The sequence below is a fragment of the Salmo salar genome, chromosome ssa13 (genome assembly GCF_905237065.1).
Source record: "Salmo salar chromosome ssa13, Ssal_v3.1, whole genome shotgun sequence".
In the NCBI taxonomy this organism is placed as follows: Eukaryota; Metazoa; Chordata; class Actinopteri; order Salmoniformes; family Salmonidae; genus Salmo; species Salmo salar.
The window spans coordinates 58,032,519-58,092,956 of record NC_059454.1 but is presented as its reverse complement, the minus strand read 5'-3'; the positions used below and the strand labels follow the sequence as shown (position 1 = coordinate 58,092,956).

The 60,438-nt window shown below is 41.7% G+C and overlaps 1 protein-coding gene across 3 annotated transcripts; it reads left to right on the top strand.

Moving 5' to 3' along the window:
• Nucleotides 1-12,816: 12,816 nt before the first annotated feature.
• On the top strand, nucleotides 12,817-45,034 carry LOC106567505 (gamma-aminobutyric acid receptor subunit alpha-1). 3 transcript variants are annotated; one of them, XM_014136815.2, is made up of 10 exons: nucleotides 12,817-13,087; nucleotides 15,418-15,514; nucleotides 18,455-18,567; nucleotides 19,681-19,748; nucleotides 21,407-21,627; nucleotides 22,287-22,369; nucleotides 22,994-23,137; nucleotides 24,160-24,312; nucleotides 40,111-40,313; nucleotides 41,177-45,034. In XM_014136815.2, exons 2-10 carry the CDS (start codon nucleotides 15,438-15,440, stop codon nucleotides 41,501-41,503), a joined length of 1,389 nt encoding a protein of 462 aa, XP_013992290.1. In that variant the 5' UTR covers nucleotides 12,817-13,087; nucleotides 15,418-15,437; the 3' UTR covers nucleotides 41,504-45,034. The 3 variants fall into 3 exon arrangements, with proteins under 3 accessions (XP_013992290.1, XP_013992289.1, XP_013992291.1); XM_014136814.2 differs by lacking the exon at nucleotides 12,817-13,087 and adding an exon at nucleotides 13,541-13,894; XM_014136816.2 differs by lacking the exon at nucleotides 12,817-13,087 and adding an exon at nucleotides 13,541-14,096.
• Nucleotides 45,035-60,438: the final 15,404 nt, after the last annotated feature.

Sequence of the window (60,438 nt, the reverse complement as noted above, 5' to 3'; positions counted from 1 at the left end):
TTCTGTAAATTAGAGAAGGTACATACAGAAGATCAATGCTCTGATTAAAACAGCACATTAAGATAAGGTATTGTCTACTCATCTGTGTGTAACATGGCTGCATACAGTAAGCTGCTAGTGCATACAACCTTATCATGCTGTCAGTCCTGAACTCCCCGGAGCTCTGCTCCTACCCTGAGTGAAGGCATTGCACAGTGCACACTAGAGGGCATGTCACTGTGTATGAGGCAGACAATCTGGGCTGAAGAGGGCAACAGGGGATGAGGGAGGCATAGGGGAAAGACAGAGGGAGAGGGGGGAGAGGGAGAGAAAAGAGACGAGAGAGGGTAAGAAAGGGAGAGTAGGGTAGATAAATAAGAGGGAGGAATTAGTAAATACAGGCCCAAAAAAAGTGGAGAGGGAGGCACTATGAAAATAATTAGAGGGTGAGAGGGGAGACTAAGCTCAATCCCTCTCCTGCGGTGAGAGAGGCAGGAGACCAAGCTCAATCCCTCTCCTGCGGTGAGAGAGACAGGAGACCAAGCTCAATCCCTCTCCTGCGGTGAGAGAGGCAGGAGACCAAGCTCAATCCCTCTCCTGAGGTGAGAGAGACAGGAGACCAAGCTGAATCCCTCTCCGGCAGTGAGAGAGGCAGGAGACCAAGCTCCATCCCTCTCCTGCAGGGAGAGATGGAGGAGACCAAGCTCAATCTCTCTACTGCATTGAGAGATGGAGGAGACCAAGCTCAATCCCTCTCCTGCAGGGAGAGATGGAGGAGACCAAGCTCAATCCCTCTCCTGCAGGGAGAGAGGGAGGAGACCAAGCTCTATCACTCTCCAGCGGTGAGAGAGGCAGGAGACCAAGCTCAATCCCTCTCCTGCAGGGAGAGAGGGAGGAGACCAAGCTCTATCACTCTCCAGCGGTGAGAGAGGCAGGAGACCAAGCTCAATCCCTCTCCTGAAGGGAGAGAGGGAGGAGACCAAGCTCTATCACTCTCCAGCGGTGAGAGAGGCAGGAGACCAAGCTCAATCCCTCTCCTGCAGTGAGAGAGGGAGGAGACCAAGCTCAATCCCTCTCCTGCAGTGTGAGAGGCAGGAGACCAAGCTCAATTCCTCTCCTGCATGTCCTAACATCTGCTCTAACTCTCACCCTCCATTACACAGGTCCCTCTCTCTCTCCACCATGTTGGCTCGCTGCCATTCATTCATCATGTTAAACAAGCTGTGGAGGGGGATTGTGTAAATGAGTGGGGGCTTGGGGAGGGAACCATGTAGAAGGGCTCAGGGAATGCTGAGTGGCCCTGTGGCTCATGGCCAGGTTGTAGCGCCCGCCGGTCACCCCACAGTCAGTTGGGTGATGATGATTGATGCAAGCGCGGTGTGGACCTGACCAGACACCCATCCAATTTGAAGGGTCTGTGTCTGATTGGCTGGCAAGTGGTATTTTTAGTGCACACTATTTCCGAAATTACCACTCTCCAAAATGTACCAGCCGTTTTATGAGCTGAAATTTCTGAGCTGAAAGTCTCCCACCTCGGCTCTCTCGTTGTGTTAGTTCATTTGTACCTGTTTGAATCTATTTGTGCGGATGAAAATGACAGTGTTTAAAGTAGATTGGGCCCTCTCATGCTGTTCCTGAGAACTTTTTATGGAAGCGTACTTTATGAAAACAACAAGAATTGCTGACCGACACCCTGCTATTGTAAACTCTCTGCAGTCATGAGCAATAGAACAAAAGAGTCATGTTTCAGTACATCCAGATGTTTATGTATCATAAGAAGCTTAAGGAAACATTTAAATGCACCAGTTCACTCAGGTTAAAACTGTCTGTGACTCAGAATATTCCTGGCACCTGCTCGAAACACAACAAGACCCAAAACACAGCCACCTGTTGTGGTGCCATTATCCTCAACATTAGAACAGCCTGTTCTTTTGTCTTAAAGCGTGGCAGAGGACTTAGACTCTAAATCGTCTTGCTGCTTCTATTGCCGACACAGATCTCGGGAGTATGTCTGTCAGCTTACTCAGACCCTGGGAGGACTGCCAATGAGGTTCCCCCAGGGAGAAAGGCAATGGAGAGGGATGCTTCAGCACCTCCACCTGCCCTAGCCCCTCTCACCTGGAGGAGGAGGGAGAGGAAGAGAGGAGTAGCAGTCTGGCCTCAGAGTGTTGATAGATGTAAGGACCATGGACAGCTCCCTCCCTCCACACACCGCAACCCAAGCCCTTCAGACACCCTGTGGTCACTGGAGGTACCTCTTGAATGCACAAAATAAATGACTGTGTGCATGTGTGCGCGTGTGTGCGTGTGCGCATGTGTATGATATAGGTGTCAGTTGGAGGGTCTATTTGGAGAGAGACATTTCCAAAACAGTTTCAAAAAGACAGAGCTAAAAATGAAAGAGTAAAGAGAAACTCAAACTTGTTATGAAACCACACCGTTTTTCATCTCAGCAGAGCAATCATATTCACTGACGGATACACACTGAGTGTACAAAACATTACGAACACCTTCCTAATATTGAGTGGCACCCCCTTTTGCTCTCAGAACATCTTAAATTCGTCAGGGTATGGGGATACTGTCCATGTTGAATCCAATGCTTCCCACAGTTGGCTGGTATTGTATCGCTACCCTGAATAGCTTGTTCCATCTCATCCCATAGATGCTTAATTGGATTGAGATCTGGTGACTGGTCAGGCCACTGCAGGAAGCTGAGTTCGCTGTCATGTTCGTGGAACCATTCCTGGACAATCCTAGCCTTATGGCATGGGGCATTATCCTGCTGAGAAAATCAATTTGCAGATGCATACACTGCTGCCATGAAGGGATGCACCTGATTGGCAAAGATGTTCAGATATCCTGTGGCATTCAAACTGCTTCACTTTTATCAAGGTTGCCCAATGTGTGCAATGAAAACACACTCCACACCATCACACCACCACCACAATCTTGCAATGTTGACGCACGTCATGATGGATGCATGTACGCTGCTCATGGTTTTCTCCATACCCTAGTCCTCACATTAGCGTAAAACATCAAAAACCGTGATTCATCAGACCAGGCAATGTTTTTCCAATTCTCCCATGTCCAGTGTTTTCGTTCCTTAGCCTGCTGAAACAGCAGTTTCTTGCTTTTTTGCTGAAAAAAGTGGAACTCTGTAAGGTCGTCGGCTGCCATACCCCATTTACGTCAAGGTAGGACAAGTTGTGCATTCTTTTATGGGTCTTTGGGCACCAATGTTGTACAAGACTGTCAGTTGACCTAATGAAGCCTGTCTGTTGCTCTGCACAATTCCTGTCAGCCTCCTTTGTCCTCTTTTAATTACCCATTTTTGACCACTGGCCTGCCGTTGCATGGATATCCTTTAGGTGGTGGACCATTCTTGAGACACACAGGAAACTGTTGAGCGCGAAAAACCTTTCTGTGCCCAAATGAAGTAGTCCCTGTGTGGGTGTGAAGTAGTCATGAGGTAGTCCCTGTGTGGGTGTGAAGTTGTCATGAAGTAGTCCCTGTGTGGGTGTGAAGTAGTCATGAAGTAGTCCCTGTGTGGGTGTGAAGTAGTCATGAGGTAGTCCCTGTGTGGGTGTGTGCCAGGCCCATGGGATTGATGAGATATGAGACGGACAGGTATTGGTGGCAGATCAGCCAGAACGGGAGCTCTCGGCTCAACAGTCATATGATTGGATCTAATGAGAGACTGGGACATGTGAGCGGGGGCATGGTAACTGTGTGTTACCGTGTGTTCAGCACACACACACACTCCTGCACTTCTTCCAGAAATAGAGACAGTCTTGTCTGACAGTGTTGATCTGTTGATAATGTCACCTTTTCAGTGTTTAATTACAGTGCTAACAGTCAGAGATGTACCTCTTTCGCTCTCTTCCACCTCCTCCTACACCCTCATTCCTCTCTATTTTTGGGATTGGTTTGACGGTTACTGTCACTCCATAAAGCCGTCATAGTTAATGGTACAGCCCGACAATTTCTGTATTTCTTCAGCCTGAGGAGGGGAAGTGGAATTTATGAGCCTTTAATATCCATATTCTAACCTGTAAATACTTCCTATTGAATATAAATTAGAGAGAGAGAGAGAGTGAGTGTGAGTGTGAGTGTGAGTGAGAGAGAGAGAGAGAGAGAGAGAGAGAGAGAGAGAGAGGGAGGAAGCTAATGCTTAAGTGTCTTTGGAGTTTATTGGGCTCATGGGATGTCTAAGTAACTGAAATATCTACAGTATCCATGACAATAAATGATCGGCCTTCGTCACAGAGAGAAAGGTCAACAACTATGCAGTAAATATTTACAGGACTATCAAACTAACCATATGCAGAATGCAAAGCACATACACTTTGAATTACAGTGGGTGCAAAACAGACACATTATGGAATCACTCTTGGAGGAATAGACTCACTCTCCCTGGGTTGTCCTTCATTTTGTATTTTATATTTGACCAAAAAGAAATACAAATAATAAACTAACAATACAAAACAATACACACAAATCGCCAAAATAAAAAAGAAAGGAATTAAGCAATATCAGAACGAGCAATGTCAGTCCGGAATATAAATACATACAGTGCCTTCAGAAAGAATTCACACCCCTTGACTTTCTCCACCTGTTGTTGTGTTACAGCCTGAGTTTAAAATAGATTAAATTTAGATGTTTTGGCACAGGTCTACAATCAATACCCCATAATGTCAAACTGGAGTTATGTTTTTCGAAAACTTGTAGAAATTAATTTAAAATGTAAAGCTGAAATGTCTTGAGTCAATAAGAATTCAACCCCTTTGTTACTGCAAGCCGAAATAGGTTCAGGAGTAAAAATATAATATGTTAAAACCTTTTAAGGATCTCTAACGTAGGCTAATGCGAACATTTCCCAGGATTTCCCAGGACATATACACATCTGATATTGGCAGAAAGCTTAAATTCTTGTTAATCTAACCACATTGTCCAATTTACAGTAGTTCTACAGTGAAATAATACCATGCTATTGTTTGAGGAGAGTGCACAGTTATGAACTCGAAAAGTTATTAATAAACCAATTAGGCACATTTGGGCAGTCTTGATACAAAATTTTGAACATAAATACAATGGTTCATTGGATCAGTCTAAAACGTTGCACATATACTGCTGCCATCTAGTGGCCAAAATCTAAATTATACCTGGGCTGCAATAATACATTATGAACTTTCTCTTGTATAATACATTATGGCCTTTCTCTTGCAGTCTTTTTTTTATGGTTGTTTCTTTCTTTGTATTATCTTTTACCAGATCCAATGTGTTATATTCTCCTACATTAATTTCACATTTCCACAAAGTTCAAAGTGATTCCTTTCAAATGGTATCAAGAATATGCAGATCCTTGCTTCTGGTCCTGAGCTACAGGCAGTATATTAATTTGGGTGAAAATTTAAAAAAGGGGCAGATCCTTGAGAGGTTTTAACAAGTCACATAATAAGTTACATGGACACACTTTGTGTGGACTCACTTTGTGTGGACTCACTTTGTTGGACTCACTTTTTGTTTAACATGAATTTTGAATGACTACCTCATCTCTGTACCCCTCACATACAGTATAATCATCTGTAAGGTCCCTCAGTCGCAGTGAATTTCAAACACAGATTCAAACACAAAGACCCGGAAGGTTTTCCAATGCCTCGTGAAAAGGGAACCTATTGGTAGATAGAAAAGCAAAAAAAGCGGACATTGAATATCCCTTTGGATGGTGTATCAATACACCCAGTCAATTCAAAGATACACTACCTAACTCAGTTGCTGGAGAGGAAGGAAACTACTCAGGGATTTCACCATGAGATCAATGGTGACTTTAAAACAGTTACAGAGTTGAATGGCTGTGATAGGAGAAAACTGAGGATGGATAAACAACATTGTAGTTACTCCACAATACTGCCAAGTGGTCTCCCGAGTGGCACAGCGGTCTAAGGCACTGCATCTCAGTGCAAGAGGCATCACTACAGCCCCTGGTTCAAATCCAGGCTGTATCACATCCGACTGTTATTGGGCGGTGCACAATTGCCCCTGGGGTAGGCCGTCATTGTAAATAAGAATTTGTTCTTGACTGATTTGCCTGGTAAAATAAAACTAACCTACTTGAGTGAAAATAAAACAGCTTGTACAGAACACATCATGCATCCTGTTTGCAATAAGGAACTACAGTAAAACTGAAGAAAAAAAATTGGCGAATAAATTTACTTTACTGTATGTCCTGAATACAAAGTTTTATGATTTGAGAAAATCCAACGTAACAGATCACTGAGTACCACTCTTCATATTTTCAACCATGGTGGTGGCTGCATCATGTTATGGGTATGCTTGTCTTCGGCAAAGACTCAGGAGTTATTTTATGATATAAAAAAATGGAAAAGAGTTAAGCGCCTGGTTCAGTCTGCAATCCAACAAACACTAATTCACCTTTCAGCATGACAATACCCTAAAACACAAGGCCAAATCAACACTGGAGTTGCTTACCTAGAAGAAAGTGAATGTTCCTAAGTGGACGAGTTACAGTTTTGATTTAAATTGAACATTGCTATCTAGCAATGATCAACAACATACTTGACAGAGCTTGAAGAATTTAAAAAGAATAATGTGCAAATATTGTACAATCCAGGTGTGTAAAGCTCTTAGTGTAAGGATCGATGCTGGAGACGAGAAGCAGGTACCGGGAGTGAACATTTAATAACCATGGACAGGAACAGTATACGGACAGCATCTGGACAGGGGAAACGGAAACGATAACAATGCTGACATGGCGATGAAACAGAGGAAACAGACAGATATAGGGAAGTCAATCAAAACGTGAAGGAGTCCAGGTGAGTCCAATGAGTGCTAGTGCGCGTAATGATGGTGACAGGTGTGCGTAATGAAAGGCAGCCTCGCGCCCCCGTGCGCCATAGAGGCAGAGTGGGAGAAGGCAGAAGGCGTGACAGTACCCTTTTAAGGCTGGCCCGAGGCATGGGCGCTGGACAAGCCGGCTGGGGTATAGAATCCCGACGAGCTGGCAGAGGCGTGGGAGTCTGGCGATCCGGTTGAGGTGTGGGAGTCTGGCGATCCGGCTGAGGCGTGGGAGCTTGGTGGGCCGGCTGAGGCATGACGTGGGGTGGGAGCCTGCTGACCCAACCGGGGAAAGGAAACCTCTCGAGCCAGCTAAGGCATGGAAGCCCGACGAGCCAGCTGAGGCACCACCATTTCCATCGAAAACACAAACCTCCCTGATGCTTTGTATAGTGGTGTCAGCATTCTGTAAGGATCAACGGTGGAGACGAGAAACAGGTATAGGGAGTGAACATTTAATAACCACCGACAGGAACAGAATACAGACAACATCTGGACAGGGGAAACAGAAACAACAAAAATGCTGACATGGGGATGAAACAGAGGAAACAGACAGATGTAGGGAAGGCAATCCAAACGTGAAGGAGTCCAGGTCAGTCCAATGAGTGCTGATGCGCACAATGATGGTGACAGGTTTGCGTAATGAAAGGCAGCCTGGCGCCCTCGAGCGTCAGAGAGGGAGAGCGGGAGCAGGCGTGACCCTTAAAGACTTACCCAGAAATATTTCACTGCTGTAATCGCTGCCAAAGGTGATTCTAACGTGTATTGACTCAGGGGGTTGAATACTTATCTAATAAAGATATAAAAGTGTTTTATTTTTCATACATTTCTTTTTTCTTACATTTTGACATTACAGAGTATTTTGAGTAAATCGTTGACAAAAGAAACGACAATTAAATACATTGTAATCCCATTTTGTAGCACAAAGAAAACCGCAAAAAGTCAAGGGGTGTGAATACTTTCTGAAGGCACAGTAACTGCTACTTTTAATTTACCTGGAGTTTTGAACCGAACATTGTTGTTCAAATAAAAGTTATTCTGTAGAGAAAGTATTTGAAAGAAAACAAACAAGAGGACGAACAGATGGCCAGTGGAGGTTTTAATGCCTGAGCCAAACTGTTGCGCTTTGGTAAATCTCTTGGTTATAATCAGTGTTATGTAAACTGCAGACTGGATGCATTGTGCCGTCTGCCTGCACTCCCTAGGCACACAACATAACACAACGCTTTACTGTTAGTCTGTACAATCAGCCCTCTTCCGTTGCAGGTCGGTTGCGGTTTTAATTTCATGCCATTTTGAAGCCTTCACAATTTGTTGTTGAACATATTACTCACAGTTACAAATATACAAGTTCCAATATAGCGTCTTGATGTCGGTGATATATTATCCACTGCTGCCTTGTACAGTATATTCAGCAGAGAGAAGAGAGAAATCAGATTAACGAAACATATGAATGCATATGTAACGCATTATTGATCGATAACTTCTCAGGCCAGCTGTGTGTTTGGAGTGGCTTGCACCATTGTTTTGGACTGCAACCCGGCCTGCAAACTTTTAGTTTGTTGATCATTCGTGTAGTGCATGGCATTGAGTCACCAAGATGGAACATTATGACCCTAATGACTTTCAAATAAAAAAATATCCCAACGGACACTTCCTTCTGCCTCACTGTGGAGTCACAGACAATGTCAGCTTTTAGCTGAAGCCCAGAGTAATTGTGCTGTGGGAACCCCTTCCTTCACAGCCAACCTGGACTCTGAGCATTTCGTATTATTCTGTATGTAAATCCGAGAAGCTCAATTTAGTATGATATGTTACATTGTGTATGGTATGTATTAATTTGTGGATGTTCATCACCCATTTCCTATGATATGTTACAAATTACAATTTGTATTATAGCACCAGTCAAAAGTTTGGACACACATACTCATTCCAGCGTTTTTCTTAATTTGTACTATTTTCCACAAAGTAGACTAATAGAATAAAACTATGAAATTACACATATGGAATCATGTAGTATGCAAAAAAGTGTTAAACGTATCAAAATATATTTTATATTTGAGATTCTTCAAAGTAATCACCCTTTGCCTTGATGACAGCTTTGCACACTCTTGGCATTCTCTCAACCAGCTTCATGAGGTAGTCACCTGGAATGCATTTCATTTAACAGGTGTGCCTTGTTAAAAGTTAAATAGTGAATTTCTTTCCTTCTTAATGCATTTCACCCAATCAGTTGTGTCGTGGCAAGGTAGGGGGGTATACAGAAGATAGCCCTATTTAGTAAAAGACCAAGTCCATATTTTGTCAAGAACAGCTCAAATAATAAAAAAGAAATGACAGTCCATCATTCATTTAAAACATGAAGGTCAATCAATGTGGAACATTTCCAGAATTTTGAAAGTTTCTTCACTTGTAGTCACAAAGACCTTCAAGCGCTATGATGAAACTATCTCTCATGAGGACTGCCACAGGAAAGTAAGACCCAAAGTTACCTCTGATGTACAGGGTAAGTTCATTAGAGTTACCAGCCTCAGAAATTGCAACCCAAATAAATGCTTCACAGAGTTCAAATAACAGACACATCTCAACATCAACTGTTCAGACATATATATGATATATGGATATTGATTGATAGTGAAGTTGATGTTAAGTGACTATGCTGTATACAATCCTTGTGGGGAATGTACAGTACAGTCAGGAAGTATTCATACCCCTTGACTTATTCCACATTTTGTTGTCATACCCGTCTACACACAATACTTCATAATGACAAATTGAAAACATGTTTTCAGAAATTAGGGTTAAGTTTAGGAATTAGCTAAAAGGGTTAAGGTTAAGGTTAGCGGAAGGGTTAGCTAAAATGTTTAAGGTTAATGGTTAGGGTTAGCTAAAAGGGTTAAGGTTAGGGGAAGGGTTAGCTAAAAGGGTTAAGGTTAGGGTTAGGGGAAGGGTTAGCTAAAAGGATTAAGGTTAGGGTTAGGATTAGCTAAAAGGGTTAAGGTTAGGGTTAGGGGAAGGGTTAGCTAAAAGGGTTAAGTTTAGGGTTAGGGGAAGGGTTAGCTAAAAGGGTTACGGTTAGGTTAGGGGAAGGGTTAGCTAACATGTTTAAGGTTAATGGTTAGAGTTAGCTAAAAGGGTTAAGGTTAGGGGAAGGGTTAGCTAAAAGGGTTAAGGTTAGGGTTAGGGGAAGGGTTAGCTAAAAGGGTTAAGGTTAGGGTTAGGATTAGCTAAAAGGGTTAAGGTTAGGGTTAGGGGAAGGGTTAGCTAAAAAGGTTAAGGTTATGGTTAGGGGAAGGGTTAGCTAAAAGGGTTAAGGTTAGGGTTAGGGGAAGGGTTAGATAAAAGGGTTAAGGTTAGGGTTAGGGGAAGGGTTAGCTAAAAAGGTTAAAGTTGGGGTTATGGGAAGGGTTAGCTAAAAGGGTTAGGGGAAGGGTTAGCTAAAAGGGTTAAGGTTAGGGTTAGGGGAAGGGTTAGCAAATTTGTTGAAAATGAAATACAGAAATATCTAATTTACATAAGTATTCATTAATACATGTTAGAATCGCCTTTGGCAGCAATTACAGCTGTGTGTCTTTCTGGGTAAGTCTCTAAGAGCTTTGCACACCTGGATTGCACAATATTTGCCCATTATTATTTTCAAAATTATTAAAGCTCTGCCAAAATGGTTGTTGATCATTGCTAAACAACCATTTACAAGTCTTGCCATAGATTTTCTAGCAGATTTAAGTCACAGTTGTAGCTTAGGAACATTCACTGTCTTATAGGCTAGGTAAGCAACTCCAGTGTAGATTTTACCCTGTGTTTTAGGTTATTGTCCTGCTGAAATGTGAATTAATCTCCCTGTGTCTGGGGGAAGCAGACTGAACCAGGTTTTCCTCTAGGATTTTGCCTGTTCTTAACTCCATTCAATTTATTTTTTATCCTGTAAAACTCCCGTTCTTAACAATAATAAGCATATTCATAACATGATGCAGCAACCACTATGCTTGAAAATATGGAGAGCGGTACTCAGTAATGTGTTGTATTGGATTTTCTCCAAACATAGCACTTTGTATTTTTTTATTATGTAGAGGCATCCTTCTTTTCACTCTTTCAATTCGTTTAGTTTTGTGGAGTAACCACAATGTTGTTGATCCATCCTCAGTTTTCTCCTATCACCGACATTAATTAAACTCTGTAACTGTTTTAAAGTCACCATTGACCTTATGGTGAAATCCCTGAGCGGTTTCCTTCCTCTCCAGCAACTGAGTTAGGAAGTGTAGTGACTGGGTGTATTGATACACCATCCAAAGTGTAATTAATAACTTCACCATGCTGAAAAGGATATTCAATTTCTTCCCAAAAAATATTTTACAGATAATTGTATGTGTGGGGTACAGAAATGAGGTAGTCATTAAAAAAAAAATGTTAAACAATGTAATTGCACACAGAGTGACTCCATGCAACTTATTATGTGACTTGTTAAGGACATTTTTACTGCTAAACTTATTTAGGCTTGCCATAACAAAGGGATTGAACACTTACTGACTCAAGACATTTCAGCTTTTCATTTGTAATGAATTTGTGAAAATTTGGAAAAACATCATTCCACTTTGACATTATAAGGTGTTTTGTGTAGGCCAGTGACAAACTAATCTCAAATGAATCCATTTTAAATGCAGGCTGTAACACAACAAAAGCCAAGCGGTGTGAATACTTTTTGAAAGCACTGTAGATAATGGAACAAAAACAGCAAAGAAAGATGACACATTTCACTGGGCAACTGTATGCTCATCGACATGGAATATGAAAACAGAAAATGAAAGTCAATGTAAATGGTGACCCATAAAATGCCAGAAAGTCTAATGTACTTTTTGATTCAAAACATTACTTTAGAAGCAGTGATTATATCCTTATAACCTGCACATCAAACAAGGCAGTTACATAAATTACTATCATCCATCACTTTGATGTTTAGCCCTACATCTCCACACTACACTACACCACAGCCCCACTCCCTCACTTGCACTGAAGGAAAGTAGGGCAACTCTCAGATATTGTACTTTTTGGGTGATGGAGGTATAGTAGAATACCAATTTTGAAATTTGGTTGAGGATCAGCAGTTTTTCTCGTGTTATGTCAGTCACTGACAGTCACTATTTTAGCCACATCAGCTAACAATTTTTAGGTTATGTGCCCAGGGACCCTGACCTCCAGTATTGGTAAATGTGTAGAATTGCAGGAAATGTGCTTTAAAAATGCAAACATTTATCTCCAGTCCATGGCAAAATGAGTAGAATTGCATTAAATGTGTTCGTGTGTAATTTTGCTAACTGGACACGTGCGAACACACATGCATGAACGCGCACGCGCGTGGCCACACAAGCAAACCAAATCACAGTGCCCGTTTTCATGTCAATGGACAGTGAAGAAGCATGTCTGGGAATATATTACATACATTACAATGACATTAATTCTTCGGCGTTTCGTTTTGAATAACGGGTAGACATGCACTTGCAGCATTAAGGTCGATGCACATGGGCTAGGCAACCTCACTATCTGTGTAGAGCACAAGATAGACGGACAGAGAGAGAGAGTGAGAATGAGAGACGAGGGGCGACAGAAACCTTACTGAATACCGATGCATATAGTCTATGACGTCTTCCATAACTCATTCATACACTATATTAAGTATGCATAACTCAACACATAAACCCTGTTCCATTTCAGACAAGACAAATAATACGCTTGGTTTCATCGGGCGGTTTTTGCAGATGCACAGCATGGGTCAGAGATACCGTAGTCTGGTAAATACAATTCAGTGTTAATATCGCATTGAGGAGTTATGATTTGTGCATGAAGGACGAGTAGTCTAGATGTCATCATAGTCTGTTGTAAACGTAATAAAACAAACACATGATATCAGTGTGTATTATGCGTTGATAAGGGCAATAAACCGACCACATACATTGTGAGTTATTACATGTCCCATCATGATTAAAATGTCTTCTGGTTTGTAGTTTAATTTGAAATACACAGATGACTACAAAAATATACGCTTGATTTCATCAGGCGGTTTTTCCAGATGCATAGCACAGCTCTGCTTTTCCAGCTCTGTCTATGTTCAGTCGTGGAGTGCAGGCAATAGCAGCATAATATTTGGCTGTAAACACAGCCGGTCCTGTTGTCTCGATGCGAATCCTGGACTTTTAGGGCGCAGTGAGTGAGTGATTCAAGGTGATTTCGGTGTGGCTCGTCTCATCAAATCTATCGGGTGAGCGAACGATGGGAAGAATGTAACCTATTTAATATTGGGAAGAATGTAACCGATTTAATATTGGGAAGAATGTAACCTATTCATATATGAATGTGTTATTTTGTATATGCATTGAGTGTCTTCATTGATAGGCTATGTGATAAACATGTAATAATCGATTGGAGATATTCGTTTTGGTCATAGAGGAATGTCGTGCCAGTTGATATAGCCTATCCATTCAATAAATATACAACGCAGTTTATATAGGAAAACATCAAACACCAGTCAGAGAGAAAGAGGGGCAAAAAAACAAGTGAGCCGGTTGAAAATGTAAGAGGATTTAATTTTGCAGCCACTGAAAAGAGATTAAGTCGACAGCAGTGGAAGTTAAATTGTGCTGCATATAAAAAAAATGGGCGGATTGGTCTTTAGATGAGAGAGTGGTACCACCTTCCATTCTAAAATAAAATTGCCCTGGCATGAAGTCACAGCCTATTTCACATCCGGTTTACCCAGGGACATATTACTATTGTCCTGGTAAAGTAAAGCTTTATTTGGCTGCAATCTCAGTATTTACAGTAGATTTTGTAGTTAGATAAGCAATTTGTTGGGGACTGAGAAGAGTTTAACCCCCCACACCAATGAATAGTGCGCGAGACCTGCGCATACTCAGCTTCGTCAGCAGCCGTATTCTCCAGCCTCAAGCTCAAATTCGGCAGTAGATCTGAGATCTTTGAGGATTTTTCTCATTGAATCCGTGTAAAAAAAAAGATGTACATAAAAGTTTGAGGACACGACAGCCTCGAATATCTCTGGTATATCGCTGTAAGTGAATTAATCGTTTTTCATTTTGCTTGTCTTTATCGGTGCAGAAGGAGGTCGGGGAATTTGACTTGCGTTTAGAACTGCAGTGAGTTGTGTTCAGCCTAACAGAGGCAGAATGGTAGAGGAGTTGCAACGATCGGGGAGTGGAGGACGTGGAGTTTGCTGTTGAAAATTAAGACTCTTTAAGGGGGCATCTGCTGTGGTATGATATTTTATGTTTTTGTCGAGGTTGTTTCAGCACTGGACAGAGCTCCGAATATAGAATCATACAGTTGCTTAATAGGCTCCTCACCACGCACGAATTGAATTAGACTACTGGTCATGTTTAAGATGAGCCTTGAGAAATGCCAGTTGCATGCTAAATATCTTCCTGAACTCAATATATTTATACTGCGGATGCATTTCAACGGAATCATTTAGAAAGTGTGGTTGTATGGGATTTTTACGCTAAACTGCATTATCCCTGCTTTATCAAATCATTGTCATACTAACGGAATTTTAACAGAACATTGCACGTCCTTTGCACAGCTTCGTTCTCAGCATATTCAAGTGCACCTTGGAGGAATTGAAGCGAGTAACAGGCGCAGTTTTATTGACAGGTTATTGTAGTCGTTTGTGGCATGATGGTGTAGCTATTGATTACAGCATATTTTTCGTGGGTAAATCATTGCTGCTGTGGGAAACATTGTTATATATTTTTTTCTGGGTTCAGTTAAACGGGCATCTGGCAAACAATTGTCTTTGTTTAACGCAATAACGTAGCCTACCTAACATCATCTGAAACTGGGTTGACATGACGATGTTGGATAAGGTGAAAATGGGTGAATATACGAGGATTTGGTTTAATATTGCGGTACCGACGCGTTTCAGTTGCAGGCTATGAGTAAGCTATAATACAAGTGTCAGGATAACACACGACAAACAAGACTATGAAACGGGTAACGTGTTTGATTATTTTCGCAATTATGTATCGCAATATGCGTGCGTAATGTGTGTCGTCGGATCATGCGAAATATATTCTTCATAATGGAACGTAGTCCTGTTTGAAGCAACGGATACATCGCCTCCAATGTATCAAATTCATTCAGACGCGCTCTCACTGTGTTTCTTTTTAGGCAGTTATATGAAGTATAATAAATCGTGCGACTGATTCATGACATATGAGCTGGCAGATGCAGTTCAGGTTGTGAACGTATGGCTAACTTGTGAAACATAAAGTGCTTTGAGGTTTCGACCCATCACCAAATCTTAATGTAATTCGTTTTTTTTTTCGTTTTTTTTTTTTGCGTATTTGCAAAAGTTGGGCACTAATATAAACCAAAAGATACAACATAGTGATTGGGAATGGCTGGTCTTGGCTGGTCTTTAGTAGAAAGTTGCCTGCCTCTTATTCTCCTTGATCGTCTTGGTTTGAGGAGCCCTCAACTCCTCAATTGTGTCTTCTTTGATTGTCTTTTGAGCCATTCGTGTCATTGGTAGCCTGCAGTTGCATTTTATAATGTGTCGTTATCTTCCTCCTTCAGTGACAAACCACTCTGCAACCATGGGTGGACGGACAGGAACGGTCATACTATGTGTGTGGGCCTGTTTGCTGATGGCCAATGTGCTTTGTGGGAAAAGGTAAGGTGGGCGACCACACCGACAAAAACATTAGCTGAGCAAGATTTGGCCCAGGAAGGAGAATCAGTGTTTTGTTCTATGGTCTAGTTACAATAAAAAATGTTTTATTAGTCTCTCAAGTCCCCAACAGAGCAGAATTATAATTGATTTTGGGATGTGCAGTCATGTCATGTTGGGAGTGCATCCCTCACTGACAGTCTGTGAGAAAACAATGTAATGATCACGTTTCGCCAGCTGACCATATTTTTCCTTTGTGCCTAAGTCACTAGGATGGCAGTAATTAGGCCATCACTTCACGACTCCACACTGTAATTGCAATGAGGTAATACGAGGTGAACACAAGCTGGGGCTGATTTGCCCAAAATAGAAATTACTGCGTTAAAGTTTCCATTGGCTCAGCAGCCACATGGGACAACACTGAATATTTAACCAAAGTAGAGAAGTGCATGTCTCAGATGTCCTGTCATTCATTCAAATGATGTATGTGTCTCAAGTGACATACTTTAGCTAGAGGGTAGTCCAATATAGAAAGTCACACTTGGGACTACAGATGGGGTCTGTGCCCTGACCACACCACTCAGTACTACAGTGTGATGGGATGAGAGATGACAGCAATACGTGGTTCTGAAATGTGATTGTCACACTATTAATCCTGCCATTGAAATGCCAGACATTTGCGTGAGCACCTCAAAACTAATCCAGTCCTAGGATAAACTTTGAGAAGTTTGACATTGAACCAAAATCATGCAAATACCAAGGATTCACTATTTGCAAATGAAGCCGTATATGCCTAGATAATCATATAGCATGAAGATGCTCAACTCTTAAATTAGTAATGTTGGGTCTTGCTATAAATTATTTAGTTGAACTGTCAGAGCCATTCACTGAAGTTGGCTTAAATGGTTATTTATTGAGATATTTTGGTCTTTTGCATCTCGGTCATTGTCGTATGTACAGTTAGAGTAAACACCACCGTTTATATGCTCAAGAACATGTTTGTAGATGGAATGTGTAGTCGAACATGCATGCATATCTCATCAGTCTAATTAAATTGCCATTAGGATTATTTTCCGTGAGCTGTGACATTCTCCCCAGTAATCAACTGCTTCAAGGATGACCCATTTAACCAATAAACACCTCCCCTGATTACTCTACCTTACAACTGTCCCCATAAACTGCAGTGTAATTATTAACTAGTAATTCACTGTATTTACCTCTAGAATTCAAACACAATTCTTTGAGGGTTTTTAAACAGGCGCAGTAATCAGTTGTGCGCACATTTGTGTTGTGGATGGAGAGAAGGACCTTATAATTGGGTAACTATAGTGTTTTGAAGAAGGTCTAGAGAGAGAGAGAGCTCCTGAGTTTGTGGACAGGCAGGCAAGCTGGGGCTGCAGCAGTGTGCAGCAGTGAGCAGCACTGTTGCTGTTCAGATGACCTGTAGATGGGGATGGTGTACAATGTTTTATGAGGAAGTGGCCCCAGTCAGCTCATAAACATCCAGTCCATTGCTCTCTGGTTATCTGCACCCCTCCCTCTGCCGTTCCCCTCCTCTACTACCCCCCCCCCCCCCCCATTTCCAAATATACCCTATGTCAAGTGCATTTTAATTATTGCTCACTTGAAAGCGCTCTGAGGCATCCTTGCACATTTGCTGTTGTGTTTTTTTTTGTAAGGAGGATATAATGAACTTATCTGTTGGAATGTACTGTATCTCTGTGGTAAATCGAAAACCTTCGGCATGTTGTGTTAACTCAGTCTATCATCAAGCAAGCAGAACATAAATGTGTGTGTGTGTGTGCACGTAGTTTCTCTTATCTTTGAGCTAAGGCAAGGAAGGCTTTGCCATATCTTCAAGTTTCACCCAAAAAGTTGAATGTGGAATTGCCATCAGTAAGGGTTTTTGGCGCCCAACGTGTGTCATATTCCATTATTTATCAAAGTTCTTAATATTATTTAGATTCCATAAAAGTCATTTTAGCAGGAAGTGGCATTTGAACAAATCGCCTATGTGGTAATGAATGGTGTGTTGATGTCATATTCACGATATTATTTCTGCAGTGACGTGAGTAGAATGTCCTTATTGAGAAGAATCGTTCATCAGCTCACATTTAAAGCCGTGTGATATGTCTCTCTCCCCCTCCCCCTTCTCATTCACTCTCTCTATCTCTCCCTCATTTGTGGCTGCCTGCATGCATATCCTCTCAGCTGTTCTGTTGACTCCTCCTGCTACTCGCTACTTCAGATTCCCCACCTTCCCATCCACCGGTCCATGCTAACTAATCTTTGCTGACCTTCCCTTCTCCTTGGAGCTGTGTTCTGAGCAGAGCTTGTTTCCAAACACTGGGGACAGTTTATTTAGCATGCAATCAAACCAGTGTGGTCTGCGATTGGGCGGAAAAAAATGAAGATGATTGCTCAGAGGCAAACGATTATTTATGATTAAGGCTTTCCTGTGATTATTTTGAGAGAAGAAATCTCTCCCACCCCTTCCAATGCCGACCATTTCCCTCTCCATCCACACCTCCTGTTGATAAAATACAAATTTACACAGCATGATTAAATCTGTATTGCTACTGATTACTGTGTTGAAATATTAATGAGTGGTGATGTTAACTGCGTTCACACGTTTGCTGATTGTGAGTATTCTGAGTTGGCCTTAACATTTAGTTTCATGGTCCTCAAAGAGCATACTCAATTAGTCCTTTGCTGTTAATAGGCCACGTTAATGCATTATGAGTTCTGCATGTGTACAATGTCACGTCCTGTGGATCAAATAAACGTATTTCTCCCATTCATGTGCCTTTATAAAAATTCTGTTTCCTCCGAGGAAGTAGATTTTAGAGGATCAAGAGAAGTTGCTCAGCTGGGATTTAGCTCCAACACTCCTGCATCAATTTACTGAATTCACTGTCCAAAATGACTCTTCCTTTTTGTCAGCTCTGGACAGAATGGCCAGACGGATGAGCAGAAAGACAACACGACAGTGTTCACCCGGATCCTAGACCGTCTCCTGGATGGCTATGACAATCGTCTCAGACCAGGGTTGGGAGGTACAGTACTGTACAATGGTTTCTTACCGACTCATAACATTCTCAGGTTAGAGCTGGTAGGAGATAAAAGGGTGATGATGAGTTACTTGGAAATATTCAATAACATGGTTATTGCGTGCTGTAAATTACCTTTACAGCTGCTAATTTTCGGGAATCCTTTGTTGTCTTATTTGGAATTGATGGCACGAGATTGCACCACCCTGGAGGTTTATTATTGGTCGTTTGCCAATACCATTAATTGGATGATAGCACTCCAGAACACATAAAAAAGGACGGCTGGAGTCCTTTGTCCTGCTTGATGAAAAATAAATCACCATTTCATTTGCTTATCGTCACAAGCATCCTCATGTCTTTTTTTTCTTCTGCCTTTGCAGTCATATCAGTGGAATCTACAGGAGGGCGATTTACTGTTCGCTCTTTCCTTAGAAGCATGATATCAAGAGCAAGTATCTTTTTAACACGAAAATAAAGCTCCTTGGTGAATAACTCAACTAATTATTTGGAGAAATAGTGTATGGTGTAGATATTCTCATTGGGACCTTGGGTAGTTTTGGCACTTTTCATGGAAGTGCACTGTGCCAGACAGTTCTTCCGTATACTGTTCTATATTCGACTCAACTTGACAGAGTAATGGAGACATATCTAGACCTACTGGAACGTGAAGAGTATTCTTATGGAATTGATTGTGTGGAGGCAAACAGGCAAGGGAATATTACATTTTCAGTGGCAAATGGAGAGAAATTAAACATTATGATTGACACCATTCCTGATGTAAATCATGTTTCCATTTTCCACTTCAAAACATAATGCTGCACAGTCGAAGGTACTCAAAATACGTCAGACCAGGTGAAATATGCTCTCAGCCAAGGGATTTGAAAATTCATGAAGAGATTGCATCGGTCCCAAGGTAATGGTCCTGACACTGACACGGAGAACTGCAGAAATGGTTATTGACCTCAAAATCAGGATTGTAAGGTGTCATTTTGGAAGGGGGCTCTGTGAAAATTAGGGAATGATACGATCAAAGGGCAATGCTCCCCAGGATTACGTGCTAGTTAGAGCTAATGAGGAGCCCTGATCGACACTCACTCTCCTAATTTCTTGGTTCAACAGAGCGTGTAACTGAAGTCAAGACTGACATTTTCGTGACGAGTATTGGGCCCGTCTCGGACCATGACATGGTATGCCCGTCTTTCCTCTCTGTTATTCCCCTCTCTGAAATGTCACCAGTTCTGTGTCCATGTTCTCCCCTTAACCTATTTTGATGTCGTTTCAAAGGTAAAATGTTTATAAATTTGATCAGCCCCATTAGTTTTTCGACATAAATGAAATGTCACGAGCGAGGAAATGTTATTAGACCAATTGGCTCATTCATTTCCCAGATAAATGCAACTTCTAGTCTTAAATGGAATTATATTTGTGTGTCCATTTTTATTGCATGGCATGACCCAGGCGGAGAGGGCTTGGTATTGATGTGGGTTTAATGACTTTGGATCTTGTATAGCCTTTGTCTTTAGATTTGGCCATGATGTACAGTGTATTAGCAGGTGCTTGGGACTAGATTGTAAAGTCCCAGTCTGTGTCCCAAATAGAACCCCTACTTAGTGCACTATTTTTGACACATTTTCATGGAGCCCTATTGGCCCTGGTCAAAATAAGTGCACTTCATAAGGAATAGGGTGTCATTTGGGATACAACCACAGAGAACAGATACTATGGTTATGGCCAGAGACATTACCCTTCCTATGGCTATCATGACTGGATAATGTGATTTGATATAATCCCACTCAGAGATATAAACTGACAGTGGAATGATTCAGACTAGTCTTTGCAAAATTACCCTTCAGAATGTCCTACCTGTTCTCCTACCTGCTTCCAAACGCAATTTCATTGACCAAAAGTGGGCGTACCTACCATTTGAAAATCATGTTGGATATTGAAGAGATATTCTTTATTGAATGGCAATAGCGATGGTGAGATTTGATTTATTCATAATTGCTCTGTTGAGATGTCTTCTTTAACCACTGTGGATGAATCAGCGTAAAACAATTACTAATCTGACTCTGCGTAATGTACAGAGAAATAACAAGTCCCGGGACATACAGTATGTGAAACACACTCTCTCTCTCTTTCTCTCTCTCTCTGCCTCTGATATTGTCTCACAATCTTGATGAAGGTTTGCTATTGGTGCACTTGAACCGTGTGTATTTGACATATTATGATTTTATTACTGTACATGCTCTAACATATGGACCTGCACGTTTTTGCTGCTGCGCTACATCACAGTAAGTCACGGAATGGGCTGGCCAAAAGGAACAGCTACAGTAGCTACCATTTCCCTTTCCAGTCCACTTCCATTACCTTGCAGCTCTGTTACCGTTCACAGTAATTAACTCACTGCCGGGGAAAAACAGAGAACCGGAACGCTGTAAATTCACTGGCAAGCTAACTCCGTCAGGCATTGTGAAATAATTAAAAGCTGCTCTTAGCCATGGCGACTAGTGCATGTTAGAGTGAGATATCGCGCCAGTGTTTGTATTAGGTGTGCTAAAATCTAGAGCAATGTGCTTCTTCCTCATGTTTATTGATGACACATTCATGAGGACTAGCTGAAAGGAAGAGACGGAAGCCACTCCACCAGTTAGATAGACCTACCTTTGTTGAAGCCTCTACCTTGGCAAGGGCAAGACAGTCACCAGCAGGCAAAACAGGCCATTTCTGCTACATGGAAGTGAGAGAAAGGAAGTAGTGATATAGTCTGTAACAATGCCTGGCAGATATAGGATGACTAGGGTCAACCTACCTCTCCTGGGTCCTGAATTTGCCTTCTCTCTCACAGGAATACACCATTGACGTGTTCTTTCGTCAAAGCTGGAAGGACGAGCGGCTAAAATTTAAAGGTCCAATGTCTGTTCTCCGTTTGAACAACCTAATGGCCAGTAAAATCTGGACCCCTGACACGTTCTTTCACAATGGCAAGAAGTCTGTGGCCCACAACATGACTATGCCCAACAAACTCCTACGAATCACAGAGGAGGGAACTCTGCTCTACACTATGAGGTAAGTGTTTTCGTTGCATTAGATTCAGGAAGAGGTATTTTTAACACTGAAAATGGAACTCCTTACTGGGAAGCAGAACATGATTTTCTCTGAAGACCATAGTCGTAAAGTCTACCAGTCCCATGGTGATCGTGATCCCAGTACATTGTAAGGTTACTTTCTGCCCTAGAAAATACTGTTGGTATCAAGCAAAATATGAATCCTGAAAGAGATTGTATACTGCAGTGGGGAGCACTAAGATAAGACCTTTAGTGAGTAGAGTGAGTAGTGTAGAATATAATGGTAGAGTGGAGGCCCACTGTGGGTTTTCCTTTGAGCTGAAGCATTATAAATAATGGTCCCAGACGTGAACTTTCAATGCTCACAAAACAGAGCTAACGTGTGGGTCACAGGGGGTGGCCATAAAACCTTCATTAACGCAGATGTGGACAAAGTGTGAGTTCTTATTCACGCCATGGCGACGTAGAGTTGACGAATGGATGACGTGTCATGGGTGGGTTGACGTTCCCCTTTTTCACTGTGTTGTCAGGAAAAGGCTGCAGGTTTGCAGCATTGTCCCTCACTGCCTGTTTCTATTTCTCTCTCTTTCTCTCTTTGTCTCTCCCTCTCTCTCTTTTTCTCTCTCTGTATCTTTCCCTCACTTCCTCCCTCCTTCCCAGACTGACAGTAAGGGCGGAATGTCCCATGCACCTGGAGGACTTCCCCATGGACGCCCATGCTTGTCCACTGAAGTTTGGCAGCTGTGAGTGTTTCCCCCCTTCTCTATCTCTCTCTCTTGTTCCCTTCTGACCGGAAACCCGCTTCTCGTACCTGATACGAGCTGACAGTGGCGTCACAGCTGTCCTTAGGCAGGATCTGACCTCCCAGGCCCCGCTAGGCCTCACTGGGCGCACGGCAGAGCAGAGACCTTTGTTTATCAGATGCAGTACCCCCTGTCATACTTTCAGCGCATCGTGCCAAGTGCTCATGGCTGCCAGGTCTTCTGACCCCAAAACATCCTTGAAAAGTAGAGAAAGAAAAGAGAGAGAGAGAGAGAGAGAGAGAGAGAGAGAAAGAGCGAGAGAGAAAGAGAAAGAGAGAGAAAGAGAGAGAGAGAGGAGCCCGACAATGACGAGTCAGTCTGTTCAGAATAACACAGCATGAATAAAAGACCAACCCTCAACTTTAAACTGGCTCGCTAAATATTTCAGTAATGAGGCTCCTCTGCAGTACAAATCCTCTGCAGTGCTGAAGCAACACTGTACTGTGGATGGCTTTGACATGTCAGATGGTTCGCCAGGAGGGAGGAAATCTGACTTGGCTGTTTAAAGGTTAGTCAGATTGAGATGTTGTTTGTTTCTCTTCCCCTCTCTCTTCTCCCTGCCAGATGCTTACACCAGGGCTGAGGTTGTGTACGTGTGGACGAGAGGGGCAGCCCAGTCTGTCGTGGTGGCTGAAGATGGCTCTCGGCTCAACCAGTATGATCTGATGGGGCAAAGTGTGGACTCTGGGGTTGTCCAGTCCAGCACAGGTTTGTTTCCCTTGTAAAATATACATACACTAAAACCTCCCTCTCCTTTCTCTCCAAAGAGCTGCATTCACATTCCCACCGCTCTCCATTTGTAGGCTTACTTCGAGAACATGTCCCAGATTTGTAATTTCCCTTGTGGGCATCACATCATTTCTCTTCTTTTTGGTTCATTGATGCTGCATGGCATAATTAGTGACAGTGTAAAATGGGTGACCCCTTTACAGTGAGTTTAGCTGCAGGCAGAAAGGTAGTGCATAGGACCATAGAAATCTATGCTTAAGACAGCCTTTACTGTTTCTTTATTGGTCAGTGTTTGAAAGTCACAATACCGATCTCATTAAATGGTATATGCTAATTCTGAGGTACCATTGATTTATAAAAAAAAAAGTAATTAATTTCGCATGGCCATTTAATAAGTGCATATTGATTCCTTTGTTTATGTCTCTGTCAAACATAAAGATCCAATTTATTACTACCTAATTAATTCCCATTGCTGTCAATCCATTGATGAATTGGGTTATGCCACGTTACTGAGTTAGTTGATAAATGAGGCCTATAACAATACTAATACATCTCTATGGCAATAAAACACCATGCTTGTAACATGGCAAACCACTGCAAAGCACACAGACAGATTTCCTCTCTAGTATGTTATAACAGTCTTATTTCACATCTGAAGATTAGGAACCAGCACAGCACCTACTGTAGATTGGATCTAATATTTTCCATATACATTTTTTTAAAGGGGTTGTTGATTCAGATTCAGATCCAGTGTTTAATAGTCACATGTACAAGGGTTGCAGGTGTGATTGCAGGGTGCAGTGAAAATCTTAGTCGCCGAGCTCCAGCATGACGCAGTCAGAACTGCAATCTCACTATTTCTTTAATGTAATTCAGATTGAATTTGTAGGATTCACAGGAGCGCAAGAGCTTTAACAAGTGGCCTTCCAACTGGAATTGACACAATAACTTCTCACGCATAATTCTCTGTTTTAACATCTCTCCATCCCACCCGACAACAGGAGAGTATGTTGTCATGACAACACACTTCCATCTGAAGAGGAAGATTGGTTATTTTGTCATCCAGACGTACCTGCCCTGCATCATGACAGTAATCCTATCCCAGGTGTCCTTCTGGCTCAACAGAGAGTCCGTCCCAGCCAGGACAGTGTTCGGTGAGTCCCTGCTACTTCATACCAAATGTAAACCAGTTGACATGCAATTTACACAGTCACCACACAGTGTTAACTAACCACAGCAGGCCTTCACACCAGAGGGAACAGTGTGATCTTCGTCACATTGCCTTACTAACGTCCCTCTACATGTAGTTTGAATTCAATTACTATAGTAGCAATGTTGATAGAGGAGGTCTGGTGCCCATCAATTAATGAGCTTGTATCAAAGCGAAGGAAAAGTAACACTGACACTCACTCGCATTGGTTGGTTTCCTAAAGTCAGTATTAAACCGGATTGGTTGAATCCTCTTATTACCGTCTGATTTCTAAGCCTACTGTATACTGGAGCACTGCAGCAGCCAGAGGAGCATTAATTCTTGATTCAACAGTGGCTGCAGTGGAATTTCATGTTCTACGTTGGCTGAGTGTGGCTGTGAGTATGGATGTGTGTGTGTGTGTGTGTGTGTGTGTGTGTGTGTGTGTGTGTGTGTGTGTGTGTGTGTGTGTGTGTGTGTGTGTGTGTGTGTGTGTGTGTGTGTGTGTGTGTGTGTGTGTGTTTGTGTGTGTGTGTGTGTCTGAGCTCTTATGCAACAGCGTCCAAAAGGAAGGCTCTTGTTCGTCAGTCTGCAGCATGCTGCTCTGTAGCAGAACAGAGCGGCGGTTAGCTGGGCTGTCCTTGCTTTACTTCTTCCTCTCTATGTGCATCGCTGATGTCAGTGTTTCCCTTGGCCCGAGTATTTAAAGGAGCTTTCCAAGCTACATAATAAAGCATCTTTGTGAGTGTGATGCAGATGATTTTTCAACAGCAGCCCTAGCCTGTACTGTGTTTGCTGCAGGGTTCATGTGGTGCTGTTGTGCAGCCTACCTGGTGCTGTTCATCATGTGGCAGAATGAGGAGTAGCTGAATGAGGTTGACCTAGATGCATAGCACTATCTGGAGCGCGTGTCTTCCTCATGTCATGTACTGTACTTCTGTCTCGTGGAGCAAAAAACTCATACACTGTACTCACACTACACTTAGCAATACAGTACTCATTATTTCAGGCATGAGATGGGCATGTTTCAAGAGATAGTCTTGGTCAATGGCATATGTCATTGATAATAAATAATGCATAATGAATGATGTGAGTGGCAGTTGGTATGTTTCATTGTGACGTTAATCATTAGGCTGTTGGCAAAAGTAAATTCGTGTTTATTTGTTTTCAGATGTTTATAACAAGCATGTCTTAACAACTCTTGCAATGTTCAAGACATTAAGAAATAATTAGTGAAATTAGTAAGTAGTATTTGTCTCATCAAAACATATTTGCTTGCTTTGCTAACATAAGATGCAATGTATTGCCTCCTGGTTGATATCCGATGTAGGGGTTCCGTGTGAGTGAGCAAACACGGCATATAGCAAATGCAAAGCCTCCCTTTTAGATAAATTGGCAATTTAAAAATGCAGCATAGGGTTATCTATTTGTCATTGTTGTGATTAAAGAAGGCAGATAAATTCAGAGCCAGGATATTGTAGTGGGAAAACGATTTGCTATTTATTTATCTATCATCCCAATAAAAAATATAAATATGATAATGATTATATGGCTCTGAAAGGAAAAATGAATTCATATGTTCCTTTATATTTCATTTTGGAGCACAGTCCTCTATTATTCATCTGTGGCTTTCATAGACATCAACGGTGCTCAGAAGATTAGCTCTTTTTCTTCCCTTCTCTTAAAGTGAGCATCGCTATTGGACGTCTTCGGGGTTGGTGTGTGCCACTGGCATGGTTAGACATGTGCAGATTAGTTTTTAGTTATTGATAAGGTCATGAATAAAGCAGTAGCCTTAAGGTTGACACAGTAGGCTTCTCTGATAGGAGAATGGAGAGGGCCAGGAGTTAAATATTAGTTTAATTTAAGATTTCGTTTGATATACTTGATTTATTGGTGATGATTTATCCATGATTTCCTTGTTACAGTGCTCTCTCTATCTAAGTCAGCAAAGTGTGACAGTCTCATTGCTCCACCTTGCCATTCATTACCTGAAATGTTGAATTTCATTTTTTTTGCAGTGTACCTTTTCACGCTATCACCCCTTATCTACAAAATGTTCCTCCCTGCTACCTACCGTCTGTGTGTGAGGCAAAGATGTGTGTCATCTAAATCACGTGTCAGTTGCTTCTGCACACAGAGCTCAATTGAGTGGAAGGGCTCCCAACAATTGACTTATACCGCCATCACTCCACTTAGAACTTTCCAGATGGTTGCCTCTGTTCATTAAGGGCCTTCAAACTCACCCGCCACACGCAGGCTATTAGTCCAACCTGTCAAATAGACTCATTTAAGACACGTGTCAAAATCATGTTTTAATGAATCCCTCGCTGCATTTAGTTTAAGTTAAAAACAAATAGAAATACCTAACCGTGTCACTCTCTATTCTATAAGCAAATGCTACCGTGCCCACCACATGACTTTGATTTCATTCCACACGTCATTTGGGATTTTAACACTCTTGGTTAAAAAAAGAAATACGACATGAAACGATGTTAGAGCCAGTGCGATGTTTCCATGGCAACACAGCTTGCTGTCTTTATGTATGTTAGTGGATCCTTCAGTATACTTTGGAGAAGAGTGTGGTGGGGAAGGAAGGAAGGAAGGAAGGAAGGAAGGAAGGAAGGAAGGAAGGAAGGAAGGAGGGAGGAAGGAGGGAGGGAGGCAGCTGCCCTAGACCAGCCTCAATTCTTGACTGACTGTGGCATCCCCCTCCCCTTTACCCAAACGTACTTCCATCCAACCAGCGTTGTCCTGCAGGCTATGGATTCCAGCTGAACTTCTAACAAAATGATGGCATGCAGGGGACCTCAACTTGTAATCATCCCCGGCAAATCTCCTAGCATGGAAATTCAGCCAGCGATGAGCAGGCTGCGCCGTGGAGTGGATAATGAAATGTCAGCGGCGCTGCGTTTCACAGTACCTAGATGTTTCTACTGTAAAACCCTATCTAGCCAGACGAACACTCCGAGCCTTTGATGTCGCCAAATTATGACAGCAATAGAAAATAGAACTGATTTGACACCCTACAATAAAGGAAAGTGTCCGAGGACTGCTTCATTATCAAGATTGTGAAAATAAATATTGATGGTAGTATGACCTTTCAAAGAAATTCCACCACTGTCATAGTACTTTGGTATAGTAGAAATGGCAACATGGCTTGACCCTATACGCACCTCTGATTCAGAGTGGTTGGGTTAAATGCGGAAGACACATTTCAGTTGACTCGGTATCTCTTCCCATTTCCCTTTATACCTATCTGCAAAATGTATTGGTCCCTCTAAAATGGAGTGGAGAGGATTGAGCATGCATGTTTTTGGGACATTTTAGGGTTTTTGACCATTTGTATTTGTTATTGACGTGATTGCATTATTATGATCTCGCTGGGGTCTCAGCATTGAATGTGTGTGAATAGGGTGTAGGAGTTGTGACGGACTGTGAATCATCAAAACATCATGGGAACAACAGAGAATTGTTCATTCTGATGGCCAACAATAACATTCAGAGCTCGGAGGAGAAAGTGAATCGCTCCACTTAGTTGCTTTCATAGCTTCAAGATGGCATGTGTTCTGTCTGATTTGTGATTTAAAAATTAGATTAATGTAATAAGGAAAGGTTATTAGTGGTAAATATACGTCAGAAGGCCCCACACCACCATATATAATTATTTTCAAAAGACTTCACTCAAAAGACTTTGTGAAGTCTAGAATAATTCCTTAGGAGGGTTTAAAGGGCTTCGTGATTTGGCCTCGTTTTGAAGGTTTCTCATAAAGAAATGCTGAAGCTAAACGAGAGTTGTCTTGGCGGTGTGGTTTGATGTGGGTGTTATGTTGGCATATCGTACCCTGGCAGGTTTGTCCCTCCTGGGTCACCGTCAACGTTCCCTCAGAAACATTTTGTCTCTGAGCAAATTACAGTTCTGCTGAGCACAAAGTCGAACGTTGTGAAAATTCTGTGTATCTTCCAGCACGCATTTACTGTGAACACTGAGGCTGTACCCGCCTTAAGTTACAGTTTTAACAGTGGTCAAGTAGGCTACTGTGGCTATTTTATCATAATGTAGGCCTACCAGAGTGGCCTACCAACAAAAACAATGGAGAAAATGCATCCCATAACATTTGAATATGAAAATAGCTGTTCTATGATTCAGCCTACAGTAGCAGCCAATGTGTGGTGTTCAATGTAGGCCTACATTCCATGAGACTTTTGAAAAACAATATGCAGGGCTTGACATTAACCTATTTATCCACTTGTCCTTCAGACAAGGTGACTGAATATGTTGTTGTGTTGTTTGATGCAAGAAACCACTTTACAAAATCAAATACATTATTATTCCCATACCATTCTTACTGAGAATCAGACCAATTATGCTACAGTACTTAGCTTATTTAAGCCTGTCTGTAAATATAACACTGCCCCTTTAAGACAAGAATGAAAGCTCTTTACCTGACTCACTTTTCAAATATGTCTAGAAATGTACACGTTTTGTGCTCTTGTAGGAAGCAATCACTCCCCTATTGCTAACTACAAATGATCTATAACTGGGCTAATATCTCACTAACTAGCAAAGGATTTGAAAAAAATTGCACACGTAGCTCTCGCTTTGATCTCAAAAACAAGCGCATCTACTTATGCTTATGCTTTAAACACAGTCCAGTTCAAAGTAATGGCACAGATCCATAAATGGAAATGGTCTATTTGCATATAAGCTTACTGCAGCTCTGGTTGTTTATGCTGCACTGGTCTGTGTAGAGTCCGGGCTGAGTAGTGCGTGTCAATACAATAGAATCCTACTCGTGCGTTCTGCCTACAACAAAATCTCTTTCATAGTTAGTTTTGTTTCGCTATGTTGCCTTGAAAGTGTCTAATATTGCCTTGATTCAATCGCTATTGCCACAGTAAAGGGAAACGTTCATAGTGTTAACAGGGAAAACTTTAGAACAGTGGTCACCAACCTTTTCTGAGTCAAGATCAATTTGAGTCAAAATGCAAGTTGAGAGCTACCGCTCAGATTTTTATTTTACAGTACTGTAACAATGAGGTTTGTGCAGTAAGCTATAGGCCCAATACACTATCACCACGTATCGGCTTTGCTTGAATTGCCCTGCCAATGCAATGTTGTTCGGGCCGTTTTTAAAAATTATATTTCTAAATTTGAGGTGGGCTATATGATCACACCGGTAACAGATCTGTTGTTGTATTACTTGTGACGCTTAGCTGAGTGAGCATACATTTAAATAATTAGCTTTTTATTTTACTGGGCTGATGGTGCCTGCATCTGATGGTCAGTCTCAGCGGAGGGAGAGAGCAGCAGACCACCTCTCAACATCCCTCCGCTCTCCCTTTCCTCCACTGACACTGACCAAAAAGGGACACCGTCTCTTCCAGCTGATGGCGAAACTCGAGTCGCACCACATTATGTCTGCCTCATGCACAAATTCATGTTGTTACTCCTGTGAACAGAGAAAGTGAAATATTCCTGGATATTAAAAAAGACCCAAGCCGCTAATAATATCAACAACACAAGCCTATAGATACACATTCATTACTGCTGCACTGCTTATTGTAGTGGAAATAGGAAGAATGTGCATTTTATGGCTTATAAAAGTGTTGACAGTGCTGAGTATGAACTTAAACGTGAACTCAATCATAAATACAGCAACGCTTCGCTGTATTCGTTGACAGTCTCTCTCTAGTAATGGTTTTAAACATTTTGAAATCTCACAGTATCAATTTTGCTGTAGCTTTCTTTTATGCCTGCTACGTTACTGCAGACATGGTCATCTGAGGCATCCCATCTGCCAGTGGTAGACCTATAGTGCACTTGATTTGCTCTCTGGGCCCATCGGGAAGGCTGAGTTTGTACCTTCAGACACATGAAATGGTTCAAAATGTCAACAGTTCGCCTACCCGGCATGCAGGGCAGCTGAATCAGGCGCACCTACTGCCAACAGCCCGAGACCAATAAAAAAAATAGAGACACGAAAGGCTTTATCGTTTTTTTTTTTTCTTCAGAAATGTTTGGCGATCGACTAGGACTGCCTTGGAGATCAACTAGTTCCGGTTGGTGACCACTGCTCTAGAAAGTTGAGTGAAGTTCAATCTTGTGCTTCTCTCTGTGGGCTGATATTTATGCGTAGCAGTTCAAGGGAGCTGCGCGGCAGTCTCGAGGCTGCGCACACAATTTAGAAAAAACATTGGTCACCGTAGCAACAACATAGCCACTTCCTCAAAATAATCACTTCCTTAAAATAGTCCGAATTAATCTAAGATAAATCAAGAACTCTGTTATTCATTTAGACGTTTTCTGCAGAAGGAGGTCTTAGTCGCGGTGTTTGGTGCAATATGTTTTGAGATGTTGCCGAGCCAATAGATGGCGCTGTGATACTATATCGTACGAGTGAGCCAAGTTAGGCATTACTTACTATGCACTGAATGGAGCTGTATGCATGCTACACAGTGATGCTGAAGTAGAATTTCTAATAAACATTACCTTGCTCTTGTATGGAATAAACACCATACAAAACATGGTGTCAGAATTCAGAACCAAATAGGTACTATTTATATATATCCTTGACGAATCAGGGATAAATGCATAGTAGGACGGGACGTGCAAACTAGCTAACCAGCATCAAAAATTTGAATAACGACAACAACAACGGCTTACCCGGTAATTCCAGTACCAGAGCCTATGGACGTAAAGGGCGATACATACAACAACTGGACATTTTTATAGCACAATGAGATAGCTACCGGTCTGGATGAAAAGGAAGCAAAAGTCCGCATAGCAGCTCTGCTAACCATGATGGGAAAATAATGTAATCTCTTACAGCGGCATCTTCATATGCCTGAAGCTTAGAGAACTGACCCGGTAAAAATGATAGAGGCGCTACAGAAACATTTTGAGCCATCCAGGAACGTGATCTACGAGAGTTACATGTTGAATGCATGTCAACAAAGTCAATGTGAAACATCAGAGCAGTACATTGCAAATCTGAGGAAGCTGGCAGACACGAGAATTTGGCGTATTACGAGAGGAAGTATTCCGTGACAGGCTTATCATAGGCACTAAAGATATAGCTGTGCAGTGCGCATGCTCATAGATCCGAACCTCACACTGAACAAAGCCATTGACATGCGTCGTTCAAGTGAACAAGCACAAATGCAAATATGGAAAATTGAACCAGAGACTGTACATTATACCACCCGTGAGCGACATTCAGAATCAAAACGGCAAACATATGGTTGTAAACAGACAGAGTTTACAGGGGATAATAACAAGCTTAGAATGCAAACGACTTACCCTGTCATTACTGTTGTTCAGTACATCCAACGCCAAATGCCCAGCATATGGTGTCACCTGTAAAGCATGTGGCAAACAAAACCATTTTGCCAGAGTTTGTAAACAACACAAACCTCAACTCAATCTATTAGAGGAAGATAATGAGTCAGATGACCAAACAACATGCAATGTGGTACATCTTACAGGTAAATTCTGTGGAAGATAACACACTTTTTTTTTAAATGAACCTTAAGCTAGCTCCACTAAGTGATGAGCCATTGACATATGACCCCAGCTATACAATGAAATGTCAACTAGACACAGGATCAACAGTGAATGTCAGCTATGGGGACCTACAGCGAGACATGCAAGACAACAATCCAGTTCTCCTACTTACAGTAGCTTGGCTACACTCAAGCGCTATATGATGGCACACTGATAAAGCCAACAGGAGAATGCAATCTCAAAGCAGATCATGATGGAAAAACATTTCATATCAAATTTCAGGTCATGGAGACATCCCAGCTTCCTCTGCTGTCAGCTGACACATGTGAAAGACTCTGTCTACTACGTTTGAACCACAGCCATGTGTTGCATCACGTCGACACCCCAAGCACCACATCCACTGAGGTCCTCATGACAACTGAGGAGATCATCTCCAAGTACAAGAACATGTTCGATGGGCTTGGTTGCCTTCCTGGAGAGCTACATTCACATTTTAGTCATTTAGCAGACGCTCTTATCCAGAGCGACTTACAGTAGTGAATACATACATTTCATTTTCATTTCATGCATTTTCATTTTTTTTGTTTTTTGTACTGGCCCCCCGTGGGAATCGAACCCACAACCCTGGCATTGCAAACACCATGCTCTACCAACTGAGCCACAGGGACAATGCAGCCTGGTCTGTGCAGCAGCTACCAAGACGGATACCTATTCCACTGAAGGAAAGGATCTCAAAGGCCATACATTCAATGGACAATGCAGACATCATCACAAAATTCACAGAGCCAACACCGTGGATCAGCAACATGGTTGTCATTGAAAAACCTGATAAACTATGCATATGTATGAACCCCATTGCACTCAACAAAGCCTTACTGAGATCTCACTTCCAGATGTCCACAATAGAAGAGATTCTAAAGGAGAAATGCAACGCAAAGGTATTCTCAGTACTCAATGCCAAAGATGGATATTGACAAGTCAAAGTTGATGAAGTGAGCAGCGATCTAACAACTTTCTGGACACCTGTAGGCAGGTATAGATGGCTGAGAATGCCATTTGGAATCAAGTCAGCAGATGAAGAATACCAGCGCAGACAGTGTGAAGTACTACAGAGACTAAAAGGAGTGAGCGTGATCGCAGATGACATTCTTCTCTATGGATGTGGTGACACACACAAAGAGGCGATTGCAGATCATGACAGAAACCTTACAGCTCTCCTGCAGAGAGCAAGAGATGTCAACCTGAAGCTGAACAAAAACAAATTATTGTTAAAGCTACCTAGTGTGACATGCATGGGTCATCTTCTCACCACAGAGGGCCTTCGCCCCTGACCCAGAGAAAATAACAGCCATTCAGAACATGGGTACAACGACGTCAAGTCACTACAGCGGCTGTTGGGGTTTGTGAACTATCTTGCAAAATTCATGCCCCGCCTATCTGATGTGTGTGAGCTGCTCAGAAGTCTGACTGACAAGGACACTGAATGGACATGCTACCACAGCATGACACAGCAGTTGAAGACTATCAAACAGTTAGTCACACAACATCCAGTGTTCAAATACTACGACCTGAATGAGGAAGTCACACTGCAGTGTGATGCCTGTGAGACAGGTTTGGGAGCAGCCCTTCTACAGAAAGGACAACCTGTTGAATTTGCCTCCAGAACATTGACTCAGACAGGACAAAGATATGCCCAGATTGAGAAATAATGTCTCTCTGTTGTTTTTTGCATGTGACAAGTTTGGTCAGTATCTGCATTGCAGAGAGTTCATCACAATACACAGCATCCACAAACCGTTTGAGACGATCTTCAAGAAAGTATTACTCACAGCACCCAAGCAACTGCAGAGAATGTTGCTAAGGCTACGAATATACCAACTCCATGTGCAATACAAACAAGGCAATAAACTACATGTAGCTGACTTCCTGTCCAGAACAGCTCAATCAACCACAGAGCACAGACAAATGCAAACACCAGCCATGGTCTACGCTATGGGTCTAGTCACAACTGACCTGGAACAGGTGGATCACACCAGTGATGTCAACATCTCAACTAAGACAGTAGAGTCAATCAAAGCACACTGTTCCCAGGACCCACTGTTTCAGGCTCTGTACACACAACGGCTGGCCTGGAGCCAAACAGGCTGTGAGTCACACACTGAAAGATTTCTGGACCTACAAAGAGGAGCTCACCACAGAAAATTGAGTGATATTCATCCCTGACATGTTACGAGCTGACATTCTACACAAAATACACTCTGGACACTCAGGCACAGAGGCCAGTCTCAGAAAGGCACGTGATGCTGTTTTCTGACCAAGGATTACAGAGGGTGTAAAGATCTTTATGAGCAAATGTGCAACCTGCAACTCCATCCAGAAGAGACAAAAAAGGAGACACTCATCCTCCACCAAATCCCTCCCCTCCCATGGTCCAAGATCGGGATGGACTTACTCACAGTCAACAAAAGCAACTACCTCATCATGGTTGATTATTACTCGGACTATTGGGAGCTCAACGAGCTGACTGACACCACATCAGACACCATCATTGAATGCTGTAAAAAGCAGTTCAGCAGACATGGCATTGTCCACACTGTTGTTTCTGGTAATGCCCCGCCCCCCCTTCTCCAGAATGAGAAGGGGGGGGGCATTTGCTGAGGAGTGGGACTTTAAACATGTGACGTCATCACCGTATCACAGCCAAGGCAATGGAAAAGCGGAATCAGCTGTGAAAACTGCCAAAACGCTCCTATAAAAGGCTGCGATGGATGGTGAAGACCCATGGAAAGCAGGGTTGGCATGGCGGAATACTCCAATAGAGAGACTTAACAGTTCTCCTTGTACAGCTACTCATGTCCAAATGCACACGCACAATCCTACCCACCATGACAAAACTTCTCAAACCCCAAGTGGTAAAAAAATGTAATTCCAAGAAAACTACAAAAAGGGCTGACAGCAAAACACCACTATGACACACATGCCTGTGACATGCGCAACATCATCCAAGGACAAACAGTAAGGGTTCTTCTCCACCCCAATAGCTCAGCCAGCACTTGTACGCTGGGCATATGCACTGATCAACTCAGTGACCGGTCGCATGAAGTAATAGCGAATGGTAAACAATATAGGAGAAACAGAAAAGACATTTGTCCAGTGACTGAACAACTCAGGATCCCCCCCCGAACGACCATCAAACAAATATGGATGAGGATGATTGGGGACCATGAGACGAACCTGCCATTCAAGCTGGTGGTGAACAACAGGCTGCTGATATGGAAGCAGCCCCACCGCCTCAAAATATACCTCTGAGACACACCAGAACCAAGGCAAATATCAGGCCGCCTGTGAGATACTCCAAAGACTATGTTGTTTAATCTAAAAGGTTATATAATTTTTGCATTTTTATTTGTAAGAGGAAAACGAGTAGTCTGCTTCTTGACTTTAAAGTTGATGGTTATTGAAGGTACTTGAATAAGAACACAGTTATATGTTTTGGTTAACAGTGTAAGGTTGTCACTGGCTAAAGTCTAACCCCAGATCTCCTGTTCATGAGTCGAGGAGGAGTTATCTTCATGTGTTGCATAAAGGAAGATGTTACGAGATGTCGCCAAGCCAATAGATGGCGCTGCTGTTATGTGTATTTGAGTGTGATACTATATAGTACGAGTGAGCCAAGTTAAGCATTACTTACTATGCACTGAATGGAGCTATATGCTTGCTACACAGTGATGCTGAAGTAGACTTTCTAATCAACAGTACCTTGCTTTTGTATAGAATAAACACCATACAAAACACAGTATTTCTCAAGTAAAAAAAACGAGTCAGTGTACTTCATACAGTCTATTGAGTCGGGAAAGTCTGGTGGCGCGCTCAGGACTGATTTGCAAGCTGGTAAACTATTGTAAATAAAGTACAAGCAACATGCTGTTTATCTGTGCCAAAAATCACTTGCTAGCGAGCTAAGTTTAAACTTTTTCAATGAAGCTAGAGAGTTATTAGCTAGCAGGCACATTGAGCAGCCAGGCCACAATCAGGTCACTGGTGAGTGGCGACGTGTGCTTCGGTGCCATTTGTTTTTTTATAACTTTCTCATTATCTATTACCAGAGTGTGCATCTGTTTGTCAGTGTTTCATAGGGAATCGTGTTACGAAACAGGACGTGGGGGGACACAAGATGCTCGCAAATGGGTTTTGGAATATTGACAAGTTGCAGTCGGGATACACGTGCGTTCTGATCGTCTCAATTCTCAAGTAATTGACACTATCAAACACATCAGCAAGTACCCACTCCATAAAGGTCTTAGGGCCAAGGGATATTTCAACATAACACTGGCAATGTGTTGACTTACACTACCGTTCAAAAGTTTGGGGTCACTTAGAAATGTCCTTGTTTTTGGAAGAAAAGCACATTTTTTGTCCACTAAAATAACATCAAATTGATCAGAAATACAGTGTAGACATTGTTAATGTTGTAAATGTCTATTGTAGCTGGAAACGGCAGATTTTTTATGGAATATCTACATAGGCGTACAGAAGCCCATTGTCAGCAACCCTCACTCCTGTGTTCCAATGGCACCTTGTGTTAGCTAATCCAAGTTGATAATTTTACAAGGCTAATTGATCATTAGAAAACACTTTTGCAATTATGTTAGCACAGCTGACAACTGTTGTACTGATTAAAGAAGCAATTAAACTGGCCTTCTTTAGACGAGTTGAGTATCTGGAGCATCAGCATTTGTGGGTTTGATTACAGGCACAAAATGGCCAGAAACAAAGCACTTTCTTCTGAAACTCGTCAGTCTATTCTTGTTTTATTCTTGATCTATTCCATGTGAGAAATTGCCAAGAAACTGAAGATCTCGTACAAGGCTGTGTACTACTCCCTTCACAGAACAGCGCAAACTGGCTCTAACCAGAATAGAACAAAGAGTGGGAGGCCCCGGTGCACAACTGGGCAAGAGGATAAGTACATTAGAGTATCTAGTTTAAGAAACATAATTGCAAAAGGGTTTTCTAATGATCAATTAGCCTTATAAAATGACAAACTTGGATTAGCTAACACAACGTGCCATTGGAACACAGGAGTGATGGTTGCTGATAATGGGCCTCTGTACGCCTATGTAGATAGTCCATTAAAAAAATCTGCCATTTACAACATTAACAATGTCTAAACTGTATTTCTGATCAATTTGATGTTATTTTAATGGACAAAAAATGAGCTTTTCTTCCAAAAACCAGGACATTTCTAAGTGACCGACCCCAAACTTTTGAACGGTAGTGTATGTAAACAAGACTGAGGCGCTGTGTGATGGGCAGGTCTGTCTCACTGTCTGGAGGTTCTGGCTGCTATGATTCAATAGAGCGCACGCAGCTGATAGAGTGCGATCAGCACAGCTGCTTCTCTCGTGTTAGTGGGCACTGGGCATGATCATAATCCATACCAAACCTTCCAGTTAGTTGTGACGAACTCACTTACAAAACTGACTTTATGACCAAAATGATCCTATTTGTGACTCGTTTCAGGAAACTAGGCGTTTGTCACACTACTTCACAGAAGAGCCATTTGAATGTAACCTTTTTTTCTTTTTTTAATGAAAAAATTCGTTTTTTGGCAGAAATTCCTTCTGGATCATGTGAATGTTCATGTGCCGTAATAACAAACTTGTATGTCATCTGTAAATCGGAATAAAATTGTTAAATTATGAGCCTAGTTGGTTTAGCCACGGAGACCCTTTGCTATGAGACTCAAAATTGAGCTTAGGTGCATCCTGTTTCCATTGATCATCCTTGAGATGTTTCCACAACTTGATTGGTGTCCACCTGTGGTAAATTCAATTGATTGGACATGAGACATGATTTGGAAAGGCACACACCTACCTATATAAGGTCCCTGAGTTCCTCTGTGGAGATGGAAGAACCTTCCAGAAGGACAACCATCTCTGCAGCACTCCACCAATAAGGCCTTTATAGTAGAGTGGCCTGACGGAAGCCACTCCTCATTTGGAGTTTGCCAAAACGCACCTAAAGAACTCTCAGACCATAAGAAAAACAATTCTTTGTTCTGATCAAACCAAGATTGGACTATTTGGCCTGAATGCCTAGTGTCACATCTGGAGGAAACCTGGCACCATCGATACGGTGAAGCATGGTGGTGGCAACATCATGCTGTGGGGATGTTTTTCAGCAGCAGGGACTGGGAGACTAATTAGGATTGAGGGAAGGATGAACGGAGCAAAGTACAGAGAGATCCTTAGTGAAAACCTGCACCAGAGCGCTCAGGACCTCAGACCGGCGCGAAGGTTTACCTTCCAACAGGACAATGACCCTAAGCACACAACCAAGACAACGCAGGAGTGGCTTTGGGACAAATCTCTGAATGTCCTTTAGTGGCCCAGCCAGAGCCCGGACTTGAACCCGAACAACATCTCTGGAGACACCTGAAAATAGCTGTGCAACGACGCTCCCCATCCAACTGGACAGAGCTTGAGAGGATCTGCAGAGAAGAATGGGAGAAACTCCCCGAATACAGGTGTGCCAAGCTTGTAGCGTCATACCCAATAACACTTGAGGTTGTAATTGCTGCCATAGTACTTAGTAAAAGGTCTGAATACTTATGTAAATGCATTTTTTCAGTTTTCTATTTTGAATATATTTGCCAAAATTTCTAAAATACAGTTTTTGCTTTGTCATGATGGGGTATTGTGAGTAAAAAACACAATTTAATACATTTTAGAACAAGTCTGTAAGGTAAAAAAAAAAAAAATGTAAAGGGGTCTGAATAATTTCCGAATGCACTGTATCTATAACTGGCCTAATAACTCGCTAACTAGCTAAGAATATCAACAAATGTGCACACGCGCGGCTCTGTGATCTGAACTGAACTGAACTGAAAAGCGCATTCGCTCTTCGATGATTGAAAGACCGCTTGTGGGCTACCCCCACCAAAATAATTCTACTCCGTTGCGCTCTGGCTCTGCCTGCAGCAAAATCACAGACCCAATCTTGCAAAGTTATATTTGTTTTGGTTTGTTGCATTGAAAAGGGTCTGATATAATGTTGATTCGATCACAGAAAAAACGTTGATCTATATAGTGCAATCTAATGGGGCGAACTTAGAAAAGTTAAATTTCTCGTGTCTTAGAGGGAAAATTGCTCCACAGTAGCACTTTATGTCCGTGTAGAAACCACATCACACAACCAAAGTCCAGACCAAAGGCAGTAGTCACAAAGTTTCAGTCTATAAAGCATCAGGCTGATTCGCTGATGTGTGTCTCATCTCTCCACCTCTGTCTCAGTGAACTAAGTATTCCAAGTAGAGCAGAGCAGGGAGAGACAACGTCACAGTAGTCTATCGACATATGATGACGAGGCGCGCATTGCCCGTTCCCTAAACCTGTACACCCAGTACCATTGCATTGTAACACTATGGTGGTGGAGGAATAATATATTATATTGGCTAATTCATAAGCAGTCTCTCATTCTGTCCTTTGAATTGTCTTCTTTGGCCCCGGCCGAGATCTCTGTGTAAGTCGCTCGGGCTGTTTTTATTTTGTGGTATAAACATCTGCAGCAGTCCGCGTGGATGAGCAATGCACCGACAGACATCCCCTGACCTGCTTCTCTTCTCAGATCCCCCTACTCTCACCTCTGCTTTAACAAAACCCATCCACGGTACAGAACGACAACCTTGCATAATCCTGTAGGCTTAACACCGTCCGCCTATCTGTTTTTAAAGTCATACAACCTTTTGTGTGCAGGTATTATGCAGGCTTAAAAAGAAACGCATGTCTTTTGGTGCTTTTATCCAAAATAAATGTGCCTCCACTGGCATTACGTGATAATTCCTATTGTTCTGGGGCTGCAGTCTCATTGTTCATGTAATGCATGAAGCTGGAATCAGGGAGGTATTGGAGAAGTTGGCAAGCTCTTCGCCAGCTAATCAAATGTAATGCTCAGGCTGCCAACATAATGGTAGCTTATGCTTCGTCCATTTAAGCAATTTTACCCAGTGGCAAATTGTGTTGGTACTGATTCAAGATGCGTAAAGTTACATATGTCAACAGCAGTGTGCTTTACTCTCACCAGAACATCCCCATTTTGGAAATGGCCACGCATTCTAGACTAGGTTGGACAGAGTGTGTAGTTGTAGGACGTAATATACCTATTTAGCCTACAATGTAAAACCCAAACAAGCAGGAACATGGTCTATCTATTCTAGTCTGGAATGTAACTCATTTTCCCTCTCTGTCCCTACAGGAGTGACAACTGTGCTGACCATGACTACCCTCAGTATCAGCGCTAGGAACTCTCTCCCAAAAGTGGCCTACGCCACAGCCATGGACTGGTTCATTGCAGTCTGCTATGCTTTTGTCTTCTCTGCCCTCATTGAGTTTGCTACAGTGAACTATTTCACAAAGAGGGGCTATGCCTGGGACGGAAAAAGTGTGGTGCCAGAGAAGGTATTAGTCGTATTATCTCACATAAAATATATTGTATTTTTAAATAAATTATATGTGTTGTGATATATTCATCTTAGAATCCTTAGTTGCTATCCATTGATTCTTGAAGAATATAATGAATAAATGCCTCATGAGCTTAGTTCAACTTCCGTACCACATCAGAACCTAAAATATCTGCTTGTTTTACTCCGATGTTTGTTAACAACATAAATGTAAAGAAACACTGTATAGCCTCAGACACGGTTAAAACTATACATTTCATATCGTGGATGGTCAGTCCTTGTATCAATAGCTCTGTCTATGAATTTGAGAGTGGTTACATTTCACCAGCCCCATCCCGTAGCTTTTTAGTGAAAGAGGGGCAGGAAGAATGCTTTGTTATTGTTTCATTTAAGGATTATAGCTTTAAGATAGCAAAGCTCAAACATAATTATCAGGGAGATTCCACCCAAAACCAGAGCAGTTACTTCTACATTATTGGTGGAGCACAGCAGCGAGGGTTTAGTTTTATGTCACAAACTCATCTCAATGCAAATGAGATTCTTGGGACATGACAAAAACATGAATAGTTTAGAGTTCCTGCAGTCTTCTGGTGCTCACTTCTGGTGCAGTTTTGAAGTACAGTACATTACTGTACTGTGTGGTCTCTACCTGCTCCTAAACAAAATTGAAACAAAATATTAGACAAACTCTTACACAATGTATTGCCATTATCACACACTGTTTTGCCATGTTTTTTGAACAGACATCAATACTTATCTATAAAGGATGTCCCCAGTTTGAGTTGTTAGCTTGTCAATGTGCTTTGTTGGTTGGTTTCTCGTGAGATAATCCAAGGCACTGTTTGTTTACCCTCCTTGCAGCAAAAGAAGAAGAAGGAGTCCCTCCTGAAGAAGAACAACACCACCGCCTACACCGCCGCCACTGCTACAGCCTTCGCTCCAAACATTGCCAGGGACCCTGGTTTGGCCACCATTGCCAAAAGCGCCCCCCCTCCCCCCACCGAGCCCAAGGAGGAGCCCAAGCCCAAGCCACCAGAGGCCAAGAAGACCTTCAACAGCGTCAGCAAGATCGACAGGATCGCCAGAATAGCCTTCCCGTTACTCTTCGGAACCTTTAACCTGGTCTACTGGGCAACTTACTTGAATAAAAAGCCCAAGTTACAGGGGATGACCCCGGGATCCCACTAATCCCAATCCCCCCTTCTCTTTTTTCCGAATGTTTATTTTCAGAAAACATGGTGTCCATGCTGGTTGAGTTCCCAGTCGCCACATTGCTTCAATGTCACATACTGTACCTTCCACGATTTAAAAAAGAGAAAAGGTTTTAGGATCAGAGCAATGTGATGACTATAATGGGAATTGTTTTGGGAGGGAGGGATTATGCTACTAAAGAAAATATGCTATAAATAATACATGATATACGCAAGAGAATTCTATTCTACAAATTCACATAGCCCAACAATTTTTAAGGATCTATTCTTTGTTTTAGTTTTCTGATATATGTTCAGTTGTTGTTTTGCATTAGATCATTGCCACTGTAAAAGAAAATTGTGTTTTTTTGCATGGACTGGGAGTTTTTCTTTTCAAAGACCAATCAACATTTGACTGAAGGCCTAGTTTGTTTGATATCAGTGACAAAATGCTACCTGCAATCTCTGTCAAATATTCTTCCATTCTCTGTAGTTGATGTTTTGGGGTTGTTCATTTCCTTTTGTTGAAAGAATCAAGATAGGGGTTCAGCAATAGCAATAAAACATGTCTCAGTGGAAACAATGTCATTCATTCATGGATTTAAGAAGAGGATAGAAACGATTCAATCATTTATGTGCAACATTATGAAAACAATTTATTTAGTTTTATTGTAAATAGTATCAAGTGTTAGAGATGTCAATATTACGTTTAAGCTTTGCAAAGTGTAACTAAAGGGTATTAATATTCAACACGTGGCGGAGAACGTTTTTTTTTACAGTTTATGAAACATTGAAAAAAGTTTGTATGAAGAGAGTATTCACTGGTTCACTCCTAAGTGACTGTTTCTTACCAAGTCAGTGTTCCACTGATGGCTGGTCAACATTGCCAGTGGTTATAATTGAAATATAAGTTAATATCTATTCAACTAAATCCATAGCTATGTACACACTAACAACAACAATGTGTCAAAGTCTGGGGTGGGTTACTAATGAGTAAGAATGTAAAACTGTAAAATCTAAATGTCGGAATGCATTTTATATTTAGAATTAAAAAACACTATTATTATTTACTTTGGTTTCTGGTTTGTATGGCATAGAAGAGCCCCTAGAGGGTCATTTGTACAGGGCCCAGAGGACTGTCAGCAGCATTGTTACGTTTCTAAGAGGGCTGCCAGCAGTAAGCATTGCAGCGGGCGGGTGGTGGCAAATGCATTGAGAGTGAAGAGCAGTGCCTTTTACATTTTCAGGGTTGAACTAAGGAAAGGCTACTCCCTTGATTGATGGCACTAAGTTTTACATCCTGCTCTAATCCGTGACCCTGTGAAGGCGCCGTGGTTCCCATCTTCTGTTGACAATGTTTTAGACAACACTCAGAAAGTACCAGCTACACTGCCTTCAGTCTCACATGCCGTTAGGGGAATGTTTATTTTTGACTGCATTTGTTGCTGCTTGATGTTGATGGGAGAGAACACAGAGGCATTAAACGTGATGGGCTAGTGTTGTGTCCTACACACAGGAAATGTCTTGGAGTTCTATGATAGTATCGAATACCTATATTTTTGTAGCATGATATCAATCCCTCTTCAGAGAGACCCAACAGGTACTAAGCCGAACATGTAAAAATATTGTTGGTTTCTTTTTATTGGTTTAATTTTTTCACATTCAAACATACACAAAGAGATGTTTTCTCAGATGTGGAAAGTTAAAGTTAATTGTCCTAAAATTATGTTAATGTAGCAATATCGATTAGCAAGGGCTTTTAAAAAAATCTGCATTCTCCGGGGTCATATCCATAGCTTTATGTTGACCTCAGTAATCATAGTTCCATGTGTAGCGTCGGTGTCCAAAAACTCTTTGGAATAACGATCACGGGCTTCATGTCTTTATTTTCTTCAAGCCGTCAGCACCCAATTTGCTTTCAGAAAACCATGATCCAAATTGAGAGTGGGGGGCATTGTATGGCATGGGTTGGGGTGTTTTTACAATAAATGGGTATTGTAGTACTGGACATTGTGCAGTGGTGACGATATCTCTGGACTGTGTAGACTGACTAGTGTGTATTGTAGATCAGTGCACAGGGGTGAGAAGGTTAGAGCATCCCAGAGGGAGAAGGAGAGAGTCGGTTACATTATGACCGATTGAGAGGATCCGTTGCTGGAGATGGAAGGCTTTCTGTATGCAAGTGCACACAAGTCCTGTGTGAAATGTATAAATATAAATATATAGATATTTCAATTTAAACCTATTGTATGGATGTTTACTATCATGACGAAAAAAATGATAAATAATATACATAATGCATATATGACTATTTAATAGAAAAATACTACCCAAGATAATAAATATTGTTTGTACCAACCTATTGTTAGGCATTTTGCACATTAAAAGCGTCCTTTCCATTCATGTAGTCAGCTTTGTGCTATCCAAGGACAGCTTTGAAACACATTAATTAGCCTCTTTCCCTGACCCCTGTGTTTTCAAATTAACAAGGTCTTGTAAAAAGCTTAACTCCTTAATCAACCATGCACCCTTAGACTTTTGACCATATTTCTCCTGGGTAATCGTGAATTACTCTTCTTTATTTTTGATGTACAGGTCGATCTATTGATGGGGAGATGGCTTTGAATGTTGATTTAACTTTTGTTTTATATGGCAATAAAGCGAGTCAATGGAAAAAACCCAAAAGTACTGTATATTAAGTTCACATGAATAATTCTATTTGAGGATTTGCTAATAATCAGTGATGATAAATTGCCAAGTGGATAAATAAATGTTTTTCCTTTTTCCTTTAACTTTAAAGAGAGCAAAATCACTGAAGAGTTCCTATATATTGTTTGCTAATTAAAACCTCAGCTAAAATACATTTCCTGCCATTCAGAGTGGAAAGTGGGCCACCACCAGTTGTTGTTACTTTGTCATACTCATTTATGAAGGCATTGCATCTGTTCCGGAGAACTGGCTGTGGAATCTGTGGCACATTTGCAAACATGAGCTTCCAACCCCTTCTCCTTTCACATACAGCAGCTGTAACATGTATATAAACGCATCGCAAACCGATCCCCTATGTTGGAGACCAAGTAATCCCCCATTTAGAACTGTTGTTCTGGACAGTACTTGCTTTTCAAAGTTGGGTCTTTGATCAATGTTAGGTACTTGTGGGAGTTTTTTGTTTTCTTGTGTTTTTATTTATCAGGCATAAAAAACTATTAATTTAGAAATAAAACCTCATTTTTTAAAGCACAAATGTTGAAGATATATAATGGGTGAGGGGTAAACACATCCACACTCACTGATATGTGTTTGTGGTATATAATGTATGATAAATGCCAAACGATGATGGAGATGGGGTAGTATTCTGTTGGATTGGGTGGAAAGGTATACCTTCTGTAAATGTTTGGTTTTGTTATGATATGGCCCTCTGTAGAATCTGATTCTCTGCATAAGTCTTTAAATAAAAGAGAGGAAAAAAGTCATGTTGACATTTTTATCAATGTGTAATAAATTGAATTATAAAAATGCCAACACATCATTCCTTGTCACTTTTCCTTTTGTATGCTTTTGTCTCCTTTTTACAACCAAAGATAATGCTTGGTAAGTGACAGTTCATACATTTAAGTGTCTCTTGGGGAAAGTGAAAGTAGAATGCAAGACCTTTGCAGCTTACTACAGGCATAGCAAATACATTTGGCAGGGACTCAAAGGGACATAAAGTGGAATTTTGCACATGCAATTGTAACGGTCGTCGTACGTCATGGACCAAGGTGCAGCGGGTTGAGTGCTCATCTTAACTTTATTAGAACACGAAACAAACAAAACAAGAAAACGATCGAACGAACAGTGTTGCAGGCTAACACACAGCAGTACAACAACAACTTCCGACAAAGGGACAGGTGAAACAGGGCTACCTAAGTATGACTCTAAATCAGCAACAACGATGTACAGCTGTTCCTGATTGAGAGCCATACCAGGCCAACACAAAGAAATACACAACATAGAAAACCATAGAAATACAAAACAAGAACATTACCCAAAAACCCCGGAACACATAAATCAAACACCCCTCTTACATAAATACATATACCATTAAACCCCGAACCACATAAAACAAATACCCCCTGCCATGTCCTGACCAAACTACAATAAACATTGACCTCTTATACTGGTCAGGACGTGACAGCAATGGTAGAAATATGCACAATCATGTCTCCAGTGGCAGTGTTGTTCGGGTGAAAGGGATAAGTTGACATAAAAACAATACATAAGAAATGTATCTCCTCTGGTTAAATTGATGTAAAGTGCTGTAGAGCTCTTCTATGACTTCTGGATTAGAGTAAGTTCCTAGAGCCCTACTTTTACAAAAATGATGATCTGTCTAACTCTCTAAGGGACGCTGAAGTTAGGAAACACAGTAACTAATGCCTATTGACTCTCCACCTTTTACAGCTCTCACTGTTTCTGTCTTACAGATACCGGCAGGCCGCAGGACTCTATACATGTATATGTACACTCACATAAATAATTATTTCTGCTTCTTTCACTAACTATGAATGAGAGGGAGAAGGAGAGAGTGGGGAGGAAAGAAATAAGAGTTTATTATATACAGTCTAAGATAGTAGTCTAAAGTGAATTTCAATTCAGTAAGAAATTGTCTGTTGTTGAAAGTGGGGGCTACTGCAATCTGCTCTCTGTCTCTCATTTCATTACCCTGGAATCTGTTTGATGCTGAGTGAAAGTTAATTGGCTGGGACCTCACATCCATACAGAGAGAGGGCGCTTTCCTCTATGTACATCTCTCACGCATGGTAGGATTGGCCATCAGGCAATTCTGGCAAATGCCAGATGGACGGACCATATTTTTGATGGGTGGGCTGGTCAAAACAATTTATTTAAAAAAATAATATTGACACACTATTGACAAAAACTTTTTTCTCTGTTGTCAGAATTCTATACACTGAGTGTACAAAACATTAAGAATACCCATGTCCTTTGGGTGGTGGACCATTCTTGATACACATAGGAAACCATTGTGCATGAAAAATCCTGCAGCACGGCAGTTCTTGACACAAACTGGCGCTCCTGGCACCTACTACCATACCCTTTTCAAAAGCACTCAAATACTTTGTCTTGCCCATTTACACTCTAAACGGAACACATACACAATGCGTCTCAATTGTCTCAAGGCTTAAAAATGCTTATTTAACCTGTCTCCTCCCCTTCATCTACACTGATTGAAGAGTATTTAACTATAACTAAGGCCTAATTAGGGAAGGTGGGATTAAGGGAAACACATACAGTGCATTCGGAAAGCATCGAGACCCTTTCTCTTTTTCCTAATTTTGTTAAGTTACAACCTTATTCTAAAATGGATTAAATAAAACAATTTCCTCATCAATCTACACACAATACCCCATAAAGACAAAGCAAAACCTGGTTTTTAGAAATATTTGCTAACTTACAAAAAACAATAATACCTTATTTACATAAGTATTCAGACCATTTGCTATGGGACTTGAAATTGAGCTCAGGTGCATGCTGTTTCTATTGATAATTCTTGAGATGTTTCTACAACTTGATTGGAAAATTCAATTGATTGGACATGATTTGGAAAGGCACACACCTGTCTATATAAGGTCCCACAGTTGACAGTGCATGTTGGAACAAAAACCAAACCATGAGGTCGAAGGAATTGTCCTTAGAGCTCCGAGACAGGATTGTGTTGAGGCACAGATCTGGGGAAGGGTGCCAAAAAATGTCTGCAGTATTGGAGGTCCCCAAGAACACTGTGGCCTCCATCAGTGTTAAATAGAAGAAGTTTGGAACCACCAAGACTCTTCCTAGAGCTAGCTACCTGGCCGAAAGGAGCAATCAGGGGAGAAGGGCCTTGGGAAGGGAGGTGACCAAGAATCCGATGGTGACTCTGAAAGAGCTCCAGAGTTCCTCTGTGGAGATGGGAGAACATTCCAGAAGGACAACCATATCAAATCAAATCAAAATCAAATCAAATGTTATTGGTCACATTCACATGGTTAGCAGATCTTATTGCGAGTGTAGCGAAATTCTTGTGCTTCTAGTTCCGACAATGCAGCAATATCTAACAAGTAATCTAACAATCCCACAACAACTACCTAATACACACAAATCTAAGTAAAGGGATGGAATAAGAATATATACATATAAATATGGATGAGCAATAATTATGAATAGATCCACCATTGAGCACAAAAACAACACTTGTTACAGAATATTTTACATAGATGTTATTTCTATCAGACAAACCATGCCTGACAACATGATCCAATAAGACAGAAAAATAGAAGAACATTTAAAGGCTGTGGACATTGTGAACTGCAGTCAAGGGTGTGTGAAAGAAGAAATGATTTGACGACAGGATCACGTAATCATTTCAAGGACATGAAGGGCAAGGCTCCTGCTCTTTTGGTTTACTGACGGTGTCCAAACTCGTGCCTTCATAGGCGAGATGCAATAGATGGTATAAAATACAGTATATACATATGGGAGGAGTAATGCAAGATATTATTATTATTATTATTACATTATTAAAGTGGCATTATTAAAGTGACTAGTGATCCATTTATTAAAGTGGCCAACCCTCTGGAGAGCCCTGCGGTTGTGGGCGGTGCATTTTCCGTACCAGGCGGTGATACAGCCCGACAGAATGCTCTCAATAGTGCATCTGTAAAAGTTTATGAGGTTGAAGAGGCGCATCTCTGCAGCACTCTGCCAATCAGGCCTATATGGTGAAGTGGCCAGACGGAAGACACTCCTCAGTAAAAGGCACATGACAGCTTGGAGTTTGCCAAAAGGCACCTAAAGACTCTCAGACCATGAGAAATAAGATTCTCTGGTCTGATGAAACCAAGATATCCAACTATCCCTACAGTGAAGCGTGGTGGTGGCAGCATCATGCTGTGGGGATGTTTTTCCGCAGCATGGACTGGGAGACCAGTCAGAGAGATCCTTGATGAAAACCTCCAGAGCGCTCTAGAACTCAGACTGGGGCGAAGGACAACGACCCTAAGCACACAGCCAAGACAATGCAGGAGAGGCTTCGGAACAAGTCTCTGAATGTCCTTGAGTGGCCCAGCCAGAGCCCAAACTTGAACCCGATCCAACATCTCTAGAGAGACCTGAAAATAGCTGTGCAGCGACACTCCCCGTCCAACCTCACAAAACTTGAGAGGATCTTCAGAGATGAATGGGAGAAACTCCCCAAATACAGGTATGCCAAGCTTATAGCGTCATACCCAAGAACACTCAAAGCTGTAATCGCAGCCAAAGGTGCTTTAACAAAGTACTGAGTAAAGGGTCTGAATATTTATGTAAATGTTATATTTCAGATTATTTTTAAAATAAATGTGCAAAAAAACAACAACTTGTTTTTGGTTTGTCATTATGGGGTATGGTGTGTAGATTGATGAGTGGGAAAAAAAACAATTCAATCCATTTTAGAATAAGGCTGTAACAAAATGTGGAAAAGGTGAAGAGGTCTGAACACTTTCCGAATGCACTGTATGACAGGCACTAACTTTTAATAGCCTAAAAAGTCATTAGATTGACATGGATAACACATAACACGTAAGCCAATAGCCATCTGTTTGACATTTAATACAGTGATACTGCTTTTAATTAAATACAGGTCATCATGTATTACAATGAAACACAGAATTAATGCATAATAATTGCTTAATAATTCTCTGTTAAAGGTCAATTGGGGGACTTTCTATGTATTTTAATTGTTTTATCAATGTTTATTCTCATTTGAATCTCAGCCTCTTGAGCCAGCAAGTGGTCTTAGTTTATGACATGGTGTCAGATTACATTACATAGCCACCACCACTGGAGACTGGAATGTTCCTCCTATTTTCCGCCTATTTCAGTCACTGAAAGGCATGTCACTTCCTGGCAAAAAAAAAATCAAATATGTGACACCTGTCAAACGAAGCACAACTCTGGAAATCTATCCGCATCCACATAAACTAGTTCTGGGATATTTCTATGACAAACACAGAAGAGGGGGGAGTAACACCATCATACCAGAAACCCTAGACCCACTCCAATTCGCATACCGCCCGAACAGATCCATAGATGACGCAATCTCCTTCTGCAACCCGAATCCTGGACTTCCTGACTGGCCGCCTCCAGGAGGTAAGAGTAGGCAACAACACATCTGTCACGCTGATCCTCAACACTGGGGCCCCTCAGGTGTGCGTGCTTAGTCCCCTCCTGTACTCCCTGTTCACCAACAACTGTGTGGCCAAGCACGAATCCAACACCATCATTACAGTGGGGGAAAAAATTATTTGATCCCCTGCTGATTTTGTGCATTTGCCCACTTGCAAAGAAATGATCAGTCTATCATTTTAATGGTAGGTCTATTTGAACAGTGAGAGACAGAATAACAACAAAAAAATCAAGAAAAACGCATAACAAAAATGTTATAAAATGATTTGCATTTTAATGAGGGAAATAAGTATTTGGCTCCTCTGCAAAACATGACTTAGTACTTGTTGGCAAGACCCTTGTTGGCAATCACAGAGGTCAGACGTTTCTTGTAGTTGGCCAACAGGTTTGCACACATGTCAGGAGGGATTTTGTCCCGCTCCTTTTGCAGATCTTCTCCAAGTCATTAAGGTTTCGAGGCTGACGTTTGACAACTCGAACCTTCAGCTCCCTCCACAGATTTTCTATGGGATTAAGGTCTGGAGACTGGCTAGGCCACTCCAGGACCTTAATGTGCTTCTTCTTGAGCCACTCCTTTGTTGCCTTGGCCGTGTGTTTTGGGTCATTGTCATGCTGGAATACCCATCCACGACCCATTTTCAATGCCCTGGCTGAGGGAAGGAGGTTCTCACCCAAGATTTGACGGTATATGGCCCTGTCAAATGATGCGGTGAAGTTGTCCTGTCCCCTTAGCAGAAAAACACCCCCAAAGCATAATGTTTCCACCTCCATGTTTGACGATGTTCTTGGGGACATAGGCAGCATTCCTCCTCCTCCAAACATGGCGAGATGAGTTGATGCCAAAGAGCTCCATTTTGGTCTCATCTGACCACAACACTTTCACCAGTTGTCCTCTGAATCCTTCAGATGTTCATTGGCAAACTTCAGACGGGCATGTATATGTATTCTTGCGAGGGGGACCTTGCGGGCGCTGCAGGATTTCAGTACTTCACGGCGTAGTGTGTTACCAATTGTTTTCTTGGTGACTATGGTCCCAGCTGCCTTGAGCTCGTTGACAAGATCCTCCCGTGTAGTTCTGGGCTGATTCCTCACCGTTCTCATGATCATTGCAACTCCACGAGGTGAGATCTTGCATGATGCCCCAGGCCGAGGGATTTTGATAGTTCTTTTGTGTTTCTTCCATTTGCGAATAATCGCACCAAATGTTGTCACCTTCTCACCAAGCTGCTTGGCGATGGTCTTGTAGCCCATTCCAGCCTTGTGAAGGTCTACAATCTTGTCCCTGACATCCTTGGGGAGCTCTTTGGTCTTAGCCATGTTGGAGAGTTTGGAATCTGATTGATTGACTGCTTCTGTGGACAGGTGTCTTTTATACAGGTAACAAACTGAGATTAGGAGCACTCCCTTTAAGACTGTGCTCCTAATCTCAGCTCGTTACCTGTATAAAAGACACCTGGGTGCCAGAAATCTTTCTGATTGAGAGAGGGTCAAATACTTATTTCCCTCATTAAAATGCAAATCAATTTATAACATTTTTGACATGCGTTTTCTGGATTTTTTTGTTGTTATTCTGTCTCTCACTGTTGAAATAAACCTACCATTAAAATGATAGACTGATCATTTCTTTGTCAGTGGGCAAACGTACAAAATCAGCAGGTGATCAAATACTTTTTCCCCCCACTGTACGTTTGCTGACGATACAACAGTGGTAGGCCTGATCACTGACAATGATGAGACAGGCTATCGCGAGGTGGTTAGAGACCTGGCATTGTGGTGCCAGGACACCAACCTTTCCCTCAATATGAACAATACAAAGAAGCAAGACAAAGTGGCTGATTGTGGACTATATGAAAAGGAGGGCCGAACAGGCCCCCAATAACCTCTATGGGCTAGGTGGGACGCTCGCTTGCCAGTTGAATCCTGTGGCGCGTTATTCAAATCCTTAGATATGCTATTACTTCAATTTTTCAAAAATATGACTATTTTACACCATTTTAAAGATAAGACTCTCGTTAATCTAACCACACTGTCCGATTTCAAAAAGGCTTTACAATGAAAGAAAAACATTAGATTATGTCAGCAGAGTACCCAGCCAGAAATAATCAGACACCCATTTTTCAAGCTAGCATATAATGTCACATAAACCCAAACCACAGCTAAATGTAGCACTAACCTTTGATGATCTTCATCAGATGACAACCCTAGGACATTATGTTATACAATACATGCATGTTTTGTTCAATCAAGTTCATATTTATATCAAAAACCAGCTTTTTACATTAGCATGTGACTAGCATGTGACTAGCATTCCCACCGAACACTGCAGGTGAATTTACTAAATTACTCACGATAAACGTTCACAAAAAGCATAACAATTATTTTAAGAATTATAGATACAGAAGTCCTCTATGCACTCGATATGTCCGATTTTAAAATAGCTTTTCGGTGAAAGCACATTTTGCAATATTCTCAGTAGATAGCCTGGCATCACAGGGCTAGCTATTTAGACACCCAGCAGGTTTAGCACTCATCAAAGTCAGATTTACTATAAGAAAAATGTTCTTACCTTTGTTGTCTTTGTCAGAATGCACTCCCAGGACTTCTACTTCAATAACAAATGTTGGTTTGGTCCCAAATAATCCATCGTTATATCCAAACAGCGGCGTTTTGTTTGTGCGTTCTAGACACTATCCTAAAGGCTAAATAAGGGTGACGAGCATGGCGCAATTCGTGACAAAAGAATTCTAAATATTGCATTATCGTACTTCGAAGCATGTCAACCGCTGTTTAAAATCTATCTTTATGCCATTTTTCTCATAAAAAAGCGATCATTTTCCGACCGGGAATCTGCGTTTAGATAAACAGACAAAGGAAAAGAAACCATTCGGTCGAAGCGGGCACGCGCCTAAGCCCATAGTACTCTGAGTGGCCACTTGCCAAAAGCGATAAAGTGTTTCAGCCAGAGCCTGCCTCGATATCGTTCAACGTTTTCCCGGGCTCTGAGACCCTATGGAAGACGTAGGAAGTGTCACGTTATTGCACAGATCCTGAGTCTTCAATAAAAAGAGCCAAGATGAAACACTACTTCTCAGACAGGCCACTTCCTGCTTGAAATCTTCTCAGGTTTTGGCCTGCCATAGGAGTTCTGTTATACTCACAGACACCAATAAAACAGTTTTAGAAACTTTAGGGTGTTTTCTATCCAAAGCCAATAATTATATGCATATTCTAGTTACTGGGCAGGAGTAGTAACCAGATTAAATCGGGTACGTTTTTTTATCCAGCCGTGCAAATACTGCCCCCTATCCCCAACAGGTTTTAACATCAACGGGGCTGTAGTGGAGCGGGTCGAGAGTTTCAAGTTCCTTGGTGTCCACATCACCAACGAACTATCATGGTCCAAACACACCAGGACAGTTGTCAAGAGGGCATGACAACATATTTTCCCCCTCAGGAGACTGAAAATATTTGGCATTGGTCCCCAGATCCTCAAAACAGTCTACAGCTGCACCATCGAGAGCATCCTGACAGGTATCACCGCCTGGTATGGCAACTGCTTGGCATCTGACCATAAGGTGCTACAGAGCGTAATGCGTATGGTCTAGTACCTCACTGGTGCCAAGCTTCCTGACATCCAGGACCTATATACTATGCGAAGTCAGAGGAAGGTCCAAAAAATTGGCAAAGACTCCAGTCACCCAAGTCATAGACTGTTCTCTCTGCTACGGCACGGCAAGCGGTACCGCAGTGCCAAGTCTAGGTCCAAAAGGCTCCATTGCAGATTCTACCCCAAGCCATTCGACTGCTGAATAATTAATCAAATGGCCGCCTGGAATATTTACATTGATCCATCCCCTTTGTTTTTACACTGCTGCTACTCGCTGCTTATTATCTATGCATAGGCACTTTATCTCTACCTATGTACAAATTACCTCAACTAACATGTATCCCTGCACATTGACTCGGTACAGGTATCCCCTGTTTATAGCCTCATTATTGGTGTGTCATTTTCTTGTGTTACTTTTTGAATTATTTTTTTACTTTAGTTCATTTAGTAAATACTTTCTTAAACCTCTACGGGATCGGTGTCCCTAAACCGGGAAGGTTGTTGCTAATGTTACTAGAATGACGTTGTAAGTAACAGCCAACTTTCCAGGACTTAGACATGTCTTATAGGGGAAGAAAGCTTACATTTTTGTTAATCTAACTGCAGTGTCCAATTGACACTAGCTATTACAGTGAAAAAATACCATGCTATTGTTTGAGGAGAGTGCACAACAACAAAACACTTTTATAATGGCAGCTGGTTTGATACATTCACATCTGAAGGTAAATAATGTACTTACATTCAGTAATCTTGCTCTGATTTGTCATCCTGAGGGTCCCAGAGACAAAATGTAGCATAGCTTTGTTTGATAAAACCTATTTTTATATTCAAATGTAGGAACTGGGTTCTACAGTTTGAACCCCTGCTGTTTCTGACATTTCTGCAATACCTGGTAAAAGAATAAGCACACAAACAGGATGTTTAAGAAAAATATATATACATGTGTGAATCGCTAGCTTACTAACATTTACAAATGTGGGAGTAATGATTCATAAATGTGACTTGTTTCAGGAAACTTGGCGTATGTCATGCATTACTACTTCACAGGAGAGCCATTTGAAAGTAAACATTAATGTTTTATCAAAATGCCTTCTGGAATATGTGAACTTTCACGTGCCTTGGTAACAAACTTGCATGCCATCTGTAAATACAAATAAAGTTATTATAATATGAGCCTAGTTGGTTTAGCATCAGAAAAAGAGAGGAACCTTCCTGCTAGCCATGATTAGCTGAAATAATGGATGGGCTGGTCATGCCGAGAGATGAGTTCGGATTGATCTGCCATGTAGCATGGTTCTGTCTATAACATGAGCTGCTCAGTATGTGTAGGTAATCCTTTCTAAGAACTGCATAAGTGTTGCTAATGTGCCCTACTTTCTGGAGGACCGAGATTTGAAATTAATGGAATGCTGGGTGGAGCAGAGTATGATAGCTATGGAGATGGATAAAATGCTGCCGTTTGATTGCAAATAATGCAGAGGGAGTCGAAAAGAAAACACAGAAGAATGTCAAGCCTGCTCCCACTCTCACTCTCTGGCGCTCGAGGGCACTAGAATGCCCTTCATTACGCACACCTGTCAAATGTTCTCACTGTACCTGCTTCTTGTCTAACAGTGTCAAACCTTACAGAATGCTGATACCACTAAAAGAAGCATCAGGGAGTTTGGGATTTTGTTTTGGTTGGTGACGTCGGGTCCGGTTGCCATCGCCGATGGAACCCGGGGGTGCCTCAGCTAGCTCGTCGGGTTTCCACGCCTTAGCTGGCTCGAGTGGTCTTCTTGCCTCGATAGGCTCGGCAGGTGCTCACCCCCTCTCATGCTTCAGCCGGCCCATCAAGCTCCCACACCTCAGCCGGTTCGTCAGGCTCCCACGCCTCAGCGGGATTGTCAGGCTCCCATGCCTCAGCAGGATCGTCATTTCATGCCTCAGGCTCTCACACCTCAGCCGGCTTGCAAGGCTCCCACGCCTCTGCTGGCTCGTCGGGCTTCTAAGCCTCAGCCAGCTTTTCCAGCCTCAGCCGGCCTGTCAGGCTCACCCAGGTGGGACGCCAGGTGGCGCCCCTAGAGAGGGGAGTACTGTCATGCCTGCTTATGCTCTCCCTCTCTGGCGCTCGAGGGCGTGCTGTTTGCTCCTCTGTGTGCTCCTCCGTTTGTTCCCTGTGTCAGCATTGATGTCATTATTTTTACGCTGTTCAGATGCTGTTCCTGTTCTGTTTCATGTCCGTTGTTCATTAAATGTCCTCCCTGTACCCGCTTCTCATCTACCAGCATCAACCCTTACAAAGAAGGCTGTTGTATAAAAGACCTGTCTCTGGATTACATATTTGAACTAAGGGCAACCATGACATCCGTGATAGAAAGGGAGAAGCATTCATCCTTGTATACGGGTAAGAGAGTCTAGGTAGCTACATTTTCATATAAAATAAGTTTTTAATTTTGTCAGAAAGTTGTTTTCATTGCAAGTTAAAACATACTGTTAGCTAGCTATCTAACATTAGCTGGCTGGCTTGCTAGCTAACGTTACGTGTATGATCTGTGTAGTAATATTATTATTTTCTCAGAGCCATTTGCATTGCTAGTTATAGCCTAATATTAGCTTGCTAGCTAACTTTGAACCTAGCTAGCAGATTCATGCAGGGTAGTAACGTTATGAGTTGAGATTATGGTTCATTGTTTTAGCTAGCTAGCTAGCTACATGTCTAAAGAAAAGACTCCGTTATGCAAGTAACAATTTCACTGTACCGTTTACACCTTCTGTATCCTGTGCATGTGACAAATAAACTTCAATTTTATTTGATATAGTGTTTGTTTTTTTACCAGAGACGGTAATGTGAAAAACAACATGACCTGCACTAAAGTCAAATTAGGATATAACGTTAGGCCAACGAGACAGTGTCCAAGTTCTAACATTCTCTGGTATAATGCCCAGCTTTTATCTCATCACACTCACAACTGCAAATACATTTTTGTAATTAGTTCGCCATTCATTTGTAAATATTGATCTTGTTGTGAATTTATTTTCCTGTAATGTCGAATATAAATGAGCTAAAGTTAAGATGTTGTCAGCTATATCATATGGTCTTTGTTTTACTGGCTAGCCAGCTAACTTAAAAATAAAGGAGAGCCACACACTCTAGGAGCTCAGATGCAAAAATGTAATATCCAATGTTTCGACAGGCAAGCTGTCTTCATCAGGGTATAATCACAAACACTGCAGGGTGACTCGTTTCTATAGTGTCAAAAGACACACAGGTGTCTGTAATCATGGCCAAGTGTGGCCTAATATCATTGGTTAATTCTCAAATATTAAAGTGACATACAAAGAACAGCATACAAAAAACAAATGGATAGCATACGGTCATAGATTCATTTTAGACTACACAAGCTTACAAACAATACAATGGCAAAAGTCACAATAATCACAAGAATGGCTTCAGATCAAAGTCTACGTTGAGACCGAAGGGAGCAAGGGTCTTTAAATTAAAGATCCAGGCAGCCTCTCGTTTTAACAATAAATGATCAAGGTCACCCCCTCTCCTAGAAATCGAGTGGTTTGCTTCCAAAAAGTGGGGCGCAACTGGATAAGTTGAGTTTTTGCACCTAATGGTGCTACGATGCTCTGAGATTCGTACTTTTAATTTGCGCTTTGTTTTACCCACATAATTTTTACCATAAGGATAAGTTATAAGATAAATAACTGCCTTAGTGGAGCACATAATAACACCTTTGATTGGGATCGATTTCCCTGTTTGTGGGTGTTTGAAGGATCTACATTTTTAAGTGCCATTGCATTGAGCACAGACATTACACTTGTAATTTCCATCCAGTAGGGGCGCAAATAGACATTGTTCAGGAATATCTTGGGGTGGTAAATCAGAGTGTACCAATTGGTCTCTGAGATTTATACTACATTTATTTTTAAACTGATCGGTTTATTGGTGTTAAAATACACTAGTTGTGCTATTTTGGACAACCAGGCAGCTGATGTCATGCAACCTGTCGTTTTTGTGTTTATACTTTTTCATAACGACAATGACAAGTTTGATGTCGGACGACAATTGAATGTTCATGATGTCACTGATACAACTGTATACAGACGTGATAGACGTAGTATAAACCAGCCTTTAGTCTTGAAACCTTTGGTTGTTTAGTACACTACACAGTAGAGGCTACAGAGGGGAGGACGGCTCATAATAATGGCTGGAATAGAGTGACTTTAACCTGTTAGGGCTAGGGGGCAGTATTGACACGGCTGGATAAAAAACATACCCGATTTAATCTGGTTACCACTCCTACCCAGTAACTAGAATATGCATATACTTATTACATATGGATAGAAAACACCCTAAATTTTCTAAAACTGTTTGAATGGTGTCTGTGAGTATAACAGAACTCAAATGGCAGGTCAAAACCTGAGAGATTCCTTTACAGGCCTGTCTGACCATTTGTTGAACTTCTTTTCCATCTCTATCATTTACTAAGGATCTCTGCTCTAACGTGACACTTCCCACGTCGTCCATAGGCGCTCAGAGCCCGGGAAAAAACAGAATGTCGTCATTCCAGCCCCAGGCTGAAACACATTATCGCCTTTCTCAAGTGGCCGATCAAGGGACACTGGCTTATGCGCGTGACCCCGACCGCCCCCGCCTTTGGGATTTTTTCCTCTGTTTGCCGAAAAGGAGATTCCCTGTCGGAATATTATCGCTTTTCTACGAGAAAAATGTCGTAAAAATTGATTTTAAACAGCGGTTGACATGCTTCGAAGTACGGTAATGGAATACTTAGAATTTTATTGTCACGAATTGCAGCATGCGCGCGACACTTCTTTACTATTTCGGATAGTGTCTGGAACGCACGAACAAAACGCCGCTATTCGGATATAACGATGGATTATTTTGGACCAAACCAACATTTGTTATTGAAGTAGCAGTCCTGGGTGTGTATTCTGACGAAGACAACAAAAGGTAATCAAACTTTTATAATAGTAAATATGATTATGGTGAGTGCTAAACTTGCCGGGTGTCTAAATAGCGAGCCCGTGATGCCTGGGCTATGTACTTAGAATATTGCAAAATGTGCTTTCACCAAAAAGCTATTTTAAATCGGACATATCGAGTGCATAGAGGAGGTCTGTATCTATAATTCTTAAAATAATTGTTATGCTTTTTGTGAACGTTTATCGTGAGTAATTTAGTAAAATGTTAGCGAATTCCCCGGAAGTTTGCGGGGGTATGCTAGTTCTGAACGTCACATGCTAATGTAAAAAGCTGGTTTTTGATATAAATATGAACTTGATTGAACAAAACATGCATGTATTGTATAACATAATGTCCTAGGGTTGTCATCTGATGAAGATCATCAAAGGTGAGTGCTGCATTTAGCTGTCTTCTGGGTTTTGGTGACATTATATGCTGGCTTGAAAAATGGGTGTCTGATTATTTCTGGCTTGGTACTCTGCTGACATAATCTAATGTTTTGCTTTCGTTGTAAAGCCTTTTTGAAATCGGACAGTGTGGTTAGATTAACGAGAGTCTTGTCTTTAAATGGCTGTAAAATAGTCATATGTTTGAGAAATTGAAGTAATAGGATTTTTAAGGTTTTGAAAATCGCGCCACAGGATAGCAGTGGCTGTTACGTAGGTGGGACGAATTCGTCCCGCCTAGCCTAGAGAGGTTAATGGTATCAAACACATGGAAATGTTGTGTTTGATACCAGTCCATTTATTCCGCTCCACCCATCACCACAAGCCCGCCCTCCCCAATTAAGGTTCTACCAACCTCCTGTGACACGACCATACTCACTCTAGCTTCACATGTGAATCCTTAAAGAGATGGGCGGGGCTAAGACTTAAGAGGGTGTGAACAACGCTGAATGTTCATAGACTAAGATGAGCTCTCCAGTAGGTGTACCAAAAATATTCAAGGGCCATTTTCTCAAAAGTGGGGTAACAAGTTTATCAACTTTCAAGGCATAACTACTTTCCCATTGTTCCTCAACTGTAGTGTATGATATACCATTTTCTAGCTTTGAGTCTCTACTTTTAGTAGCAGACAGCTCAGCTGTTGCTGTTACTGTAGAGTCAAGTGTTGTGGAGAGAGAGAGAGAGAAAGAGAGAGAGAGAGAGAGAGAATGTACTGCCACTGTATTGATAATTTGGCTCTATATTATATATGTAATTATAATTAGAGACATCTCAGAGGTGAGTGGAGTAGAAAACAGAGAGACCCAGATGCACTGCCAGTTCCTTAATATGTTGTGCATTTGAAAAGTATTCAGACCCCTTGACTCAATATTTATTGGAAAGAAGCATCAACCTCATCAAATCAAATCAAATCAAATGTATTTATATAGCCCTTCTTACATCAGCTGATATCTCAAAGTGCTGTACAGAAACCCAGCCTAAAACCCAAAACAGAAAGCAATGCAGGTGTAGAAGCACAGTGGCTAGGAAAAACTCCCTAGAAAGGCCAAAAGCTAGGAAGAAACAAAGAGAGGAACCAGGCTATGAGGGGTGGCCAGTCCTCTTCTGGCTGTGCCGGGTGGAGATAATAACAGAACATGGCCAAGATGTTCAAATGTTCATAAATTACCAGCATGGTCAAGTAATAATAATCACAGTAGTTGTCGAGGGTGCAACAGGTCAGCACCTCAGGAGTAAATGTCAGTTCGCTTTTCATAACCGATCATTGATAGTATCTCTACCGCTCCTGCTGTCTCTAGAGAGTTGAAAACAGCAGGTCTGGGACAGGTAGCACGTCCGGTTCCATAGCCGCAGGCAGAACAGTTGAAACTGGAGCAGCAGCACGGCCAGGTGGACTGGGGACAGCAAGGAGTCATCATGCCAGGTAGTCCTGAGGCATGGTCCTTGGGCTCAGGTCCCCCGAGAGAGAGAAAGAAAGAGAGAAAGAGAGAATTAGAGAGAGCATACCTAAATTCACACAGGACACTGGAGAAATACTCCAGATATAACAGACTGACCCTAGCCCCCCGACACATAAACTACTGCAGCATAAATACTGAAGGCTGAGATAGGAGGGGTCAGGAGACACTGTGGCCCCATCCGACCTCATCACCTTGCACATTCACCACCCTGTGAAGTTTATTATAATTTATTGTAGTGGAAGG

Coding starts and splice junctions, on each gene's coding strand:
- LOC106567505 (XM_014136815.2), top strand. CDS start 15,438: ATGGGTGGACGGACAGGAACGGTCATACTATGTGTGTGGGCCTGTTTG. Junction 21,628..22,286: donor ACTCTGCTCTACACTATGAG/GTAAGTGTTTTC, acceptor CCTCCTTCCCAG/ACTGACAGTAAGGGCGGAAT. Junction 40,314..41,176: donor AAAGTGTGGTGCCAGAGAAG/GTATTAGTCGTA, acceptor CCCTCCTTGCAG/CAAAAGAAGAAGAAGGAGTC.